Source organism: Carex rostrata, chromosome 22 (assembly GCF_964058835.1).
Source record: "Carex rostrata chromosome 22, lpCarRost1.2, whole genome shotgun sequence".
In the NCBI taxonomy this organism is placed as follows: Eukaryota; Viridiplantae; Streptophyta; class Magnoliopsida; order Poales; family Cyperaceae; genus Carex; species Carex rostrata.
Window position 1 is genome coordinate 4,059,570 of NC_135939.1, and position 72,089 is coordinate 4,131,658.

Here is a 72,089-nt window from a genome sequence, read left to right on the forward strand (position 1 = left end):
GATCGGTCAGAACCCAACGGACCCGCTAATTTTTTACTCCTCTGATAGCGGGTTGCCAGTCTTCGAGGACCAGCCAGGTGACTTTTACTCTGCACCCCGCTTATTTTATAGCCCCTCCTCCTAGCGACTCTTTTTAATATTCTCGTGTGGGACCAAACAAATGCAAATGCTGGAAACCGGACAGAGCGCACCTCTTGACATGAATTGTTGTGGGAACTAGGAAACTTGGCGACGGAAATTATGGAAGGCCTGTTTATAGTTGGGCCTAATTATAACTCATTTATTTGTTAGGCCTTTCTATAATGCTTAAAGAATAAATCAAAAGACCAATAAATAAATATAAGGTGGAAGCAAATATCAAGGTGAAAAGTCTAAAATTATGATAACTTGTGACAACTGTGAGTTGGCATTTGAAATTCAAAATATATTTAAAATTTAAAAGAACTGAATTAAAATTATATTTATTTACTTTATATTTGAATGTAGTTAAAATCATAATTATATTATCATATTTATATGACTCAATTATCCGAACATTATTCGTTTTATATTCGTATTCGAATTCGTATCCGTGGACTATCCGTTCCGTATCCATATCCGTTTAAGGCGGATTTGGTTTTGAATTTTGATATCCGTTTACTATCCGTATCCGTATTCGTATCTACTCATTATCCGACGGATGTGGATATGGTATCAGTATTATCCGCTCCGTATCCGCTCCGTTTTCACCCCTATTCAGTATAATTGAAACTTTTAAAACTTTTTAATTTTTTTTTTATAAAATATAAACTGATCATTTCAGTACAAGAGTTTGTTCAATAGATACCAGACTAAATTCAATTAGAACCATTTGATCAACATTAAGTTCATGCGTACTTAATCTACACAAATTACAAAATTATTTGTGCGAATCTTGATGTGGAGCAAACGGCTCCAACCAAACTTCATCTCGAATTTGATCTGCTGCTCGTCAGATTGTCCCCGATTACGTCTTGAGCAGGGAAATAAATATGTTGTTATTCCTTTCGAATAACAGGAACCTGTTATTCAGATCTCAACCGTTCAAATTTTTTCATGTGGAATTTCAAATTTCTTCATGTCCGAATCTCAACGAAAAAATAACATTTTTTTTTTTTGAGACAAAGCCCGTAGGCATTTAGTAGATTTCCTTGAGCAGGCGCCAGGCGGTTAGAGATCGAATAATGCCAAGACAGATAACTAAGTCCGCATCGTCTGCATTAACTCAAAATAGTATTTTTGAGTTAATACATATCAGCCATCCAATTGTAAATAGAGCTTATCTGGTCCCCACCTTAAAACATAAGGGGTCTTTAATATTAGTGCAGATTTAATTCACATGAATTTTAAAACTGATCGGACGGTTTAGATGCATTAACTCAAAAGATTCCTTTTTGAGTTAATGCAGATGATACGAATTCGCACGAAATTTTTTGATGTTTTTAAATAAAATGGGAGGAATGCACAGCTTTATTTTCAGTGTCGATTACAATAAACAAGATAGATTATCGGTATCATGTACATTAAATATAATTGACAACTTATATAATTAACCCACAAAATAGAAAACAAATAAATATATTACTTTAAAGTTTAAACACTTAATATACATAAAATATAAAAAGCTATAATTATTGGTATCATTAATTTAAGAAGAATATATATAATTAACTTAATCTATATAATTGTTGTGCAAATGATTCTTGCTATAATAATAAATATTATGTAATTAAATATAGACAAAAAATGCTATATATAATTTTGTATATATCAATTATCTCTGTCATTCATATTCTTATCAGATAAGTTACTGATTTTTATCTCATCAATACTTTTTATTTGGTAGTCTAAAAGAATATTATTTTACATATAATTAGATAACATAATTAGTGAGTAAAAATATGACGTGTCGGATATGCGTACGGAGGGTGGCAAAAAAGTTCATAGCTTGATCGTAACTCGCATCTGACTCGCTGGCTAACAGCTCACTCGTTACTGGATCGAACTATTAATGAGCCAGCTCGCCACTAGCTTGGTTTAGAATTAACGAGTACAAGCTGGGATCTAGCTAGCTTGGCTAGGCAACAATTTGTGAATTTGTATGAATGTGTGTGCAGTATATACTGTCCAGCTTGATTAAACTCGGTCAAAAAAATTTATGGAATTTTGTTTTTCTTTTTAAAACAAGATCCAGCTAGATCCTGTGAGCCAGTTCGTCAGCTTACAAACTAGCTCTGTTCAGTCCGTGACGATTTCAAAATAAAATTTCAGCTCGAATTCTCAAAGTTAGCTCGTTCATAACTCAGACGAGTCAAATTGTAACTTGTCCAAGCTAGATCCAGCTCTCATTGCCACCCCTAGATACGCGTGCAGACACGCGCGGCTGAGAATATGAAAAAAAAAAAATACACCATAACCTCGTCTCGTTATGAATTATGATGCTGTGTTAAAATTTCTGGAATTGACACGTTTAATTAGACACGGTTTTAGACGGGGAAATATATTTTGTCTGCATAGTATGATTTAACAACAGCGATCCAAATTAATGGCCCAAGCCCAAACTAACGGAACCAAGTAGATACAAACAAACACTAAGCTGCTGTATAATCACGAGGGTTTCACATGGGCAGATGGGCTAACGGCTACTGCAGCTGATTGGACTTGGAATTGGATATTTAATGCTGTAATTCTGTAAAGCGCTTTTTGAGTATGAGTTGGGTTTCAAATGAACTGATATTTTCCGATTTTTTTAAAAATACCCATTTAATAAATAAATTAAATTAAAATATCCAAGTTTCAACAAAATTTATAAAAATACCCCAACCGCGGATTTTATCCGCGCTCCGGAATTTTTATTCCGGGGCGCGGATAAAATTCGCGCCCCGAAAAAAAAAAAAAAAAAAAAAAAAAATTTTTTTTTGGTCCCGAGCGCGGATAATATCCGCGGGCAGAATTTTAAAATAATTTTTTTTTTTTTTTTTTTTTTTTTTTTTTATAGTCTGGAGAAAAAAAAATTATTTTTTTGGTCCAACTTTGTACCTCTGGTTAACATATCAAAACACCTTCAAAAATCATGAAAATTTACCGACATGCATTCTTGACTTCATAGAATAAGACTGTAAAGTTTCATACAAAATCTCAAAACAGATCGTGAGATATCGGCTCTCAAAAATTGCCCGAACTGCTGAAGGAGTGCTTCTGACCCCAACTTTGCACCTCTGATTAACATACCAAAACACCTTCAAAAATCATGAAAATTTACCGACATGCATTCTTGACTTCATAGAATAAGACTGTAAAGTTTCATACAAAATCTCAAAACAGATCGTGAGATATCGGCTCTCAAAAATTGCCCGAACTGCTGAAGGAGTGCTTCTGACCCCAACTTTGCACCTCTGATTAACATACCAAAACACCTTCAAAAATCATGAAAATTTACCGACATGCATTCTTGACTTCATAGAATAAAACTGTAAAGTTTCATACAAAATCTCAAAACAGATCGTGAGATATCGGCTCTCAAAAATTGCCCGAACTGCTGAAGGAGTGCTTCTGACCCCAACTTTGCACCTCTGATTAACATACCAAAACACCTTCAAAAAGCATGAAAATTTACCGACATGCATTCTTGACTTCATAGAATAATACTGTAAAGTTTCATACAAAATCTCAAAACAGATCGTGAGATATCGGCTCTCAAAAATTGCCCGAACTGCTGAAGGAGTGCTTCTGACCCCAACTTTGCACCTCTGATTAACATACCAAAACACCTTCAAAAATCATGAAAATTTACCGACATGCATTCTTGACTTCATAGAATAAGACTGTAAAGTTTCATACAAAATCTCAAAACAGATCGTGAGATATCGGCTCTCAAAAATTGCCCGAAGATGTAATGGTGCTTTGATGTAACGGTGCTTTGATATTTTGTATGTAACGGCTCTCAAAAACTTTGAGATTTTGTATGAAATTTCACAATCTTGTTCTATGAAATCAAGAATACATGTTGGTAAATTTTCATGATTTTTGAAGGTGCTTTGATATGTTAATCAGGGGTGCAAAGTTGGGGTCAGAAGCACTCCTTCAGCAGTTCGGGCAATTTTTGAGAGCCGATATCTCACGATCTGTTTTGAGATTTTGTATGAAACTTTACAGTATTATTCTATGAAGTCAAGAATGCATATCGGTAAATTTTCATGATTTTTAAAGGTGTTTTGGTATGTTAATCAGAGGTGCAAAGTTGGGGTCAGAAGCACTCCTTCAGATCTTCGGGCAATTTTTGAGAGCTGATATCTCACGATCTGTTTTGAGATTTTGTATGAAACTTTACAGTCTTATTCTATGAAGTCAAGAATGCATGTCGGTAAATTTTCATGATTTTTGAAGGTGTTTTGATATGTTAACCAGAGGTACAAAGTTGGACCAAAAAAATAAATTTTTTTCTCCAGACTAAAAAAAAAAAAAAAAAAAAAAAAAAAAAAAAAAAAAAAAAAAAAAAAAAAAAATTATTTTAAAATTCGGCCCGCGGATATTATCCGCGCTCGGGACCAAAAAATTTTTTTTTTTTTTTTTTTTTTTTTTTTTTTCGGGGCGCGAATTTTATCCGCGCCCCGGAATAAAAATTCCGGAGCGCGGATAAAATCCGCGGTCGGGGTATTTTTATAAATTTTGTTGAAACTTGGATATTTTAATTTAATTTATTTATTAAATGGGTATTTTTAAAAAAATCGGGATATTTTTGGTTCCGATATGTTCTACATTATTTATCTTAATTTTTAAAATTTAAACAGTCAATTTGAACCGTAATTTTGTATAATTATTTTGGGCTTCAATCTCTGTTTTCAGAATAATTTTGGAGACTAAGTTTTATATTTTTTAAAATCTTTTTACTATTTTTTTTTACATATTTACAATATTACTTTTTCAGATGGTTCAGAATCTCCTTAAAATAGTAATTTTGTACCTATCTAAAAATTGTAAAAGAAATTCTAAAAACTATAAAATTTGGTCTCCGGGCATATTTTATTATGAAGATAATGTTGAGCGGTTCGGATCGACTATTCAGACTTTAAAAATGAAAATAAAGGATGTAAAGCATATTAGAGCACAAAATCATGATGCATTTGAACCCTCCTCTTTGATTATATTCTTGGATTATAAACGGTGGTTCTCAAAACCAAGCATAGTGAAATTAAATTTATTTACGGTAAAAGCTTAACATTTTGCATGGTATAGAAGAAAATACAGTGAAAAAGATTTACCATACTAAAACTGAAACTTATATTTATTCTTTTTTTAGACATTGTTTCAGATTTTTTTTCAATTTATTTACTACTTCGTATATTTTATCGAATTATACCAAAACACAAAAATACTAAAAAGAAATTTCCTGTTATAAAATTATTGTTAAAATAAATTATACTTATAAAAAATAACTTGCATTTACTTAAATTCGATTAGTTAATTGTGTATCCGATAAGTTATTTTATTTAAATTCAATTAGTTATTTAAATCTGATAACTATCTATCCTGATTCCTGACCCAAATTATGGATCCGCACATTTGCAATTATGAAATTCGGAAGTCCCAAAAAAATCATGAAATTCGCACTGTGAAATTATGAATTCAGAGAGATGGGTAAAAAAGTGAAATTATGAATTCAGAGAGATGGGTAAAAAAGTGAAATTATGAATTCAGAGAGAGAGATGGGTAAAAAAGTGAAATTTTGGAATTGTGCGCGCCCCCATACGAAAAAAGACGAAGGAGGCTGTTGTTCGTGAAAAGGAGAGCTGAACAAAACAAATCGGTTGACGGTGCACGGTCGAGATTCTCGCAACTTTATTTTTATGTAAAAAATTGATAATATAAATATAAAAATGTGAAAAAGAAAAACTAAAAATTAAAATATCAAATTAAAGAGTGAGAGAGATAAATACGATTGAAATTATTTTAAATATTAACGTGTCATGTAAGATATGAATTTTTTATGCTTAGAACTTGAGAGATAAATATTCATATTATTTATGGATTAAAAATTTAAAATTAATAACTACCAATTAAGGCAGACAATGAATTCATTTGGCTTATTTAGAGATTTGGTCTTCGGAGTACAGACATCAAATTGAAGTACCTTTCTCAATGTTGCCATCAATCAGATCAAAGAGAGAGAGAGATCAACGAGAGGAGAAAAACAAGAGAACTCTACGAGGATGTTAGAATGCCATGTTATCTTAAAATATCAAATCTGGTGGCAATTTCACCCTCAAGAGTCAAGAGACAAGTTTATTTTATTTTTATTCATGTTAGGTACTTCTAGAGTGGGAAAAAAAAATATTATGTATTGTGTTGTGTTGTAACTAATATATCGTAGTTTTAGTCTCATGTCGTGCCGTGTCGTGCTGTGATCAAAATGTCAAGGGGCAGTCACGGCACGCGAATGATTACGCCACTCGAGTTACGCCGTGTCCCAACGTGACTATTTGATCATAATTTAATTATATTATTCAAAATTCATCATTTAGTCTAAGATCTAATGTTCTTAATTACACATGACTTGCGTGACCACGTGCCGTGCAGTGATTATATCTTTCTCTTGACGTATCGTGCCAAATTTTCTAAAAAATGATCACAGCACGGGACATGCGAGTCACATCACGTATCCAACACCACATATTGTGTCGTTCTGTGCCATAACCGTGTCGTTCTGTGACGAAGTCGGTTCTACCACGCCATTTTTCCCACTCTAGATACTCCACTGTGATCAAACTTTATTTATTGTTTATCTTGATCGGACTGATCATATTTTATATGCTTAAACAGATTTTTTTTTTTTATGTTTCTCTGTGTGATTTTACGTGCGATTTATCATGTTATTTTTTATTTCGCATGATTTTATCTTTTTAAAACTATATTTATTTGTATTCAAATCCGTTGAATGTGAGTTTTTTATACATGTTATTTTATTTTGCAAAGTTTAATTTTTTTTTATATTTCTCTTTGTTTAGAGGAAGTTCAGAAGACAACTCTTAGCTAGATTAGTTGTGGATGGTGTTTCGTTTGCATTTGTAATTTATTCAACATAAAATTAACAAAAAATTGTATGCCTTTGTTATTTTTGTTTCCCCTTTAATCTGATGGATATAATAATATTTTCAAAATTTCAAAATCTTTACAATATTCAAACAATTCACCAAACCTTTAACAAGCTCGCATTATTCAATTTGAACTATCCCATCAAAATAATTAGCCTAATTATACTATAAAATTTAGATAGTTTTTTTTTTTTAATTTGGTTTAATCATTTTATCTTCTATTAAAAAAAAGACAACCTTAATTGATACATAATTATTTCTTTCCTAGTAATTTGCGCAGCTACAAACTTTTTATTTCCTATAAATCAATATTTTATCGAGAAAAAAAGGAAAATAGTTAGATGGGTGAAAAAATTATTTATGTTCCGATGTATCGAGAATGCATTAATTATGATGCATGCCTTACAAATTACAATTAATCATTGTTTTTTTTTTTTTCGTTTGGGGGAGTTTCATTTATATCTTTCAAGAATTTTAAATTACGTATTGTCTCCTCTAGAATTCATTATATCATATTTATCTTTCAAAATTTTAAGAACTCACAAATTTATTGGGTTTATTGATTTTTTTTGTTATTAAAACTCATTTTAGATTTATAAAGAATTCATTTTATCTTCTATTAAAAAATAAAAGGTATAGTCTATTTAAGAGAAATAAGCAATCTTTTAATTAATCAGTTGTGAGAATAAATAATTAGTTTCTTATTCGTGACACATACATAAACTTATATCTAAATACCACTATGTATGTGTTACAAGTATATAATCAATTATCCTCAGAAACCGACCACAGAAGACAAAAAAGAATTACCGCCCTCAATACATATCTTTTTAATAACTTACCAAATTAGTACATTATAAATTTAAAATGAGTTTTAATAAAAAAAAATCAATAAATTGAGTAAATTTTTGAGTTTTTAAAATTGGAAAAGATATATTTAATATTAAGAATTTTCGATGAATTTTTTTTTAAATGGTAAGAAAAAAATCGGTAATTTTCATTATTTTATTTTTTTCGATCTTTTCAAATTGAAAAGGAGAACGCTGGAAAGAAATAAAGTGATAGAAAATGAAACGGCCATCCGCTAATTTTTAAATTTTACTTTTAACCCCTTTGAATTTATTATTTTATATATAAGGACTAATACATATAAAAAAAATCAGTTAATTTGTCATATTATCTAATAAAATATTTTTAACATTTTAAAGGTGACTTTGCAATTCCAGCATGAATAAATATCTCCACTTGTATAAGAACAAAACGCAACTTTGGACACATCATCTTTATTTGACAATTGTACAAATTTAATTTCCCACTTCATATGCATGTAAATCAACAACATGCATCATCATCTCAATTATACAAATTAAATTTTACACTTCCTATGCATGTAATTAAATTAAGAAGCCTGATAATTGTACCTCAAATAAAATCTCCGAGCGTGTTCCCCAAATAGTTTAACAGAAAAAACTTTCAATGTCATATAACTTCTATTTTTAGCACTAATATCCAAACATTTAAAGCTCTGTTTATAAAATTTTACAATGCTACATGCAAACATTTAAACCTCTGTCTGCAAGCATTAAAATTCTAAATCTGTATAGTTTTAACTCCTAACTACTTTTGTTTTCAAGCCAAAAATGAAAAGATTCATTTCACCTATTTTTTTTTATTTTTTCTCTGATCATTCTCATTCATTTTGTCGACGATCCGTGATGAATTTTGCGAATATAAAAATATGAATGTTTTTATCTGATTTTTCTTTCAAATGAGATCCATAAAGAATAACTTTCGAGTTATATTTGTGTCGTAATTTTTTTTATCACTTTAAATCTTTGTGACTTTAATTTTTTTTTTAAATTTTACTTCAAAATAATTTAAACCTCTGTTTACAAGCATATAAACATCATTAATAACACTTTAAATCTCTGGAATAAAACATATAAATCTCATGTACAAAGAATTAAAACCTCAACAATAATATTTCAAAGCATATAAACCTCAACAATAACACTGCATTTACAAAGCTCATTTACAAAGCATATAAACCTCATGTACAAAGAATTAAAACCTCAATAATATTGCATTTACAAAGCATATAAACCTCATGTACAAAGCCTTGAAAATTTTAATGCTTGTAGACAGATTTAAAAACTTGAAAATTTAAAGTACTCATGAGTTTTACTTTAAAAAAAACAAATGACTTTAAAATTACTAAAAAATATTTCTTCATGGTTCTTATTTGAAAGATAAAATCGAATAGAAAACGTTAGTATTTTTAGATTCGTAAAATTCATGACGGATCATCGGGAAAATAAATTATAATGATCAGAGAAAAAATAAAAATAGTGGGTGAAATGAATCTTTCTGTTTTTGGATTGAAGACAAAAGTAGTTAGGAGTTAAAACTATGCAGATTTAGAATTTTAATGTTTTCAGACAGAGGTTTACATACTTGCGAGTAGCATTGTAAAATGTTATAAACACAACTTTAAATGTTTTAATATTAGCGCTGGAAATGGAAGTTAGACATCATTTGAAGTTTTTTCTGTTAAACTGCTTGGGGGTACTAGAACATTTCTCTTAAATTAAAATATGCATCATTAATGCAAAATCAATAAGATCACTAGAGTATCTTCATCCCTTAAACTATTAGAGTTTCTAATATAATGTGGCACTTTTTAATTCAGTTTCAGAGTTGTGAGAGGGTTTCTTATTTAAAAGCTATACAGTAAAGTTTCTTATTAAGAAACTGCTCAAATTATTTCTCTTTTTTATTTTGTTGCAGACATGGCTTAATAGAAACTCTAAAATTAATTTCAGGGATATGAGAGTTAGAAACTTTAGAGACATTAATTTTAAAAAAATAGTTAACAGTTATTTAGATACTTAGTTGAATTTCAGGAATTTAGATGCTCTTAATTCTTAAGATTTTAACGGTTTGGGTGCCGAACAATGCTGCATTTAGCTAGCAAACAAGCAGTGATGTCATCGTTGTTTAGATATTGTTCTGGATTTGTTAGTTGTTTGAATAATAAGTAATTTTGAAATTTTTGAGATTACATAAAATTCTTACTTTTTTCTAACGATATGATAGAAAATTGAGACGATTTTGTTTTATATAATAACTGTCCCCTTCAGTCTTCGGACAAAAGCGATGTAGAGGTTTTGCTGTAACGACAAGAAAAGGTGGTCCAAGTGCAGAGAAAGTGATTGTTGAAGATGACTAGGTTTAATGTGCATTTAAAAATTTGGTTAGAAAATGGAGACTTGTAGTTATAGTAATTAGTAAGCAAGTAATTCTGTAGAATCCTTCAAATTCAACGCCAATTCTATTTTTATGTTGTCTTTAGATTGACTGGTAGCAGGGGCAGACTCACATAGTTCTAGGGAGTCCCTCTGGATTTTGAATTTTAGTAGAGATCGGAATGTTTCGATCGATTTTGTCTCTCTTTGAAAATTTATTTGTCTTCTCTGAATATTTAATTTATAATTCAGTTTAAATTTAGGGTTAAAATTAAATGCCAATTCTATTTTTATGTTGTCTTTAGATTGATTGGTAGTAGGGGCGGACTCACATAGTTCTAGGGTGGCCTCTCTGGATTTTGAATTTTAGTAGAGATCGGAACGTTCCGATCGACTTTGTTCCTCCCTGAAAATTTAATTGTTTGTCCCATTTGGATGTTTGATTTGTAATTCGAATTAAATTTAGAGTTAGAAATTAAAAAAATAAATTTCTTGAATTATGATTGGTAATTAAAATTATAGGTTAAAAAATAAGAAATTACAAGTCAGAGTATTAGAAAATATAAATTACAACATATTTTTTATCGAGTATCTAATTAGTTAACGAGTTTAAACCCAATCAGCTATTTAAACCCGATTTGATATTTCTTTGTCCTCTGACGAAAATTCTAGATCTGCCCCAGTAAGACTTTTGGTGTCTTTGAGTTTTCGTTGGGTAATGATAAATCTAGGTTTGGTTTAATTATCTGAAGAAAAATGATATGTTAACAAAAAATTTTCATACAACCGTGATAAACGATGTTATCAGTTATTAGAACGAAAAAAGTAAAGTTATAGATACATTAGTATATATTTTGAAAAATAGATGCATTATTCATCACACAGAGAGTTCATGCATTTAATTTTTGTGCAATTTTAAAATTCTTTATTTGTAACTTAAAATGTTTCTATGTTTTTAGCAGAAAATCAACTTTTTTTGACAGAAGTTACTTACCGACCCGCTTTCATCATTAAATTCGAAACTGAATCATTTCAGGGGGAGAAGTTACCAAAAGAAACACGGAGATCGAGCGAGTCCAACAACCAATTTGTGATGGAAACAGAGTATACATCTTTGTAATCCGGTCACTGTTCTTCGGGACCCATTCCAGTTTTACTGCCGTGTTTGGTCCTTAGGCTCCTTGCCAGTGTTATGAAACACTGTGCTGATATCCGTTTAGTTATAGACAATCTGACCCATTAGAGATCCCACATTCGTTCGAGTGCGTATCCTCTGAGATATCTCAACTTTTGCGTGACCGACGTGTCCGGTGCCTATTCGGGGGTGATGTAGGGGGCCGTATTATGTGTGCTTTGAGATTCGTGTATAACGCAACTAAACGGTTTGAATTTTCCATAAAGTCACGCAAAGTTTGAGATATCTCAGAGGATACGAATTCCATTTGTTCCAGGTCAACGGTCGCAAGCGAAAGAAATTGTGGTTGCAGCTTTTTCTTGAAAGCTACCATTCAAGACCTTCTACTACAAGAAAAGGTAACGCTTTGATTGCAAGCGGTTAACTGTAGTCTACAGTGTAGATCTATCTTTCTTCACAAACTAACGCGCTGACTTACTGTGATAATGAGTAATTGAGGAATTGATACTAACTGTAGATCTATCTTTCTTCAGCTATATATGATAATGGGGAATTGATACTGACATGCGCGGAAAAGTCTGAATTTGGAGATTAACAAGGGCGATTCAGAATTTCGATCTGGGTTAAGTAAGAAATACTGATAAGAGTATACTTTTTTTTCTCCTCATAAATTAAATTAGAGCGGAGTAGCGAATAGAGATCTAAAAAGGTCACGGACTCACGGTGTGATGAGATACGTTGTGGCACGTGTGCCGATTACATGTTGTGACTATTCACGCGATGTGACCATCTTTTGAAAATTTGATATGACACGATACGTTAGACAAAAGATTTTATCATGACATGGCACGTGATCACGTGAATCATGTGTAATTAGAACCGTCAGATCTTTATTGAATAGTAAATCTTAAATGAACCAACCTAAATTATATAAAAAAAAAAGTTAAACATTACCGGTTACATTTGAACATATCGCGTGTGGTCACGGCGTGACTAACATGTTGTAATCATTCACGTACCATGATTATCCTTTTTAATTTAATTACAGCACAGTGTATATTTAGATCTCTAATAGCATAATTCTTTTTACATGTATTTCAACGATTTTTAATTCACATGACTAGTACCGTGACTTCCAAAAAAGTATGCATTTCAACGATTTAAAAAAAGTTACGACGTGACTAATGTGTTGTGACCATTTACATACCATGACCATTCTTTCAAATTTAATCACGGCACAGTATATATTTAGATCTCTAGTAGCAGAATTCGTAAAAATACATGTGAATTTTCTTTTTATACAAGTTATACTGTTATTTAATACCCTCTTCTTTAAACTAAATTATGCTTATAAATTGCAGTAAAGTAAAAAAAAAAATATTTTACATGGAATGGATAGCTTGGTTTACTTTTATAGAAATCTTAGATTAAGAATTTAATTTTTGCCACTTTCACCATGGGATCAAGCAATATATTATTATCCATAAATAATTTATTATGACATATAAGTCTATATTCTAATTTAAATAATTCATAAAGTCATCATTTAACTCAAGTATTATAAGGTTTTCAGATATTAAATTATTTTTAACGTGAACTTGTTGGATTATATGATCATGCAGCAAAAATTTAAATATAAAATTATCACACAGCACATAAAAGATAACAAAATAAGCGAATACTTTTATAAAGAGTTTGGCTAATATAACATCAGTGTCATTTTAGCCTATATAACACCAACTCTAAAACCTATTAAATCGACTTCAAACAGTGAATCCAAACCGTTCAAACCGATCTACTTCATTAGTTGTGCGTTTACATGCAAAATTTATAACTTTTCGAATTTATTTAGTATTAAGTCAAGCGGTCAAATGTGTGAGTTTTTAAGTTAATTTTAATACATTCATTTTGTAATATTTTTACTGCTTGATTTGATACTAAAATAACTCGAAAATATAAAAAAAAATTGTATGTAAACGCATCACTCATAATGTAAATCGGTTTGAACAGTTTGGATTAGTCGTTTGAAGTCGATTTGATAGGTTTTAGAGTTGGTGTTATATAGGCTAAAATAACACTGATGTTATATTAGCCAAACTCTTTTATAAAATATGATTACAAGAATAATTTGGTTAAGTTTTTCGTTAAAATTTTAAACTTAGGCATTTAGATATAAATATTGCGAAATCTACAAATACCGAAGAAATTTACATGTGAGACAAATTAATTGAAAATTGAAAAGTGTATTTTTTTTAAATAATAAAACATATTTAAATATAAATCTTTTTAAATAAAACGATTTATAGAAATAATAATGTGAGGGTACTTGAGCTTTTGAGGTTTTATTAAAATTTAATATGTTACTTAGCAAAAAATGAAATAATGTCATGACCTCCAAAAATTGTCTCATAAACAAGACATATATTAGATATCAAGGAAACTTATATGTGACACCATTTAATTGAAAATTCAAAGTGTAAATGAAAAATTCTGAAAAGAATAAAACCTATTAAATTAGAAATTCAGTTTCAATAAAATGTTTTATAGAAATAATAAAGTGAATGTACTTGAGCCATTGAAATTTTATTAAATTTTACTATGTAAATTATAAATAATATATTGTGACCTCCAAAAGTTGTTTCATAAACAAGACAGATGTTAGATTTCAAGGTTAGACACCTTTTATTCTTCAATTATTTTTAAAAAGTGAATAAACAATTTGATAAATGAAAACTTTTGTTAGAATGATATAACTTTTTTTCTTCCTAAGTTTGATGCATCTAATTTTTTATTTATGTTTTTCTTTCTAGTTTTGACGTGAACAACTTACCATTTAAAATGTATTAATTAGTATAAATTTTTATATCAATATAAATTCTCTAGGACAAATGAAACTAATATTTTTAGATTCTTTTTGTAAAGATAAGGAATGAATTCAAAATGGAAAGAGCTATCTCATTTAATGGAAACAATTTAGATATTACCATTCTTAAATTTTCGTAATCAACAAACCATTAATTTTCCACTTATCTTAACAAATATATAAAGTCTCTTAATTAGGGACAAAATTGATATAAATAAAAATAATCTCTCTCACTGTCTAATATTATAAACTATGCCCTCAAAATAACGCTCCCTCAAAAAAAATGTAATTATATGTATAATTTTATATTTATGATTTATAAAATAACCAATAAAAATAATTTTTATACTTATTTGATTTGCTAATAGAACTTATATTTTAACCGTAAATTTTTTTTATTTGTATATTTTTATCAGATACGAGTATTACAAACCTAAACGGGTAAAAATATTCATTCATACTCTGAACTTAGATGATCATAAAAGAAGTCAGGAGCAGAGTCAGACTTTCGAACTATGAATGTCAAATACATATAGGAGTCACCCATATAATTTTTTTTTCCAGAGAATAAAGGTCAAATATAAATTTTCCTTCAACAAATAGAAATCAATTACACAATACTATAATCTCCATTTCTCCATTCTATTATTAATCACGTTGAGTGTTCGATCCGCCAACGACTACAATTGAAAGATAAAATTTCGGATTTAATCTCAGTCCTCCAATCACATAATTTGTCTTCTTTTGATTAAATGCATCTCTTTTATACATAGAAGTTTAAATTTAGTTATAATAAGACTTGCCACACGTCCAACCACACTATATATTACAATTAAATTTGAGCCAACTCAGTTTTTTAGCAAAATTTCTCAGCATGAAATATGTTTCCTTATATCTCATTTTTCAATTGAGCAAACTATGCATATATGTTTCTTTATTTTCCTTTTTTCAATTGAGCAGAATGGAAATTACTATTTTTTTCCTTATATCTTCTTATTTGTTTCTATACAAATCTCCAAGTGCTTGTCCTCAATTGAAGAAGCAATAAGGAAACATATATGCTAAGATCAAATACAGATTCCCAATTTTGTTTATATACAAATCATTTCTGGCTTCATTTAAGATCAAGAGATTTAATTAGCGGAGAAAGGAGATGACTGAGTGCGCATATCCAGAAACTGAGCCACTTCAACCGAGCCTTTCTTTCTCTTTGTTCCTACGGCATGTTGTTCCCCAGGGCAAGGAATAAAGTAAGGTTTTTATGTTGTTTCAATTACTTTGAATATATATTTAAATAATATGTTTTTTTTTAAGGTTATGGTTCAAAATTCAGATGGGAGAAATCATTTATTGTAATAACAAGAGTATTAAATAGTTGGATGGCTTGACCTCCAACTTTACTCAAAAAAAATATATATGTTTTTTTTATTGGGCATTCCAATTCTTTTACACCAAGAAAAGTCAATTGAACATTTCATCGAAACATATATGCTATTATGTATGATTTTTTTTTTCTTCTTCTTATAATACATCTCCGTTGCAATGCACGGGTACAATATTAGTATTTCACTATAAATTATATATAAATTATATATAAATATACAAATAAAAAGAAATATATATCAATTGACCCCATATCTTTTATGTAAATTCGCCTCTGAAACAAGTAATGCATTGATTAATGTTTTAAGCATTTACATGCGCGTCATGTATTTTTTATTTTTTATTTTTTTTGAAACGTAAGCACGTCCTAAGTCCGCTCACAACGGTAACCCCTTGTTTCTCTCTCCGCCTTCTCTCTCATAACCTAACGACCGCTTCTAGTATAGCACAGAAGACGAAACGCTTTAACTCTCCTAGAAAGCACCACCTCTAATCTCTCCTGCTTTCTATCCTTGACCTGACCCAATCCTACGACTGATAACCAACCCTCAAATCATTACTCGCGTGGAAACGAAAACGAACCTTGTTTCCTTTATCGGGCACCGCACTAACCCGATCCGCATTAATAGCCGAGCAAAGGCGAGGCGTTGTCGTCGGTTTCTCGGGGCGCGAAGGGCTCAGATGTGAGTACCTCTTTCTTGATTCTATTTGAATTTGAAACGTTAATGGTTTCTTCTTCTTTAATTGTTTTTGGTAGTTCAGGACGGGATTTTCGTTTAATCTTGAAGTTTCTCTGCTTTGTCTAATGGATTAATTTTTGGTTTGAGAACATTTTTGAACTCTGTTAGGCTAAACCTTCAAGTAATTGGGTAATTTTAGTCGAAAGTAAAAGTTTCATCGTTTGAAATTGCTTTCAAGTAAATATTTGTACTGAGCTAAAAGACAATATATGCCCTTTTATCTCGTGACCAGGAAATGAATTGAATTGAAACTGGAAACCTTTCTTTTGTCGTTTTGTTATATTTCTTTTTCTTTTTTGTTGAAATCAAGAAAGCTCTGTATCTTTTTCTAGTTCTCGTACAAAGTGCTGATCCACCCTCCATGCTGGCAAGTGACAACTTTGGCTCTATTCCATTTTTGCTTTCTTATTTTGCTTCAAACGATGCCAAATTATCAATTTAAATTAATCTCAAATGCATGGAATTTTTTATCTGATGTCTAACTCTGTATAAAATGGTGGGGGGAGGTGAGCAGTTGTATACTCTTAATATAGAGATTGATTAAATTAAGTTTGGTCAACTTGTACTAGGAGTACAACTCACGGTGGAACTACCTTGCATTTTTTTAGGTGTGTTTGGTGAGAACTGAGATAACAACACATAGCATAACATGATCTCTTCTCTGCTTGAAATTAACAACTCGATCGGTGATATTTGGGGACGGAGATATATATATCAATGGCAAATAACTTTGTAGAGGTGATAAGTAGCAAGGGCTGCTCAAGACTGTTCATTGGCACACAACCGGCATTTTGTAGCATCGGATCGACTGAGATGATGTCAACAACTTCATCTGTTGCTCTTCTGGGTCCCACTGACAGACAAAGGGACGGGCCCTTTTCTGGCCTGGTAATTTGTGTTACCGGCCTATCTAAAGGTGATTAATTTACCATATCGTGCTTTGTTCTTCTCCTCTATAGAGTTCAACTGACCTCTAATTTGTGCAATTGAACCTTCGTCATAAGTCATAACCCTATTAATTATCAATTAGACTGTGTGTCCTCAATCATATCGATACTTTTGAATTTACTATCAGTTTTGCAATTTGGCACCAAGCAACACAAGAAAAGTGAGAATGCAAGAACAAAGGTGAGTATTTGATCAAACCAGTACCAATATCATACTTTCTCGCGTGTTGGTCCACATATGTACCAGTCCTGCATAAATCAGTGCCCCAATCAGAGGTTGAACTACACCGTATATCTTTTTGTTTGAAAATATATGGCTATGAACACAAGGGATACCCTTTTTTTCATGACAGAAGCGAGAAATCAAGTAATGGAGGCCACAGAGAGGTTAGGTGGTCAGTACAGTGGGACCTTGCACCCAAAATGCACTCATCTTGTGGTCCAGATATCCTTTTCACTATTCATAATAAATTCATATTATTTGCAATTTTGCCTATCTTTTGTGTTTCAGTAACTGTGTTATTATCTCTTTCTTTTGGCATGCTTGCCATTTTTCTGTCTCCATTTTTTTTTTCACTGCTTATCTTGCTATATTCCCTAATTTTGAACCGAAAGTATTGATTTAAGGTATTTACTTAACAAGCACACAGCTTTGGTGGAAGGAAGTATGACCATGCAATAAAGCATGGTGCCAGAAACAGCCTCTTTGTAGTTACACTAGGATGGTTTGTGGATAGTGTAAGGAAAAATGGCAAGTATTTACTTTTGGTTTATTTATTTTTGTCAAATTGGTGTTAAAAAAGTAAAAAAACTTGTTGAAGGACTTGTCTATCTTTTCTATCAGCAGTTTAGCACAATTTGAGTAATCTTGTAAATTGTTGCCTTTAGCATGAATCCATATATGAGGACTATATTAAATTATGTAAAATCAAATTTTCTATTTTTTTTTTTGATATGTACACTTGTTTTCAAATTATTTTACTTTCTTGTAGCTGATATGTGTTTCAGTTATAAGGTTTTTAGTATATGAATGTCAAAGCTAGTCATAAAAGGACATAAAAGTATATACATTGATCTTGGAATAATATATTAATGTGGTTACCTATTTTATCCCAATTTTGTGATTCTCTTTGTTACAGTGAGATTGAATGAATCGTTATACAGCGTAAGAAGTCTTGGAGAAAATGGGTTGCCTTTACAGGAATTGAATCGGCTTGCAGTACTACCTGGCAGTGACAAATCCTGTTTACCCCTGGCAGTTATTGAGGCGGCCAAATCATCAAAAAGAGAATTCGAGGGCAGGCGGCCTATTTTTTCTGAAGATGTTTTCTACATCGATTCTGACATATCAGTGGAAACTAAAAATAAGGTTTAACCTCATGTGCCCTTGATGCAAAATAAACTTAGCATAAATATTCCCTTGAAGGAAAAAGAAGGAAATAAATCATACCTACAGTTTTCTCCATGCAATTTGTTTTAATATTTTGTTAAAACTTTCATTGTGAGAAAGCTCCCCTCTTAGATGCAATACCAGTCGCAGTTTCCTATTGACCTTTGGTGTGGTTCTTTTCTTTTTTGTCACTTGATTTATTTGCACTTAACTTCTATCGCATAAGCTAGACATGTAAAAAGTGACAATTAATAAGAGTTAATTAATACATAAATATCCAATAAGCTAAGTGTATCATGACATGTCTTCATAATTTTTCCAACTCTTTAATTTTTGTTATGGTCATTATTCTATTTATTAAGATTTTTTTTTTAAGAAAAGCTATGTGGTTGCAGATTGCTGACACAGTAAATAGAGAAGGTGCGAAATTGTTGGACCACTGGTTTATTGGTTCTAAAGCTAGTTATGTGATTTGTGAAGGATCCTCAATACCAAAGTATATTGCTCACTCCAATAATATTGTCACTGTAAGTAACATTTCTCTCAATTTCAGAATTTGAATGGTCACAAAAAAATTTGGCTCATGCATAATGAAAACTAGTTCCTTCAACTGCAACAATTCCTAGCGATAGTAAAATAAGCAGAATCTAATTATTTGATTTTATTTCTCATTTCAATCCTGTAACATGCAGCCGCTTTGGGTACTCAAAACAGTAAAAGAGAAGAGCTTTCAGCGCCTTGTGCATCTCTCTTCAGATCTAGCAAAGCATGTGGCCCTCGCTCTTGAAAACACCAGGCTATCTAAAGAGGTACCTCAGTACCTGTAGTCAAATATGAGACATGAGCAGTATTCATTTACCAGTGAAGTCATCATTGCTTTTGCTGGCCAGTTTGTGTGCGGATCAATACAGAATAAGGCTGGCATTGTACTATTTTGAAGTTAGTGAAAATTTTCTAAATATTATACGGTGATTGAAATTTTCTCTGATAAATATACAGGATACAGGAAACAAAACCACCTCACAACTTAGCTTCACCAAATTTTCCCCATCAAATAGAAAAGCAAAAGAAACAATTGAGGACAGAAAGAAAATTGTTGAGCTGGCAAAGAAGGGAGTACGGGACCGTCGTAGCCGCCGCATGCAAGTAAGAGATCCTAACTAATTTGCATTCTTTCACTTTTAATGTTTTGTTTTCTGTTAACTTGTGTGTACACCATATCCGATATTTTGAAAGGAAGTTACTTTACTCCCGGATTATTGCAGATATTTTGAAAGGAAGTTACTTTATTCCCTGATTATTGCAGGAAGTAATAAAGAACAATAAACAATTTGTACAACTTGAAATATATCACACATACTGATAAAATGAGCAGCATCTGATGTGGCCTCTAAAACTTGTAAATGTCATCTATACTTTGACCTCATCTTCTAATTACTCTAAAGCTCCACAAAATATGTGATATAATTGTGCTTTTCAAATTGTTTGCATACTTCATACATGATATTTTAGGTTTAGCACGGATATACTGAATATTTATGTTTTTAGGTTTTCCAATGATCACACAGAGATTTGCCTTTTATTGTGCAATAATGTGATCATAATCTAAAAATATTTAACAATTTACTTCTGTTCTGTGCAAGCCAGTTGTGTCAAGTCCCCATCCATCCGATCACACCAACCAGCCTCTTGGAATCGATCTGTTGGTCCATTTCGGAGCCCACCACATCGGCATGTACTTACACCGACTCTTCATGGTCTGAAGAGGCCAGCGAGCAACAGACACCTCCAGTTCATGACACAGATGGAGAGCCTAATGATTTGGATGTCTTGGCCGACATCTTGTCTAGACCACTTAAAGAAAGGTTTGTTATGTACAATGCACTTGACCCAGTTAATCACTTACAAGAAAAACAAGTTCTCGAACTTTATTCTAATATGACATGATTTTCTCTATTTTGTCACAGCGAGAAAAGTGAGGTTGTATTCAAGAACCATTTAATTACTATACTTTTTCCAATTGATCGCTTCGGGGAGCTGGGGCCAACATCTAGAACATTCTTCAGCAATGGTGGATTCAATTGTATACAGTTATTGGATTGCATCTACAACTTCTATCAGGTATGCAATACCACATGTTCAGTACATTTTTGGATTTATGAAGATTTCTCACTTTCAATATTCTTTTTCCCTGTTGAAATTGCACCAGCATAATTGTTCACTTTCAAATTAAATATGATTAAAACATTTCTATATCCTTGTCAGGAGAACATGACAGATCTTGAGATAGAAGTAGCAATTCACACCGACTCGAGGCATGCAGATAGGCTTCGTTCACTTTATGCAAGCAGTGATTCTGTAAAGCAGGGTTTTGTTTCTTTCAAGAGGATTGATTTTATGGGTAGCATGCGGAGCTTTGAGTCGCTGAAGCGACTCAGTGGAGAGAGCAACTGCAATATCTATCAGTTGCTGCTCCGGGCATGAGTAGAGTGAGTAGAGAGACAATAGGGACAAATGCTGCAAAATCCTCAATTGCAGCAACTTTTTTTTTGCTTGATATCCGCCTAACAGTATTTAGTGTTTGCATAAGTGTGCATGTAACAATCCAATAAAGTATGTAAATATAATTTGATAATTGTAGATGGCGCATGCTAATTATATTATTTTATTTATAATTTTTGTCTATTTTTGTCTGCTAACCGTTCCAGCATTGCCTGGGAGCGTTGAATGGAGATTAATTTCAACTTTTATTGTTATACTGTTTTTTTTTATGTTTATTAACAACAACTCGTCGTGTGTAGATGTTTTGAGTCTGAGATATTATCAAGCAGCCTGATGCAGCCACTACCAAGCTTAAAAAAAAATTATCAAGCAGGAAAAGTCATAGTAGGGCAAATAAAACCTTCAATTTATTAAACAGCATATTCAAGCAGAAAAGATATATTACATTAAATCATAATATATTATCTGTTTCTCTTGTTCCAGTTGGGTTGGGATTTTATTTTAAGTCTCAGTGCAGTGCAATCCAACATCCAGTATGAAAATTTATTTCTGATAAATACATGTTTGTTTCTTATTGTAAAGGCCCGGATTTGCAGTGACTGAAGTTGTTGTTGTAAAACTTCGTTTCTTGAATGGACAAATGAGGCCCAATTATCAACAAAGTTCATATTGTTTCCAATCAAATATTTCCCAATGATTAGAATCTCCTCAAGCAAAATACATGAACAACCCAATTCTACATGTTCCACCTTCAACCAAGCTACAAATGAATACCGGCTATGTTATGTGCACTTGCTGATCCTAATTTACAACCCTATTTTAATTTGGAGCTGTAACTTATCCGTAAACTGCAGGTTTCTCTCAAATGAAAAAAGAAAAAGAAAAAGAAAAACCAATGAGAGGTAAGTCCGGGTATAGAAAGAAATAGTATAGTTTTTTTTTTTTTTTTTTATTTATTTATAAAAGTGGATAAACCACCAATTTCTTATAAAATAAACCTACGATGTCATAGGAGTCGGTACCAAATCTCTGGTACCTGACCTTTTAAGAACAAACTACAAATGTAAAATATACATCTAAAACAATACAAACTGCAACATAGCATCTAACCAAAAGAAGCAAAGATCTCCAACTAAACGCAAAAAAAAAAAAAAAAAGAAGAAGAAGATATTGCAAAACAACCCCTTATAAGCAGAGACCAACAACTCAAAACCAAACTGAGCCCTACTCTTCTGTTACTTCACTTTGATGCATGTTTGGGTCGGATCCATTGATAGACAACAATACCCTGATTACCTCTTCCTGCCCCTCTTGCAATAATTTAGTCCCATAATATATAACAATTTGATCAATATAGTAGGAAGCAATAGAGATAACTTCAACAATGAACTAGAACGTTTATTTTTCACCCAAAAATACGCTAAAGCTATAATTTGAGCCCCTACTGATTTGAAATTAATTGTAACCCCTTGGAAACATAACTTATTCCTAGCTAGCCATTCTACCATTAACCTATCATTCAAGGGAATATCTTGGTCAATAAACCATAATTCATCAATAGTGGTATAATCAAAAGAAAAATTGTTTAACTCAGCTATCCAATTCCAAATACTTCGAATAAAAAGGCACTGCACAAACAAATGATCTACAGTCTCAGCTTCACCACCAAACACACAAGACACATCCCCTGCCATCCTCGTTTACTCAAATTCACCCTAGTAAGTATACTTTTTTTCTTAACTAACCATAGATATATTTTGATCTTAAAAGGAATATTGACCTTCCACACAGTATCGTACTCTTTATTCCTAATTCCTCCAAACTCCAACCACTTATATAAAGAGTGAACCGTAAATTTACCTTGACCATCCCATCTCCAAAAAAGTCTATCTTTTCTATCCCTAAATATATGCACCCTACCTAACTGATCATCACACAACTTCATCCATTCATCCCTAAAATCCCATACCAATTGTCTTCTAAATAACAAATTTACAGTACCCTCAGCACATGCGTCAGCCACTGTAATGGTATTATCTACAGTTATTGAATATAATTTTGGATATAAATCACATAAAGTACAATCACTTAACCATTTATCATAGCAAAACAATACATCAACTCCATTACCAAGTTCTTTGCTAAAACCTAAGTCACCATATGCTTATGTTTACACACCCCAGACCAAAAAGCAGACATAGTAGTAGTACAACCTAACAATCTATACTTAGATTTTAGAATACATTTTCAATTCTCATTTACCCCAGGATCATTAAATCTATATCACCACTTAGCCTGGAAAGCACAATTAATAGTCTTTCAATTCATCAATCCTAACCTCCCTTGATCCTTATCTGCACACACCTTTTGCCATGATACTAGTGAATTTTTTTCCTAACTGAATGTCCCCCATACCAAAAAAATCTTCTCCTCAACTGATCAATTCTATGTCTAATTGTGACAGGTATGTTATAAATAACTAACCAGTATAATGGAATAGCAGAAATGACAAAATTAAGTAAAGTAACTCTACCCCTATAGAAAGTAACATGTTCTTCCATCCTTGCAATTGTTTTTCTATTTTGTCTATCAACATATTGCAACACTCAATAGGTATAGTTTTCCAATGAATAAGAACCCCCAAATAATAGGCATGTAATTAGAAATAGAAGGTGTTACTTCTTTCATAGAGATTAGACATACATAAGTTAAATTTAGTTTAGGAATATCAAGGTCATGAAAATAAAAAGAAGCAAAAAGTTTGTACTAATCTAATTTGACAAAATTCCAACCAGCCTGATAAAACAAAAAGGAAAGGCCATCTGGCCCGGGTGCTTTAGAAGCATTGCAGTTAAATAAAGTAGCCTTAATCATTAGATGAAGTTTTTTGTAAGTCTTGACGCTCAAAATCATCTAACATCTCTGTATTATGGCGGAGAAAATCATTAGAGATCATCTAATTAACATCTCTGTATCACTTCTGTATATCACTCCATAAACATTACCAAGCAGTCTGTCAAGCACCAATTAGAGAACCTTTTTATTTTTATTTTTCCAGAATTATGGCGGAGAACATGACCAAGCAGTTTGTCAAGCACCAATTAGATTGGATGAAGTTTTTTGTACTTTTAATTTCTACAACCTACACGATCTCTTTAAAATAGAAAAATCAACAGAAAATGAGAAAACAAATTACAAAATTACAAAATAAAATAGGAGCAGCCATAAATTAACATGCACATTGACAAACACTTAACCTAATACCTCAAATTCATGATCTGCCCAGAGCTGCAAAGCAGCTCCGAGAGCGTCCCAGCTCGCAATTTGTTCTTTCATTCCTATCTCCAACTGCGACACGCGGTGAGTCAAGACTCCTACGTAGCAGGCGACAGACAGCTTGGATTAGCCGTTCTGACACCACCTCAGGAGGTGGAGCCACCCCAGCTTTGAACCTTTCTAGAAACCCAACATGCCGATCAATTGCCTCCTCTATGGATATGTGCCACCCAGATCGGTACATCTCATACCGTACTGCCTCAGCACACAACCCGCAGATCCAACGACCGAGATGCCTTTCCCGTATCTTATTCACGTATCCTGAGGTGCACTCTTCAGTCAAGCCACAGCACTCGCATCTCGCCGACTGAAGATCTTGTGTCGGTACCTGTACCGGCATGGACATTGTTTTTGAAGAACAAAATTTAAAGAAGAAAGTAAGCTGGTAATAGAGATTATAATATTTGCTATAGGTTTGAATAGGCATATGGTGGTTATAACCACAATAGATGAATAGATGCAGTTGCTTTTTGAAGGCGCTACGGTACTGATAAGCTTGGATTCTCTCTCGTATACAGACTACAGAGAGAAGTCTTTAAAGGGATAACTTGTCGTTGTTGTAACGTAGTGAAGAAGTGGGTCCCTCTGTCAATGATTACGTCTCTTGGAGTCCGTGTGCCCCCGGTACCTGAGGTGAAATTGAAACAAATGGACGGCCCAGATTAATTTTATTCATGCCAAACTCAATCCGGTGGCTGAGGCTGTAGGAGGTCTGCTTTAAGATTCGTGCCAAGTGAATGAATGGTCCTGATTCACCACTTGCACCTCAGGTACCTGGGGTGATACGGATTCCAACTTTTTTGGGGGACAACGTGTCGTGTCATGGGTGAATTGCACCAAATAATATTGAACCACAGAAATTGCTAAAGAATAAGACTCACCTACCTCAGAAAAAAAAATGATGAATTATAATGAATAGATAAATAAATATAGAACATGGAAATATGGAAATATGGAATAGGACTTGACCACCATTAGGAAAATAGAAATGTGACCAAAAGGAAATACCACAATTTGATGGATCTGTCAAAGGACGAATGAATTATCCTTAGCGAAACAAAAATAATTTGTAATTAATTCTAGGATATTTCTATGGTACATCCATTTGCTATCCATTTTCTTTCTCACTAGCACCGGAAAACAATTTTCCTAACTAAACCTGTTTATTAATATTTTTTTTTTAATAATAGTAGTATATAACACCGATTTCATATTGAAATCAAATTAAGTTGTACGTACCTGATCTGATACCTAAAATAGATATCAAAATCAAATACAAAAAGCAGCAACAAATTAAATTACTTACAAAACCCTATCACAAACAAACAAATACTAAACTCCACAATTCAACTAACAAATCCCAATTAACTAAATCTTCCTCATCTACTTAACTCTTCTCCAGACAGTAGATATGAGCATGTTTATTAATATTCATGATGAAATGTTTTATTCAGTTCATATTTATTGTGGATCCGTATCCCAGGTACCTGACACAAAGAAATTGAAACTGAAGACTGGATCAATCCCAGTCGAACCAAATTCAATTCGGTGCCTATGGAGACTGTAGGAGTTATGTTTTGAAATTCGTGTTAGATTGAAAGAACCGTCCGATCGTAATTGTCCTCAGTCAGGTAACCTGAGTGGATGTAAATTCATAAAGCATAATCTTTATTTCTCATGTCTGGTGTGTAACATCTAAAATGAAATGAATAGATTGGATCTGATGAAATAAAAGTTTTAAAGGAAAATTCCTTCATATATTTTTTATTTTTATTTCTAAGAATTAATCATATGAGACACCAGTAACTTGCTAGAAGATGATGATGATGATGATGATGATAATAATAATAATAATAAATGGATAAGATTACACTAACCCGTCAATTTTGGATCCAAGTGGAGATTTTTCTTGGGAGATATCGGAAAGAGATTGAAATGTAATAATATAGATTTATAGGTTCTTTATTGATTCTATCCCTATGGGATAAAAGAAGAAAAATAGAAATGAAATTAAGAATTCAAGAAAAAAGGAAATAAAACAAAATAAGTAGAAGATAGAAAAGATTTAAAATAAATAAATTGAAACTCATATTAGAGCGATTTTGTCTTTTTTTTTTTTTTCATTCTGAATTATTGTATTGATTCTGACATGGAAGGGAATAAAATTAACACAAACCAATCGCCTGGTATTATAATCAGAAGTGGGACCCACGTTTTTAGGGTTTCGGCCGGTTTAGTGAGGTTTTAGACTTTTAGGTATTAGTTGCGGCTCAACGTTGGTTGAGATGACGACAACTAGACGTTGCTAGTTCTTAATTTCCTTGTTCAGTACTTTGAAAAATTAGACTATATATCAAGTAGTTGATTATTATTTTCTACATGACAGTAACAATTTTTCATTAAAAAACTTTCTAAATATCTCTTATATATGAAACTCTCAATGCATCTTATAATGCGCATTTGTTTATTGTACCAAATACACATGCCTATTGTGTAGGGGTGCAAACGGATCGGATAATATCCGACCGTATCCGAATATTTGTGCGAATACGGATACGAATATAGTTTTGAATTTTAATTATCCGTATTAAAATAGTAGATATATACTATATAGTTTAATATATATTATGAAAATATTTATGTATAAATCTATGGATATCCGATCCGTATTCGTACGTATCTGTCTAATATTTGATCCGTATTCGTATTCGAAAAATAAAAACGGATATGGATATGGTTTTATTATTATCCGATCTGTACGTATCCGATCCGTTTGCACCCCTACTATTGTGCCGATGCATAATTGTCCATAGAGTAAAGTTAGGGTGTTCATAAGCTCATCAAATTTCTTTGTGAACTCAACTCTAAAATCTATTATATTGGCTTCAAATAATAAATTCAAACCATTAAAAACCTTCTACCTTATATCATTACATGCGAATTTATATACGTAGATTTGTGATCTATTGTAACTAAAACATAATTGTTAACAACTATATACAATTTCGGCCATTTTTATTAATAACCCAAAATAAAAAGTGAATTTTAAAAATAACTCCGCATCCTATTTTTTTTTCAAAAATGACCAAACCGCCCGGCACACGGGCGGTCTCCTTTTTTTTTTTTTTTTAGAGAGATCTGAGTATTTTGATTTAAATAATTTTGTGAAGAAAAAGTTTTATTGTTTAGAGTGTATATGCCAAAAAAAATTGTATATGTGTATGTGTATATGTGCATATGTATATGTGTATATGTGTATGTGTATATGTGTATATGTATATATGTATATGTGTATGTGTATGTGTATGTATATGTGTATATGTGTATATGTATGTGTATATGTGCATATGTATATGTGTGTATGTGCATGTGTATGTATATGTGTATATGTGTATGTGTATATGTATATGACGACCATTTTTATTAATATCCCAAAATAAAAAGTTAATTTTAAAAATAATGTGGATACATTTTAATATATGACGGCATTTCATTGTTGTTTTGGTTGTAATAATATTATATAATTAATATCCTTTTATTAATAATTATTATATTATTATATTATGTTGTTAATATATTAATATTGTGTAATTAGTATCTTATTAACGATATATAACTATATAATTAATATGTTATATTATTAATATATTAAATAATTATTATAATAATATTATAATATTTTATAGTTATTATTAATATATTAATATTATATAATTAGTATCTTATTATTAATAATTATTATTAATATATAATTATATAATTAATACCCTATATTGTTAATATATTAAATAATAATTATAATAATATTATAACATATTAATATTGTATAATTAATATTTTCTTATTCATAATTATTATTAATATGTTATATTGTTAATATATTAAATAATTATTATAATAATATTACAATATATTACAGTTGTTATTAATATATTAATATTATATAATTAGTATCTTATTATTAATAATTATATAATTAATAATTAATATTCTTAATATAGTAAATTATTATTATAATAATATTATAATATATTATAGTTGTTATTGATATATTGCTTCCGATGGAATTTACTTGCAAAAAAAAGTATGCATATTTTTTTTCTAAAATATTGATATACATTTTAATTTTGTTTTTATGTGAATCAATAAGTTAAAAAATCAACGTCTAGAAACTATCCACCGATTTTTTTATTTATTCCGGATTTAGGAACTAATTTCCGGAAAAAAAATTTTCGGAAATTGGTATTGAAACCGGAAAATATTTTTCCGGTTTGGGTAGTTTTGGAAATAATCAAGAGGCTTGGTTAGTTTTTTAAATTTATATATTTTTTTGGATATAAATAAAAAAATCAACGTCTAGAAATTATCCACATTAGTACATTTTTTATAAGCTCTTGATGACAACCAAAACAACATTGAAATGCCGTCATATACATAACATATACACATATACATACACATACACATACACATATATACATATACACATATACACATACACATATGCACATATACACATACACATACACATATACATATATACAATTTTTTTTGGCATATACACTCTAAACAAGAAAACTTTTTCTTCAAAAAATTATTTAAATCAAAATATTCAGATCTCTAAAAATAAAAAAATAAAAAAAAATAAAAAAAAGGAGACCGCCCGTGGGGGGGGGGGGGGGGGGGGGGGGGCGGTTTGGTCCCTAGGAGACCGGCCGTGTGCCGGGCGGTTTGGTCATTTTTGAAAAAAAATAGAATGCGGGATTATTTTTAAAATTCACTTTTTATTTTGGGTTATTAATAAAAATGGCCGATACAATTTTGACTGCTGTATTGATCTTCTCCAAATTCTATAAAAAAAATACAAATTTGAGTATGCACGCTTAAATATTACACTAATGTACACTACTTATATGTTACGACAATATATCTTTAATTATTTATTCATTTTTTGTTGACTAAAATAGTTGAAATTGTTTAAGAATGACAAATTATTATAATATATCTCTATTTTGTAAACGTTTATTACAAGAATGGAACAATATCTGCGAAGGTAAAAGTGTTTTTTGTCGACGGTATCGTCGCGGATACTCCTGTTAGTAATACAGATATGCTCAGAAATAGTATGTTTTTGTCAGTGTACTCTCAATAATAGTATTTTTTTTACCATCGCAGATATTGTTCCATAGTTGTAGTAATTATGAACTGATATCACATAATTTATTTACTATTATTTTTTAATTTTTTTTTCACGAAGGGAACAGGCAATTAAGACAGCTTGGATTGCTTCTTCACAACTCAACTAAGCACGCAAGGTTGCGTGTTTTCTGCTATCGTTTCCCTATTTAGCAGTGCACGCCGAAAAATACTGAAAAATTAGAAAGGAGATGTTGATATTTCACCAGTATCTTTTCTTGAATGGCCAACAAGGCAACAACTGATATGTAGCAAAGTCTAATAAAGAACTTTAATTACATGTCCTTGTGCTTGTTTTTATCAAATTTATTTTTAACTGTACGATGGAATCTATTGTGATGATTTTTTTTTTTTTGTATTTCCCAATTTTAAATGAATAGAATAAAATATTCTGATTTCTTTCATATGTCGATCTAATTGGTGCCCCACAACCAGTCAAATTACCAAATGCATGTACTTAGAAACAGATATAATTTTGTCAATTTTTTTTAAAAACAAAATAATCATGTAATCTTGTTATTCATTTAAAAATATGAAATAAAAATAGCTAAAATAGAATTGAGAAAATTACACAAACAGTTCTGATCGAAGTACCACAAGTTTATCATTTTGATCTTTAAATTTTCTCATTTTTAGTCCTTAAAGTATCATTCACTTACCATATTTGTTCTTAAAGTTTTAAAAATATTATTTTGGTCCTTGAAATTTTTAATTTGTATCAAATTGATCCTACATTTTAAATACATTGAAAAAAATGATATTTCATCTGTCGTAGTGTCACCTTTAGCATTAAAACTAGTATGAATGTAGTCATCAAACAATTGAATATATAAATAATGATAATTATCATGTTATCATATCAATTAATACTAGCAATAATATTTGTACCATCATAAATTAATTAAAATAATATTTACTTAATATTTTGCCATAAATATCAAACCACCAAACTATTTAATATCCACAAAGTATTGTTTCTGCCGAGTTTCGAACCTACGACCTTTCAGACGGAGAGCATTGTCTTTGTCGCTAGATCAAAAACTGGTTCTCAATGAGGGAACTAATTCGTCACAAATAAAAAAAAATTAAGGACCAAAATGATAAACTAGTGATATTTGTTTAACCCTAAGGACCAAATAGTAATCAAGCGATACTTTAAGGATTAAAATATTATTTTGCAAGTTTAAGAACCAAAGCGATAGGCCAGTCACCAGTGATGCTTTTAAGGACCATTTTTATAATTTAGTAATTAAAATTTTGTAAAAACATATATTTAAAAATAAAAATACAACGAGATATAATCTTAAGTTCATTAAATGATACAATAATCACCAATGTTATATTACCTAACAAGATTAAAAAAAAATAGAGTATATATCAATTTATGGATATATGGGTTCATGCAAACAATATATAGGATCAAGTCACACTTGACAAAAGCTAAAGTAGACAAAATATATAGTGCTTTGTCCAATTAAACTTAGAGTGAGGCTATGGTACTTTGCAATGCGCGGATCGTTCCGTATATTGGATTTACATCTCTGTTTTTAAACTTCAAATAGTCAATCCGAACCGTTCAACATTATTATCATATGAAAATATACATGTAGACAACATTTTAATTTTTTTGAAACTTTTTTTTATATATTTTGAGATAATTAAAAAATCACTTCATCTAAAAATTTGGACCATTCGAAAGTAGTGATCAACTACCTACCAAAAAAAATAGTAAAAAAATTCTAAAAAATATAAAATTCGGTCTCCAAGTACATTTTCATATGATAATAATGTTGAGCGGTTCATATCGACTATTTGGACTTTGAAGACGGAGATATAAATCCAATAGATCCGCGCATTGCAGAGTACCATAGCCTCACTCTTAAGGCTATGTTTGGATGACACAAGAATAGAGACTATTCTAAAATAGTAGCTATTCGGAATAACTATGTGTATCCCAACAACATTTTTGCTATTCGGAATAGCTAGAATAGCTGTTATTCTCTATTCCTTATAAATGTTGGAATAACTACTATTTAGAAGTGTGAAGAAAGAGAGAGAAAAATGCTTTATTTTTGAATTTCCGCCAACACAGTCCTGAAATAACAAGTTTGACACCACTTCCGCTATCTCCACGTCGTGACAATTTGTTTTAGATCCTACTTGTCTATCTTTTTTCTTAATTAGCACCTTGTGAACACAATTCTTTATTAGTTACAGCTATTCACTATTCTACATGTACAATTCCAAATAACATTTTTACTAATCCGAATAGCATCATTTTCACACTAATATAAAAATCACTATTTTTTCTCTGTTCTCATTTATTGTTATCAAATTTCACTATTCTAATTATTCTAGCTCCCATTCAATCGCACCCTAAACTTAGAGTGGGCAAAGAGATGGTACTGACGACATTAAAACCGGAAGAAAACAATGTACAGTTCAATTTATTTGATTAGACAGAAGAGATGCACTAGCTAAACGATTGTTAAGAACCTTCTAACTACTATTGTTGAATAAAAGCAAAAAGGGTGATCGTTCTTCACTGTTTACAAAGATGGTTTGCCTCATTCTGTGTATTGAATTTATATTTGTCTTTAAAATTTAAATAGTCGAACTGAATTGCTCAACATTACTATCATATGAAAATATACATGAAGATCAAATTTTAAATTTTTTGAAATTTTTTTTTATTATTTTTTTGAGATAATTAGAAAATCACTTGATCTAAAAATTCTGGACCATTTGAAAGTAGTGATTTTCTATTTACAAAAAAAATAGTAAAAAAAATTTCAAAAAATATAAAATTTGATCTCTAAGTATATTTTCATATGATAATAATATTGATCGGTTCATATCGACTATTTGAACTTTGAAAACGGAGATATGAATCTAATACACGGAATGATCTGCACATTCTGCGCATTGCAAAGTACCATAGCCTCACTCTAAAACTTATTGAGTGGGTAAAGAAATGTTAGTGACGACATTTAAACAGGAAGAAAACAATGTACAGTTCAATTTATTTGATTAGACAGAAGAGATGCACTAGCTAAACGATTGTTAAGAACCTTTTAACTACTGTTGAATAAAAACAAAAAAAGGGTGACCGTTCTTCACTGTTTACAAAGATGGTTTGCCTGGTGCCTGGTGAAAAAGCAATAGCAATAGCACATGCAACCTAAAGAGAGCACCAAGTCACCAACCATGCCTTTATTATTTTATCAACTGTACCTTTCAATAAGTTTCAACTATTTGCTTTGTCGGATGATGAGGTATTGAGGTCGCTCATACTGTTCAATATTTATTGATGGTCTTATTTATTAAGAGTTGCAAAAATGCAGAGGCAAAAATAACTCAGTAAAAATATGTAGATCGGCAAGAATTACAAGACCTCTAATATATCAAATCTATTATATTATCAACAAAAACTCGACCTGAATTTCGTGCTATCGATAGAGAGATTAAAATTTACAAGGTGATAACCAAATGAAAATTTTGTAAAAATAAAGATACATAAGCATGTCCGAATTCCGGAAACAAATGATTTAAATATCAGTTGGTTGATTGTTTAATTAATTGCAATTATCAATCGCCATTTTATTCCCTTGATTGTTTAATCAGTTGATCAATTGGTCACCGCAATCCTAAAACATGTGAAATTAGAATGATGACTTTTGTCATAAAATACAAAGGATGTCGCACTCGCAATTCTCAATCAAATTGTCGTTTTCGATTAATGCATGGCGAGTTGGCGACAGCCTTCCACAGTCCCATCACAGGATTCAAATGCATGTGCTCAATTGCAGAAGATCAACATCAAAATTTAATAAATAACTTTTGATATTTTGAAGGGACAATCCGAGCTACCTATTCAATGTACATGTTAAAATCTTGTAGGAAATCAGATTGTGTTTTTTAAAATTCTTTTTTACTATTTTTAAAAAATAAATTAATTAATTAATTTAAAAAACTCTAGTCCGTTCAATAAGAATGGTTTTTTTTTCTAATAAAATATTCTAAAAATTTAAAATTTTGTAGATTTTGATATGTGGAGCAAATCAAGTGGCTTGGATCCACCGAGTCCTGGATCTCTCGAGTTGAAGCTAAAGCACCAACCAACAGGTGATATGCATTAGTACCATTAACTTCAAAAAAATTAAAAAAGAGAAGGGGGGGGGGGGGGGGGGGGGGGGGGGGGGGCAGAGAGATCATTCTAGTTACAATTAATATATGCAAAGTCTTGATCACTGTACCTTTTAGGGCCATCAAATTGGAGAAAAATGATTTTATCTTAAAAGATAGATTCACAAGGAGATTTATATTACTAATGATATTCTATTCTTATTTATTATTGGAGAAGACATCCTAGCACCCTTCAGCCAAAATTTATCCCCTGTGCCAGCGGCAATTCACTTCCATAGTTGATTGTACTGAAAATTTTATTTATTATTGGAGAAGACATCCTAGCACCCTTCAGCCAAAATTTATCCCCTGTGCCAGCGGCAATTCACTTCCATAGTTGATTGTACTGAAAATTTTACAAGTCAGGATGGATCAGTAGCTTCAAAATAAGCATAAACATTTGACAAATATAATGTAAACTTAACAATAATTAACAGCCACATGTGTTCGTCTGTTTATTATTTTCTAGAAGCCGTTGGATGACAGGGATTTTATTTGAAAAAATTTCTTGGATCAGTAGCTTCAAAATAAGTATAAACATTTGACAAATATAATGTAAACTTAACAATAATTAACAGTCACATATCTTCTTCTGTTTATTATCTTCTAGAAGCTGTTGGAAGACAGGGATTTTATTTGAAAAGTTTTCTCTACCAGCATACCGTGTAAAAAACACAGAAAAATGATTTTTCTCACTCACCAAATTCCAGCACGAACCACTGGCATTGTTACCGATTCGGTATTTTCAAAAGTATAAACCATGTGTTTTAAAAAAAGTAAACCATGTCATGTATAAAAAAGAAAGATCTCCGAATACTTAGGTTCAATTGAAATTCTCAAATTATGTGTATATGCATTTCTTTGGTGTTTTTTTGGAACTATTCTTTGAACTCCCTGGTGGGTTCAGAAATGTTGAACCATTGGGTCAGATAGAGAAACCATCAAATTTCATTGATTTGGTTTACTGTTTACATATTAGGCTTTGGTGCTCTTGCTGTAGAGACAAAATATGAAATATATCAAAAAATTAATCATGTCCGTCCCACTCAGACTGTTCAAAGCAACTCGACTTTCCCAGGGGGTCAGATAATTCCAAAACAGACCCAACACCTTAACCAATGGAATCAAGAATGACAATTTTTTTTTTTTTCAGTATTGTTTATCTCAAGATAAATCACCAAAACGATGCTAAATGTGTTTGTAAGCTTCATTGCATGGGTGACAAAGCCCGTAACGTACTCCAAATACAATGAGGTACCATGTATCAGTGTTAATTGAGATCCATCATGTGCACAGTTTTTTATGCAGCTAATGATAGAGCCCAAGAGAAAAAGATAAAGAGAAGTTTTATAATTAAAACTAGTGAAGTTACCAAGTGGCACGTCGCATGTACTGCTTCCAAGAGTCGCTGCCTGCTTCACGGCCACCACCAGTTGCCTTTTCACCACCAAATGCTCCACCGATTTCAGCACCATTTGTGGGAATATTCACGTTTACAATGCCGCAATCACTTCCAATTGGCCTGTAAGATACATCATATTAAATGGAAATTTAACATGCCTAAAAGTGCATTTACTATTTCTGACTGCATGTTCGGCTCTGTAACAGGTACATTCCCCCATCTCCCCCTTACTTTTACCAACCCATGTAATAAGATGTCTGCAAAAATTTGCTATTTGTTTGTCAAAAGAGGATGTATGCAACTTTCCCATGTGGTAAAGCAACTGTTGCCTCGATCCAGTTTCAATGAGCTGGTGACAATATTGGCAACATTGCATCCTCTCAGATGTATTATGCTTTTTCACTATACTTAAAAAAGTAACTACTAACATCACAACATATAATTACTATGACAGGAATGGCTCCATCAGTCTGTTTATTCAATTGAGTTTTGGTTAATTAATGTAGCTATCCTTAGAACTAATTTACGAGAAATTCACAATGAACACCTTAGCAAGGCCCTAACTTATGATAACACAAAGCTACTAAATTCAACAAAGGGAAGGGATATATTGACTACCATATTTATTAGACAATTGCGCCAACTGACAAAACAGTTATCAACATCAAAAAGTAAAATTGTAGATAAGTTTAGATAGATTGTATAAAACTTGATGCAGTTTGGGAATTGTTGGGCATCCATCAAGTGCCGATAAAAACTAAATTGTTAAATTGTCATACTGCTAATAAAAGATCATTCTATCCTTCAAATTGCACCAAATTTGATGCCCAATCTGTCTAACTTGTAAGAGATCTGCAATTTTACTTCCTTCTTTTTTATTTACATACTTGTTCGACTGATTGTCACAGTTGTCAATAGGTTTGCTTTCAATAGAGCCTATCAATTCAATAACATTGCAGGAAAGCCCAATATTTTGAAGTGACCTCCAAAAATTATCTTTATTCGAAACATTTGTAACAATGTGCCTTAACAATTTGCTTAGCTCTGAGAAAATTGACAAAACATTCCTCTTATAAATAAATCAAGCCTTTGCTTAGGAATCACAGAAGCTATCACTTGAAGTCATCCATATATGATAGTTAAGTCTAATTTCCGCAACAATATTTTTCAAATTTGGACGATTATTTACTGTATTGCCCCATATTTTTCACAAAAACCCTTTCCGGGAACAAGTAAATACAGACTTACTTCCATTCCCAACAAAGAAGTGAGTTTTTACAGTTATCAAAAACTCTAGGACACTTTTGCTTAGAGACCACACCTTTAGTGTATAACACTTACCCAATCCACTTGAAGATAATTTCAGGTCGACGTGTGAAAATAGAGCTGCTCAAGCCTTGTGGCACTGAATTGTTAATCTCAATTGCTTCCTTCAGAGTCTGAATGAAGTATGGAAAAGATAATTCTCTTAATAATTTGGTATATTTTGTGGAAGAAGTCAGAGCACTGATGTTTCGTACCAAGCAGCTGAGTGGGAAAGCAGGTTAGACTCAGTCATGGTACGACCGATCAGAACTTAAAACTCCTCACTAAACCTTCTAGCAAGTGCTCTGACTGGAATTTGTTCAGTAAATACTACAGACAAAGACTCTTGCAACCAATTCTTCACCCCCCCCCCCCCCCCCCCCCCACATGCATATATATATGTAGAGTGGCGGAGGGAGGGTGACAAAGAAGGGTCGGTTGTACCTGGAATTTCATCACATAGAGAACAGGGCCAAACAGCTCCTCCTTGACAACAGGTGCACTAGGTGAGATCTCTACTATTGTTGGTTGCACAAAATTCCCTTCCGATTCAATTACTGACCCTCCAGTGACAATTTTTCCTCCCTGTATAGGCATAGACATATATAGGTAAACAACAAAATTAGGAGCAACAGGTTACATATGTAGAAACCATGTGAATGCCCAGATACATCCCTCAACTTGAGCATGTGAATGTATCATTTCAATAGATGTCAAAAAAAATAACATTCAACCTAACAAGACCTTTTTCCACTATAGGAAACCATACCAACACTTAACTGCTTCGATGTAAGGATTTGCTAAGGTTCACATTTTGGGCACGATATTGCAAGAAGCAATACATATATCACAAGCTACAGATAACGCCCTTACAACACTCATCTGTAGAACTCAGCCTGAGGAAACCTTCAATTATACAAATATATTTACCAAGCCTTAATGTATCATCAGTTGCAGCATCTTCAGATATGATGATACTTTAATAATTGGTCAAAAGTATAACTGAAAATAACCTGAGATTTTATAGCTTGAATTCCTTTCACAAAGTTCTCTTTTGAGGCAGGTGTGTGGAGTGGTCCCAATAAGGTACCTTTTTCCAAAGGATCCCCGATTCTAACTTGTCTGTACACTTCAGTTAGTTGCTCAAGAACAGTCTGGTATATGCTTTCATGGAGAAGCTGCAGTTTTTTAGAGCATATGTAGGTCAGAGAAAAAAAATGCAAGGTTTAATATGAGTTAAATTAGACCCAAGTACATTTCACCACATTAAGTAAATTTAAATAATCAAGTAAACTTCAACAATACTTCCACAAATTGAAGCAGTTTCACATCAAGTTCATTACATAGATTATTATAGATATACCTCCAACCATGAATAGTTACCTCAACTAGAATTTACTAGCTTATTTCCATACAAATTTGTATGTTTAGGATATATATATGTTAGAATGTGACATCGGCTTTAAACATGCCAAAAATATTTAGGGACTTGAAATTGACCTGCAGATTTGTGTGCATCATGCTTGGAATAAGATCAGTATGATCAATTGGATAGGGGTAGTAAAGTTAAGTGATATTATCACCATGGAGATGTGATATGATCATTTTTGGTTCAAATTTTAAGAGATTCAATCTTACTAGTCGGCGGCAAGTGGTGCAGCGTTGTCCAGCCGTGCCGACAGCGGCAAACAAGACTGACCGAACTGCCAGCTGGATATCAGCATCATCCATTACAATAATGGCATTGTTCCCGCTCAGCTCGAGTAAGCATTTGCCAAACCTCTCATTGACCTTTTGTTGAACTGAAAGACCAACCTGCATTTGTTACCACAAAAAGAAGTTCCCCCTGTCAAGTTTAGAGATATTTAGCAATAACAGATATCAATTGAAGATAATTCTAACCAAAGGGGGAAATGCAGATACCTTTTTGCAAAGAGAAAACAGCAAACATTAGTAATTCTGGATACAAAAAGGAGGCACCCAAAACTAGATTTATACTGAGTTACTGACCATATCATCCTAATTTCTAATCCAAACATAACTTATATACATTATGCCTTATACCGGAGGCAATAACCTCTAAATTGAATCCCTCTCGTTCTCGTTCTTTTTGTTTCTCTTATATATTTGTCCCATTCCCCTAAAAGTACCCTCAATCACTTATTCAATAGGAAGAGAAAGAATACACATTAATTTATGCTATTGAATAAGGATGGTTTAAGTTCTCCAAGAAGAAAAGAAAGTACTTCAAGAACCCCCCACCCCCCCCCCCCCCCCAAAAAAAAAAAAAAAACAAAAAAAAAACAGATCAGTTAGAGCATTCCATAATGATTTAAAAAGTGGGTTCTTCTGCAATATGCCAAAAGTTATCGGAGTTTTCTCAATAAGGATAGAAGTGGGACATTATGAAAAAAAAAGAAAAAGAGACTGAATTATGTATCTTAAGATACCTTTGTGCTGCCGGTGAATGAGACCAAAGGTACCCTTTCATCAGCAGCCATCACCTGGCCAACTTCAGCTCCGCCACAAAATGCGGTGAAAATGGCACTAGGTAAGTTGTTCTTCTCCAGTACACCAGCAACTATCTTAGTCATGGCTATTGTGATTAGTGGGGTCGTAGGTGCTCCTTTCCTATGAACCAAAACTTCAATATATCACCTCGTGCTAATGAACAATCAAATATTAAAACTGCCACAGTTCTATTTTCAAAAACCCCTTTCACTGTGCCAATTCAACTTGTCCACTTGTTGGACAGTTTTCAAGGACAACCACATGCAAATTACAGGGGGGTTTATAGACTAAAGTATTTACACTAACACCATTTAGCAGTTCGATTTACAGGGGGGTTTCCCCAATTTTTATTACAACATAATTGATAAAGGCAGCCTTCAGAACACTTGTAATAAGATTTTCCAGAGCATGCCCAACTTTACTTCCCAACTAGAAGCACAGATGTTTTATCAACAGGCACGGAAGGCAGTAGAGAGGAAGGGGGGCTTTGTATGATTAGCATTCTAATGAAATGTACGTTTTTCCAAATCTAAAGGTTGTGTGTCAATCACATTACTCACATGTTTCCAAGTCTGTAATTTTTGGTGTGATAAGAAATTGCTTGCTAACCACTATTTGAAAAGACAGCATTACTAGAAAAAATTCAAATCTTACCAAACTACACTGTTTCCACAGACTAGGGCAATGCATGCATTCCACCCTGCAAAAGCACGAAGTTTTATATTTACTAAAATCACAAATTCACAAATTCTGTCATAATTTACGGTACATGATACTACCACCACCAATTAGTCAGTTGGTCTGGTTCATGAAAGAAATAATCCCAAAGCAAAAAGAACTAACCGAGTACAGCGCATGGAAAATTAAAGGCTGTTATGACACCAACAATCCCAAGGGGATTCCAAACCTGAGTCATATAAAAATATGTTTACACAATCAAGAGCTAGTCTTCTCAAAAACCAAATTTGCAAGATTTTACCAATCCTAGAGTCTTGGCTTTTACTCACCTCCATCATAATGTGATTTGGTCCTGTGGCAATAAAAATGTTGAGTAGCAAGCATTAGACAACAGAACATCCAAAAAAAAAAAAAGATTGAAAGAGTGTGAGATCAATTAGCAAAGTACTAATACAAACAGTTCAAGTAACATATTAGAATTTCGCACATATTTTGATTTACATTTGTGCCAGCAGGTCTATGCTTATTCTAAATTTCCAACTACAGTATGACGAGGTTTCCTGTGCATGGCATCAACCACTAAGGTGTTTTATATTTATATATATGGCTAAAAACACTGAAATATATATGGCAATATTCACTTCTGCATCTAAATAATGAGATAATTAAACTTACGTTCAGATGGGATGATTGATCCATTCAGCTGCCGACTTAATCCAACAGCATAGTCGCACATGTCAATTATTTCCTGTAGAATTGATAAATGTCATTCGTTAATAGTCATCAAAGAAACTAACATGAAAATTTATCAAAAGGTGATTACCGAAAAGATGAGCCAATAAAAAGGATCAATCAAATGATATGGATGCCTCGTAAAAGTCCTAAAAATTACTTCTTAAAGTCATCCATAGAACCAAGCATCCAAGTGCGAGATTGACCTAATTTCTGTTCAATTTGGTTTTCACTATAGGGGAAAGAAGATCAAGGGAACAGTGATGCTGGTCAAAAGTTATAGCAGTTTCTGTTTAACTATTTTAGCAGGATTATTTGTTAGTAAAAATTCATATAATTCAGCTCATACTAATTTAGCAACTCAGAGTAATTATAATTTGGTTCTTGTAATTATAAAAAATATTGGGTGATATCTTTGTATATATGAAAAGAGATAGTGAGTTTGATATTACAACTAATTATGAAAGAAACACTACAGTTTGCAGGAAACAATGAAACATTCAGTATTCTTTCCAAGTAACCACAAAAATGTTAACCCTTATTTATATTATGAACAAAGTTACATTCAATTTGCATTACAGTACAGAAACAAGTAAAAACTAACCCTTTTTTTTATAACAGAAAAGGTACCTGAACTTCACCAATCCCTTCAGGAAGTATCTTGCCCATCTCAAGGGAAACAAGTCGGCCAAGTTCATGAAGCTTGCCCCTCAGAGCATCTCCAATTTGCCTTACAATTTCTCCTCTCTTTGGAGCAGGGATCTGTCAATCAAGATAAAAATGTTTCCACATTAGCATTCAACAAAAGAAAGTGTGACTTCAACCGAAAAATTAATATAATTTCCTTTAAATTCAGCTAAGCCACTAGCTGCCTTGCTTATACCCTGATCTAATCCAAATTGGGAGGGCCAATAGAATCCCATGATGCTTCAATTCAATAAAATGTGTAAACGATAACAGCTAATTAGAAATGCTAATACTATGCATGTCATCATAATCAAAGATAAATATAATACCATCCATCCATCCCTCTGCCCACTCTACCCAAACCATACTCCATCTATTGAGACGCTCATAATACTCACTTGCAAACTAAAATTTTCAGTAGCTATAATTAGAAAACTAAAATGTTCAGAAATTTACCAGAAAGGCTGAAAAAAAAATTATATTTAGTTACATTCTACAATCTTAACATAAGAAAAGAAAATATGAAGCAACAATCCCCTTCTATTGAGCTTAATTCCAAATTACCAACCTGCATCCAGATCTTGGTAGCCTCAGCACAAGCTTGCATTCCCTCTTCGTAGTCCTCAATAGATGCCTCCACCACCTCAGCAATCACCTGAAAATTGCATCAAGCCGAAGTCAGATAATACCAGATCAAATTAGACGAAAAAAAAGGATCAAGAGAAGAAACTAGCCTGGTTGTTAGTCGGATTGACGGAGGAAATAACTCGGCCACTGCCTTTCCAGATGCCATTCACAAATGATCCTGGATTGCGAGGTGTGAGGCTAAGCTCAGAGAGAAACTGGTGTTCTTTCTTGAATCCCCCCATAGTGAAGTGTTTTCTGATTATGTGACTGTTTGATAGTGAGTTGAAGAGAAAAAAAAAAAGGAAGAGAAAGAAAAGACGGGACACGGGAGAGAGAGAAAAAGGGGGAGGTTTTAAACGAAGAGGTGCCTATGCATTGAGTGCAACCTGGAAGGAGAGAATCGAGTACAATCCTCTGGGTTACCTCAAATTTTGAGATTATACCTGAACAGTCCGATTAAATCTGCACGATTTTTGAAGGATCTGTGCATTACAGGCATGTCCAGATCTAAAATCAAATGGTGCGTTAATGCAGAGTATGATGACTCGGAGAGAATCGGTGGAGCGGACGGGACGGTACGAAGGCGCATGATTTCGGATTCTGATCCTCTGTTTTTTTATCTCTATACAATTATAATTGCACGATTTTCCAGCTTTATCCAAACACAGCTGATTATTTTTTTTAATAATGCCATATCACGATTAATATCATCAATTTGATTTGCCTTTTTTTTAAATTATTTAATAAAGTGCATTTTTTATTTTTTTTATTATTGTTTGTTAATCTTTGTTCATATTCTAGGGGAAAAAAATAACTTATTTTGAATTGGAATTAGTAGAGAGATGAGATGAGAGAAAATAGGAGAATCAATAAACAATGAGACGTGTTCATTTTTTTTTTCTTTATATAGCCTTTCACGCAATAAAGAGTTAATTGCGCATATTCACTTTCTTAATTGTTAAAGAAAAAAACACACACAAAAAAAATTGGATCAATTCTGGGTAACACACGTTGATTAATTATATATATATATATATTTTTTTTTGCTAAATTAAAAATTTCTTTCTAAAACTAAAAGAATGTTGTTGCTGCCTATTGGCATAATAGTAGAATAACATTATTCTAAGACTACTAGGACTATTTTTCAAAATTTGCTCCGGAATAAAAATATGTATTGAAAAATAAAATCGAGATCAGTGTTATACAAAATAATGCATTCTAAATAAATATAAAACAATAAAATTTCAGTAGATTATCATATAATAACTTAATTAATTATCTATACTAAAATTAAATATACACTGTTGAACAATTATGGGTAAAAAAATGAATAATTTTCAGCTATATAATTAATGATTGGAGGAGGAATCCACTTACAACATTTTACAACAATTCGATTTTGTAATTTTCAAAGTCCAAACAGTCGATTCAAATTGTTCAACATGATATCTATATTAAAATGTGCTTGGGATTCAATTTTACATTTTTTTTTAAAAAAATTATTATTATTTATTTAGTATTTTACAAAACTGCTATTTTTCAGTGGTCTAGAATTATCTAAAAATAACAGTTTTGTAAAATACAGTTTTTTAAAAACAACAGTTTTGTAAAATAGTAAACAAATTAAAAAAAATGTAAAATTTGATATTTAAGCGTATTTTAATATAGAGATCATGTTTTTATTTGGTCTTTAAAAACCACAAAACTAAATTGTTGTAAGATGTTGTAACTTGAAAATGTTTTAAGTATCCCTCCTCTTAATGATTAATATAATAACTAAAAATGTTATTAAAACAGTGAATTTAGTACATTGACACGAATTACACAAGTTAAAAAAAAAAAAAGAATTAGATGTACCGAATTCTAAAAGAAAAAAAAAATTAAAAAGTTATTTAAGAGTTTGAAACTAAACAATCTTTATCAAAAAGTATAAATTTCAAACGGTTTGACTGTGTTTGCTATTAGGCTAATTTAAAATTTTGCACGCTATCTAATCCATCTCATCCTCGGTGTTTTTAATGTTACGTACCAATCCATTAAGAAAATATTCGCTACAAACAAAGAAAAAATTAAACCCGTCAACCAACACCAAAACTTTTATCAAGACAGCGAATCAAATCAAAATTAAAATTATATTGTTCAGTTGTATCTTACGAAATTGATCGTAAAAAATCAAAAAATCGCGAGTCATTTCGGTCTATATAACACCAACCTATCAAATTGACTTCAAACGGTGAATTCAAACTGTTCCAACCGATCTACTTCATTAGTTGTGCGTTTACATGTAAAATTTATAACCTTTTGAATTTATTTGATATCAAGTCAAGCAATCAAATGTGCAAGTTTTTAAATTAATTTTAATACATTCATTTTTCAACATTTTTACCGCTTGATTTAATACTAAAATAACTCAAAAATATTAAAAAAAAAAGAATGTAAACACATCACTCATAAAGTAAATTAGTTTGAACGGTTTGAATTAGTCGTTTGCAGTCTATTCAATAAATTTTGAAGTTAGTGTTATGTGACATCGATATTATACTAGCCTGACTCAAAAATGGTGGTTGTTCTAATCATTTTGAAATCATAGACCAATCATAGAGCACGGCGAAATTCGTGGATAACTAATGAGCATGCAGAATTCAAATTGTACATGACATGTTGGAATAACTTCGTATTAAAAAAAAAATATTCAAATAGCATTTGTGTACGGTTGGGGGTGGCATTTGGTCGTCACAATTGGCAGAGGATTTTCGCCTCATAACTTCCTCTCTGTAATCTTTTATTTGCACGTTACAATATTCTTTTCTACAACTCGGATTAGATGAGTAAAGATTTTAACAGAGCAGTTTTGGCTTCATACAGCGCACAGACGTTGAAACAGTGGCGCAAAGGGTTCGTGCGCTGTATGAAGCGAAAACTGCTCTGTTAAAATCTCTACCCGATTAGTTGCTAATGCGAAAAGGATAACGAGGAGTTAGTTGGTGATGGCAACATAGTACATGGCAAAATAGCAAATGGTGGTTGTAAAAAGATAAAGAGGATTTGGATAGATCTTTAGGTAGTAGTAATCGCTATCATTTTACAGGAAAAAGGAACTAAAACAGGTGGCAATACATTGGCAGAAGCCGTGCCGTGATGGAACTCTCTTTATTTTTGTACGAGTCGTAATGAAACTTTCATTCTCATTTCCCTTTTTTGATGGTTTGTTTTCCGAAAGGGACATGTTGCCCTGGAGCCCTGTAGGAACCGAAATCTCATTACTCGACTGTACTATTATTTTTTTATTATTTATTATTATCATAGTCATTATTGGTTTGATGAGCATCTCAGTTGTGTTGCTAGATCTAGTGTTGTAATAACGGTATGCGCTCGTCATACAGATAGAGTACTGTTAAACAATTAATTAAGAATAATCAGAAATGATTGAGAATAATTAAATGATTAGTCGGGAAAATTCGTGACAGTTTGATCACCACCACCACCACTGACTAATCAGCCGATTAATCGGTCTAAACAAACGTTTTTTGCAACACTAGACCTAGTTCTGCACTTTATGTTACGGAAATAAATCTGCTGCCATCCAATCATCCAAAGGAATTACAGGGTTTCTGTTATTTCAAATCCAACTTTTCATTTGTTTTTAAATTTGTGCATAGAAAACACCTTCTATTAAAATTCATGCATTTGGAAAAAAATGAAAGGTTGGATTTGGAATAACGCACCGTTTGAGCTTATTTATAGAACGTTCGATTAAAATCTGGGCCAATCCGCCAATGTTTGTAAAGCATGAGATTTCTTTAGGATTCGTGCTAGTATGAAATGAACTGGTCAGATCTAAACTCGAACGGTGCGCTAATGCAGAGGATTGATGCCGAAATTTGTAAATGTACTCCTGCAAAAAAAATATAAACCAAAAGACCACTGAATTTGAATAATTCTATATTTATCCGGGCCGCAACGACAAATAACATCCGTCAGGAATGGGGTCGTTATTTGTACAATATTCGTTGTAATGTTTAGTTGTTGTGAAGTGCAACGACAAATGGTAACCCTAAAAAATAGAGCTGTCATTTATCATTGCGTTTCAGGTAAATATGGAATTTTTCAGAAACAGTGCTCTTTTGTTTTTTTATTGAGGGTATATTTAAAAATTTCGGAGATCGATGTCAATGTTCATCACTTCATCACAGGGAAATTTTGATGAACATGTCAGCTGTCGGATTAACGAATAAACATGAGTTAACGGGTTTAATTATGACGGACCCGTTAATTCAACATTCTTTAGTATTCAGTTCCTAACCGACCGTCGGTCATTGGGTCTATGCGTTCTCTATGCCTGTCTGGAGAAGAAACCACACAAGAATTTCCCTTTCAGATTCTCTTGCCAAGTGATATTATTTCAACCAATTGGTACTTCGTCTAAATCCAGCCTCAATGGTGCAGTGCGACTCCATCGGCTCAAGAGGGAGTGAGTAGGGTAAGTTTTCTTACTCATGGGTGTTCATTGGGGGATTGAATCGTCTGCTCCGAGAGTCACTGTTGATGGACCCCCTAAACCCTAAATCCTAAATTCTAAACCTCTAAACCCTAAATCCGGCTCCACCCCGCAGTGACTGAGGGGGCAGGATTTTCCTGCACCCCGGGGGGCAGGTGATCTGCTTCCATTCATTGGTTCGGTTCATCTGCATTCATTGGTTCGGTTCAGATGAATCGAACTAGGTAAACCAAAATTATAATTCGGTTTCAAAAATAGAACCAAGCCGAACCAAAGTTTTATTTTGATTTGTTCGGTTCAAATCAAAATATATTATTTTTTTATTTAAAGCAATTGGTTTGCAATAAACTGAAGAATATTAAGAAATAAACTGGGTATTAAGAAATATACCGGGATATTAAGAAATAAACCGAAGTATTTAAAGTAATTGATTAAGAAATATCTCGGGTATTAAGAAATAAACCGAGGCAGCACGGACCAAATTCATAATATATAAAAATTCAGTCAGTTCAGTTATTTTGGTTTTGAAAATTTTGAAACCGAATCAAACCGAAGTTATTTATTCAGTTTATAAAGCAAACCGAACCGAATCATTAAACTGAAAAAACCGAACCTTTTGGTCCAAACTATTTCGGTTCGGTTCAAAACCGACAAAACCGGACCCAATGAACACATGGGGGTCGAATGGCAAATCAACAGTTGGATTTCTCAATTGCTTGTACCTAAATATGTGCCCAGATAAGAAAATGAATTTCCTTTATTTATAAGTTATAACTGAAGAAATTAATTATGAAATAGTTCATTATTCAAGACAGGTAAAAGGTAGCTCACTCATTGAAATCAGGTACTGGTATCAACTTTCCTTTAATGGAAATTAAAGATGGTCATGGCATGGAATGAAGTTTATCGAGTCTGATCTGTATATATTTATGAAGTTGATCGATAGAAAGATACGAGTATGAACTCAATCGATTCAAGTGAAAAAAATAAGGAAACCAAATCGAATTAACCAAAATATAATGTACCGTCTATATGTGAAGTAAATTGAAAACAGTAATTTCATGTTCACTATTGACAATTCCAATCTTCATCTGCACAAATGAAGTTATCGAAGAATGTTGTTCAGGTACATTACAAGATTTGCATTCTTCGAATACCAAGAATTGGTATTCAACCGATATATATCTGGTAAAAAATTTGTACTAATGCTTGTGGTAGATACTGGTAAAATTTTGAGATCTGGATAACACATGTATACATCAATGCAAGGGGTACTTTACTGAAATCAAGCTACTTAATATGCTATTTTTTTCTTTTTTCCTTTTTGCAGTATTGCTGTTCAATTGCACTGCTGGGTTGAAATGGGTGCTTTTGCTCATCTTTTGTTTGGGGCTCTGGTTGCTGTTGGTCGAATGAGGCTTACGTGAAATTTGTTGCACAAAACTGAATGCTCAGTTGGACTTGATTGAATAACAATTGAAGGCTATAAGAAATATCTTGAATCAGATCGTCAGTTAACATGCATCAACTGTTTGAATTTCAATCCCGCAAAGTACACCAGAACTGGTATTAGGTGCAAGATGACTAGCGTGTCAACAGATCAGGAAGAAGTATAGGGGGTTATTTAATTTGTTTTGACCTTGGTTATCTTTTGAATTTCACAACAATATTTGTAGGTAATTATACGAAAAACATGGTTTTTTTTATTTGTAAAGAAAAAAAATATTGGGTTATATTCTATAAGAAGCTGGTAATTTGTTTTACTTAAGTGTAAGGCGGGGTGAAATTGACTTTTCAGTTTCCCCGACTGAACTCTCGCCAAATAACTATGTTTCACCTGTGATTTTGTTGTGGGATTTTATGCCTCTCAATTTGGTTCTTCTTCAATGCCGTATTAACATAAATTTTGCATTTGCAGAAAACTGGACCGACCGACCAGCTGAAGAATTCAAGTCTGACCGAAGCAGACAGTTTTGTGATTTGTGCCAATCTGTAACGGTTTGGATTCAAATTCAAAAATTTGAGTTACCTTAAATGATATGAATTCATTCTGATCAAGTGTTCAGCGAGAATTCCGAAACTCTTTCTCGTTTTGGTTTTTTTTTTTTACTAGTTATTTTTCAAATTAAGAGCATAATTTGTAGGTACATCTGATTTGAAATATCTTGTTTCCAATTATAGCAACTGAAAATTCTGGAGACATTTTTCTCTCCATTTAATGATATTTGGTTTTACAGAAAGTCAGGCTTTGTTTTGCTTCTAGCAGTTCATCTAGTCAGGCTTTGTTTTGCTTCTAGCAGTTCATCTAAATTATTGTGTTGATATCTGTGCTGGTAAATTGAAAAGTTTGTCTCATGAATGCTCTGAGACAATTTTACCAGAAAACGTCTTTTATTAGTCTGGCTCAGCTCAAGGAGAGTAAATGTGAGCTCAGTCCTTGCTGGTTTAGTTCTGGTTTAAATGCACAACTTAGGTCAATTGAAGCGAATTGGATTATTTAATAAAAAGAAGAAATTGTGACGCGCTTTGAACATCAAGTTTATTGTAGATAACTTAGCTATAGGTCTATAGCAGTATTTTAATTTAAAGTTCCGGAATTCTGATTCAGGATTTGTTGTTTAGTAATTGTATCCTCCGATATCAAGTTGACATGCCATGTTAAAAAATATACTTTCACATGTGAATGATAGGGACTGAAATTTCAATCCCATAGTATAATACGGAAGAAAATATACAAATTATTTTGACCAAAGGAAGCATGGGAAGGCAACTGCGTCAAGCAAATAACATCTAGCAAGTAGCAAGATAATCTAAACAGTCCATGTGACGTTATAGTAGGTGCGCACTTTCTGAAAACATAGGTGCTTTTCAGTAAGTCTCCTTAAGCCCCAAGCTTAGATTAAAAGATAACTTTCTTGGTCATTTAATCCTTAATCTTAAGATTAAAAGATAACTTCTTTAGTCGCTTAATCCTACCGTACACTAATTTCTTGGTGCGGAATAAAACCACCTCTTTGAACTTTCTTTTGCCCGGATCTTACTTTTGCCCGGATCTTAATCCTCTACCGCCTCTTCCTTTAGCTTATCGACAGTCACTTCTTAACGCAGATTAATATTTAATCTTGCCGAACAGCCCCATAACAATTATCGCAGAAGCTTTTCTTTTTCCAGACTGCGTATAATTACACCCAAAAATTTCAAGTACACAGAAGAGTAACCTTTTTTTAATTCTCTATTAGTATTGATACTTGCAATTTGGGAACAACACAATTTGCTGCAAAAATAAGCTTTCCTTCCAATAAGATAACATCTGTATGTTTTCTATCCCATATAAAATTAGACTGAAATCAAACTTCAAAAACACAAATTAAAATTCATTCACTGATTCATACCTTTTTTTTTACTTCCCAATGACATCAAAGGCAGACAAAATAACCCACGGATCAATGGGTCAAGAAAACAGAAATTAATTTAAAATAGATCAACAGATGATCTGAAAATAAAAACTGTAAAACATGTTGAAAAGACGGAAATTTTCAAAACCCTACTGCCAATATAAAATATATACAACATCCTAGAAAACTAAAAGACTGCATATGTTATTAAGGTTTTCCTTTGAAAATAGAGGTGTTGGGTTTTAACCCAAGTAGCCTCAATTCAGGATAGTCTTCTTCTCTCAGCTGCATCATCATCACCACCACCACCACTGCGATCTCGCATCTCACGTTTCTCATATTTTCCATTATTACGCCTCCCCCCACCTCTTCCAAACTTGAAGCTGTCTCTGTCCTTGCCTCTGTGATTCACATCCCCACCTAAACTGCGGTTAAGCCTCCCCCTCGGGCTACTCCTCCTATGAGCCTCAAATGACTTCTGACTTGAATAACGAGGCCTGAAACCCTCTCCATTCACACTCCTCTCAAAAAGCCTCTCAGCACGGACCATTTCATATTGATCTTCTTCAAACCCCCTCCTATGGTCAAACACATTGCATCTTTGCCCGGAATGCACTGGATGGTGGTAGAACTCATCCCTCTGCCGATGTAGTGGCGGCGGCGAGTCCAATGGATGAAACCTCACGTCTCGTGGTGGGCTTCTCCTCATTAAGTTAACAGGTGAGGTGCATCTCCTGTCATTAACACACCTTGGACCATGGGATGGGAAGTGGTGGTGGTTCCTGTGCACCAGGTTCAGTGCTCCAGGCCGATCACCATAATCAGGTCCCATTCTGTGAAGTGGCGACCTCCCTCTCTCGTGCCTTGGCTCGTGATCTGCAAGACAGCGACCTCCTGCAGTTGGCGAGACCCATGCATTAGGGGATCTGGTTCTTGACCTAGAAGGAGATCCAATGTGAGGTGGAGATATGTGTCGTATGTGGCCCCTATGTGGGGAGAAACTCCTTTGCCTTCTTGGGCCTGGGCTGATTTCTATGACAGGTCTATGATATGGCTCCCTTACTGGCTCTGCGGCGCACCTGCCGGGTCGACCACCTCGAATGCCACCAAACCTGTCAGGGCTTATCACCCTCTCTCTAGATGAACGGAATCCCCGGTGATCTCTCTCTGTAGGGGTTCCATGATAGAAGGGTGAGTTATTCTGACATTTCCTGGAGCTACCTGACGCACCAGTCTTCACCAAAGTGCCATCCGGGGCCACCATGAAGCCATTGCTCTTGACCTTTGCAATAGAAGCAGCAGTTGCATTTCCTGAATTAGATGGAGCATACGATGGAGCACCAAACTCTGTTGTCCTATGATGGGTGCGACCTGTATTGATCCGGGTTTCAACCCAATGTTCATCTCTTCGGCTAGTATTAGACTGCCGGGAGGGCCCGCCCCTGCCACGCATCCTAGGAGCTCGAGGATTCCGGTCAGGTCGTGCATCCGAGTCGTCTTCTCTGGACCTAAAGAAAATATAATTGACCAGGGTCAACACAAGATCTTATAATTAAAAGTCAAACCAACTATAAAAATGTGAAATTCAGAAAATATACCTTCTTGATCTGACAAAAGAGTTATCATTCCTAAGCGGGTCATCAGTAGATCTGAGTGTGTCGATGCCTAACGATATCTCTCTCCTAGATGATGAGTCTGGCCTACTTTCCTGCTTCAAAGGAGATCCACTATTTTTGCTCGAACTTTCTGGTTGCTTATCCCATCCTGTTGACTTCTCTCTAGAATTATGCATGTACTCTGCAGTGCTATTCTCACCTAAATTGTTTGCCTGGTCATTTTCCAACCGCTCAGTCTGATCTTCAGATTCCAAATCCATTTTCGCAATCATGTTAGTGCCCATACAATCATCAATTTGCACAGATGTATCAGCCACCAACAGTTTCTCTTCTCCTTGAGGAGCATCAAGAGTGGCAGAGCCCATGACTGGAGCATCAGGCAATGGCTCCATGGGATAATTACCTCGTTCATCAGCTTCACAGTGCCCACGTTCAGTCTCTGTATCATTATAACCATCAATCCCCCAGTAGGGCATAGCTGGTTCTCTCAGTTCTCCATCCTCATATTGATAGTCATCTTCTTCAAGATCCTTCTTGGGTGGATACAAGTGTGAATGATCACCGTCATTGGGCAACTCAACAGAACTCCCGTGTCTATCCACTTCGACACCCATTTTATCACTAACAGACAAATCAACTTTCTCTACCTTCTCTGTGTCAACTGTGTTATGACCTCCATCATTACTGATTATCGGCATCAGGCCAGTTTCAATATGTGACGGATTTGCAAGGTTCTTCTCCTCAGCAAGTTGATTGCAGTCGCTTTGCCGGGCACTGTTCTCCAATTTGTCATCTCCAGTCATGGAATCACGTTCCACTTTATTGCCCCCCATCATAGCATCATTTCCTGCCTGATCATTACCCATCACAGAATCCTTAGGCTCAGAATAAGGAGCACTGGTAACAGGTTCCTTGGTGCATTCTTCCGAGATCGGTTCAGGTCCAGTGCTCAGCTCCAATTGAGGATTGACTTCAAGTGGCTTGTCAGTAATAGATTGAGGCATTTTAATATCTTCTTTTATTTCAACTGGTTCCTTGGTGCATTCTTCCGAGATCAGTTCAGGCCCAGTAGTCATATCCAATTGAGGATTGACTTCAAGTGGCTTCTCAGTGATAGATCCAGACATGTTAACCTCTTCTTTTATTTCAACTGGTTCCTTGGTGCATTCTTCCGAGATCAGTTCAGGTCCAGTGGTCAGCTCCATGGACAACTGTTCATTTTCAGAAGCAGACAATTGGTTTGAGTACGGTCCATTGTTGCTCTTGACTTCCTCCTTGGCTGAACTAGGACCAAATGGAGGAATCATCGGGACTGGGCAGGGCGTGATAGATTCCACAATAGAATCCTTGGGACTGACTTCAATAACAATGTTGCCTTCTTTCCTCAATTCAGTCCCAAGCAACTCACAACTTTCCTTTGGTGCGACAATATCTAGCACATCTCCATTATTCCTAATAGTACTCTCATGATTTTCATTCCTGGTCATCTTCTCAGGTTCTTCCTTCTGGTTGTTGCACACTTCAGTATTACAAGCCACAGAAGCGGTCTTCTGCTCATCATCTTCACCATTGCCATCTTCTTGTTGGTCCCAATCATCCATCACAGTGTTAAGATCCCAATGAAACTTGATCTGCTTAGATGACTTGTCTGATCCATCATTTAATACTTCCTTCGCAGTCTCAATGTGAGAAGAAGAACCCTCCAAAGACATGGCTGTGCCACCAGGAGACTGCACTTCAGAAGCTTTTTGAGACATAACCACACCATTTTCTCCTTTAGGTGACTGAACTTCAGAAACTGGGAAGTTGGTGTCCTCGTCTGGCAAGTCACTTTTGCAGGCAGCTTCAGCAAGAATTGAAATTCCAGAGAAATCAACATGGTTGTCAAGTGAGCCTTCCACAAAGGAAGCCGAGCCAGCCTCCAGAGTCGATGCCTGGCTGGAGTCGAGAGGGAGCGGTGCAGGAGAGCCATTCAGCACTCGCATCCTTTTCTTGATTGGGACATTCTGGAACGTGTCACTAAAGCGCCTAGTCAGAATTTTCACACCTAACTGTAAATAGAAAATAGAAATGATCTAACAGTTAGATAAATTTGTTCAACATTAGATATAGACAAGGGCAACCTTATAAATGTGGCATCAAATACCAAGATGGTAAATAAACACCTTTTCGGATTCTGAAGCCAGAACTTGATCTGCTTCCTTAAATTCTTCATCTGAGGCATTCTCGCTGCCGTTTGAGCTTGTTGTGGCAGCCTTTTGTCTGTTGCTTTCTCCGGCAACAGAGCTCCGGGCCCGTCTGACAGCCCTCTTTTTGCCCTTAGTCGTCTTCCAGTTAACACAAGGGTCTATGTCTCTAGGCAGCTCCAAGCCAATGTTACTACTGCTCAACATATTTCCAAAGCACCTTTCTCGTCAGCTGTTGATTTTCCTTCCCTACAGGAAGACGATGACCGATCAATCTGCAACAGATGTAACATGTGAATTTAACGATTTGGTACCATGTCCTGAAATCTCTGTGATCTTGTACTTCTAACAGATCTACTTTTGCTTTTAGCAACTAGCTGTACAATTTTTTTCCTTTCCCCATTAAGAATCTCTACTTGAGATCTCTCTTGTTTTCCTCCAGAGGAAGAAATGAAAAATATTCCCGAAAATTCAGGAACAAGAATAATCCTGGCACCAGAAAGCGCTTAATGTTGGCACAAAATAAGAGCTCGATTCAGTATCAACTACTTCTATCGCACCTTTTTCTTCAAATTTCAAAAGGAGAGTAAACTTCTCGCAATCGAGAGCACAAGAGAAAAACAGAGAGGCGGAGGACGCAAAACTAAACACGCCTCTCCTTTTCAGTGTCCTGTCTCCTGGAAAATTCAATCCCAAGCCGCAAATCTGGAAAACCTGAAACCTCCCGAACCTTCTGACCGCTGCTCAATCAGATCTGCAATCCTTCTGGCCTCGAAACTACCACAAGACCACATCCACCAAGAGAGGAATCGAAACTCGTCCTTCTAGGCCGTGCAAAATCATCACCAATGGAGCAAGCTGTTCGTGATTGGATTATTTGGCTGAAATATTGCAATCAGAGAGGAGGAGAAGAAGAAGAGGGGTGTGAAAAGGAAGAGATATTGTGCTTCGACTAGGGGAAAGAGCTCCAAACCTTCGCTGTATGCGCCAGCGCTGACTCGATCGGAGAGAGAGAAAAGTCGATTGGGAAAGAGACGAAGACGATTGGGGTAGGAAGGTGCTCCGAGGTTATTAGGCAGGATATGAAGGAGGCGTATTTAGGGTTCAGCTTTTTTTAACTATCTATTCTATTTATTTATATATTTATATAATTTTTTTTATATAAGTGGCAAGCTGCCACCTGATTTATTTAACAGGATAAATGTTTGTGCTAAAAGTCCACGAAGGAAAACCCAAAACCTGGTAAGGTATCGATGAAAGATGGGAAAACAAAACACAGAATCATCTTTGACCCAACAACTTGTCCAAGCAAAATTCGACCCAAACCCCAATTCTGTGATCGGTCGGTCCATAGCATATCCAGACCAGGTACCATACCAATTACCAAACACAGATTTAATGATTTGCAAGTAATTAATAAATTATTACCAAACACAGATTTAATGATTTGCAAGTAATTAATAAATTTAAAGCACACTTTATGAACCAACTGCCCCATCAAAAAGTCTAGCCACTGTAATTATAGGAATAAATCTTTCTTCAAGGATAGGCAATGAATAGCAAGCGAAACATTAGCGGGTCCGGATCCCCTAAAGTAACCCAATTTGTGGGTTTTAGATCGGGACCATCTGATTTGAATCTGTCGCTCAGGATGTGTGTCTCTACTTCGAGATGGATTGTCATGAATTTGAATCGGACGGTCCCAATCTAAAACCCAAAAATTAAGTTGCTTCACTGGATCTGAATTCAAAATTAGTACGGAATGTGGGACGAGACAGAACACTGTCAGACATGTGGTAAAAATGGAATCCGTATCCTCTCCGGTATTGTAGAGAATCACCCTCACTTTACGGTTTGAGATTAAATTTCAACCGGTTTGGTATTCATGCCGCAGTAGAGGGCAGTATTTTTGGGCTTTGAGATTCGTGCCAAGTTAAAAAGAACGGTTCAGATGTAGTAATCGTAAAAGATTCCCTTATCAAATATTGGAGAGGATGTGAATATTATGATTAGCATTTCTTGCTGTAGAATAAACTAATTTGGAAATGAGAGAAGATGCTTGAATAATTTGAGATCTTTAACATGATTAAAGCTAAACTGCTTGAAGTACATCCAAAATGGTACTCTGAATTCGTAAAATTGAGTATAAAAGCATAGATACGTGTTGAAAATTTGCAACAAGCATTGTGTTCGCAAAAATGAAATTCGAGTTTACACATTGACCCACAGATACATTTTTATTAGACATTCAGCATTTGTGATGTAATGACACTTTCCTTTCTTATATTAACTTATTTTCCCAAATTTTACAGGAAAAAAAAACTAGACACATACATAGTATGTCAAAACACAATATGTTTGATTTTCATAATTTTTTACATGATACAAATCACATCTTTATTTATAGTACAAAAAAAATACATAATTAGCTGCATGTATATACATGACACGACATGTATAAAATTTACTAAACATGAGAAATGATGATTCTTCAACTTTCTTAAGTCTTTTTTTTTTAAGCTTGGATTCATTATTTCTTTGAGATCATATAATTATCTGTCATTGAGCTACTAAATTATTGACACTTCTCTTATGTCTTGATCTAATATTCTTAGCACGAATATTATCAAATAAAAAAATAATTTGTCTCGTGGCAAATCATTCATCAAATGACTCAATATGTATAAAAAAAAAGGCCTTTGTTTTATAACTCAAACTCCCCATAAAATTTTATATGTCATTGAGGTCCTTCTAAATTACATTAATTAGATTCCTGATATAATTTGAGAAAAATCATCACCCCTATCTCAAAATTGATAAATTTTATAAACATCCTTTTTTTTAACTAACACATCAAATATTTAATTTTGAGAGGAAATTCAGCATTTCAAAATTGAACAAACTAGTGAACAAGAAATGGATGAAGTATGTGAGAGGTGTGTGTGAAGGTTGACCATAACTGTATGATGTATATGACATTGGCATGAAAAGTCACATCAAATAAAGATATGTAGTTAAAAATAATAATAATCTCACTCAAAATTAAAAAAAAAAATATATATATATATATATAGAGAGAGAGATGGGCTACGGTGAGTTGCGAAGTAAAGTGACTATTTTACTTCACGCTCATATTTTGCGATTTTAAAGTTCAAAATGTCGATCCGAACTGTTCATCTTGTTCTCCATATTGAAATGTACTTGGAGACCAAATTTTACATTTTTTTGAATTTTTTTACTATTTATTAAGCAATTTTGAAAGTCGCTGATCTGATGGTCCAGAAAATTTTACTGTTTACAGCAAAACAGCAATTTTCAAAAATGCTTAATAAATAGTAAACAAATTCCAAAAAATATAAAATTTGGTCTCCAAGCACATTTCAATATGGATTAAATATCTAACGGTTCAGATCGGTCGTTTGAACTTTCAAAATAAAAATATAGCGTGAAGTAGAAACGCATTTTTACTTCGCAACTCACCGTAGCCCATCTCTCTCTCTCTCTCTCTATATATATATATAGGCTGTGGCTAAATTGCTGCTGGCAGCAGTTCTGCCCAGGTGCTGCCGGGGCTATTTTTAGCCGTGTGATGTCCAAACAACAAATCCAAACCGTTAGATGTTTAATCTATATTATAATCTACTTGGAGACCAAATTTTATATTTTTTGGAATTTTTTTACTATTTATTAAGCTGGTTTGAAAACCGCTGATTTCAGTAATTTTCTGCAGCATTGAAATCAGCAGTTTTCAAACCAGCTTAATAAATAGTAAAAAAATTTCAAAAAATATAAAATTTGGTCTCCAAGTAGATTATAATATAGATTAAACATCTAACGGTTTGGATTTGTTGTTTGGACATCACACGGCTAAAAATAGCCCCGGCAGCACCTGGGCAGAACTGCTGCCAGCAGCAATTTAGACAGACCCTATATATATATATATATAGAGTTAGGCTGGGGTGCTATGGATAGCATAGTGGCCTCTATGCTACGGCTCAATATTTGAGTTTTCAAAATCCAAACGGTTGATCCGAACCGTTCATCTTATTCTCCATATTAATATCTGCTTGGAGACCAAATTTTACATTTTTCTGAATTTTTTTACTATTTATTAAGTATTTTACAAAATTGTTGATCCAACGGTGGCTGCACAAAACAGTAAAACCGTTGGATTAGCGATTTTCAAAGTGGCTTAATAAATAGTAAAAAAATTCAGAAAATTATAAAATTTGGTCTCCAAGCAGATATTAATATGGAGAATAAGATGAACGGTTCGGATCGACCGTTTGGATTTTGAAAACTCAAATATTGAGCCGTAGCATAGAGACCACTATGCTATCCATAGCAACCCAGCCTAACTCTATATATATATATATATATTAGTGTTAGTGCATTACCAAAAAGTCATTACCTTGAACATTCTGGAAAGCATGCAATTTAAAATCCATTTGGCCCATAAATATTCCTTCTCTCATGTGAGCAACTGAGCATCTCCAGACAAAACCCAGCTATGAACTGGCCCAAAATGCCACTTTACAGACTTATAATTTTCTATTAATATTTTTTTTTTTATGGTTCTATTAACAAGTTTAGAACATCCATAATTTCTCTTTTTTTAATACAAGTACGACTCAGATTAGTGTGAAAATAGCGTAAAAACAGTATTAATTGAGCATCATAATTAGAATAATAACGGAGGATAAGAATAAAATATGATATTTTTTTCTTTTTTTCTTCTCAACTAACTCAATTTTTTTTTTTACAACTTATTTTATTGAGCACCCTAATTTTCGATTTCACATTTTATTATTGTTATATTTAGCACAATGTGATTTCCTATTTATTGTTATTCTATTATTTCATGCCTACGTTGTTTCTTTTTATTTAGCAAGAAAATATTCAGCCAATGAAAAATTGATCAGCCAATGACAATATTACTGATGTAAAATTTACATCTTCGGTGAAGAAACAACGAATCCATCCGGTACAAACAGCGGCGGACCCAGCACTTATTACCCCCTCCAATGTTTCATTTGTAATTCGGATTAAATTTAAGTATTAAAATCAAAATAAATTTTTTCAGTTATAATTGGTTAATGAGTTTAAATTTAAGTGTTAAATCAAAACATTGTTTTTTTATGAACACTCAATTAGTTAATGAGTTTAAATCTAATTCGATATTTTTTTTGTCCCATACGATGGAAATTTTGAATCAGCCTCCGAGTACGAAACATCAGCATCGGGAACTGGTACCGGTTTGACCAAAACAAATAAAAATAAAATTAAGTATAATGATTTCCTATTCCATGCCTTGTTGTCACGTAATCTACTTGCTACTTAGCTTGCCGAGCGGTGTACCGTGTACCGCTGAAGTAACATGCGAGTATGCGACAGTGTACCCAAGTGGCCAACTGGTAGTCTGGTACCAGTCCTTGTTATAATCGGGGTCTCTATCGACTCCACGTAATGAAGAGCGAAGAGTTCCTATTCAGTTTCTTATATTTTTCTCTCTCTTGAAGCAACGGTAAGGGCCTAAGGGGTAAGTATTAAGCATTTTTTGTTCAATATTTGGACAATTTTTTCTCTCTCTTACATTTTTTGTTCAATATTTGGCCTACGGGGTGAGTCTATGGTACTATGCATATCACGGGTTGGTCTGTAATACGGCTCAATATTCGATTTTTTAAAATTCTAACGGTCGATTCGAACCGTTCATCTTGTTCTCCATATTAATATGTATTTGGAGACCAAATTTTACATTTTTTGAAATTCTTTTACTATTTTTTTAGATATTTAGAAAATCACTTAATCTGAAAATTCTGGACCATCCAAAAACAGTGATTTTCAATAAATCTAAAAAAATAGTAATTTCTTTTTAAAAAATATAAAATTTGCCAAACACATATTAATATGGAGAACAAGATGAACAGTTCGGATCGACCGTTAGGATTTTGAAAAATCAAATATTAAGCCGTATCACGGGCCAAATTGTAATATGCATAGTACCATAGACTCACTCAATAAATAATATTATGTTTTTTTCAAAGAGCGCAGAGTAGGTTCAATGGACAGCGAAACACTTTAAAATTTGTACGCACAATTTACAGAATGAGATATACATGACTTTTAAAACGCATCGGACGACTCTAATGCTCATCGAACCTAAAAGTACACCTGACGCGCATTATTAGACCTACTCTTTTCTTGTTTTTAAAATATTAATTAAAGATGAGAGTTTCACCGCCTCTTTATATGTTTGACATGAAAATGCATTACTCGTGAAGTAAATTGATTTCAACAGTTTAAATGCATCGTTTGAAGTTAATTCGATAGATTTTTGAGTTAAGCTCACAAAGATACATGGTGAGCCGAAAAACACCCTAATTCTACTCGAATTAGTCATTAGCGGGATTGCGGTAACCAGAGTACCAGTCTGTTTCTCGCGATCAAAACTTAGAATTCTTATCACCTAAGGTAACATAATATTTATGTTTGGATCTAGACCGTCCAAACATAATTTGCACAAATATTGAAGGAACTCTCCAAATTGGTCTGAATTTTGATCGAGCGGTATAGTAAAGAAAGTGATTGATTACAGTTTCAGTTTGATTTGAAGACTACGTAGTGCTACCGAAAAGTGCTACTGAAAAGGTTCGCTGGTGGAAGAATTTTTTTTTAGAAAGCATAAATAAATAAATAAAAATTACTAAATCAATTTGATTGATTTTATTTTTACAAAAATCATAAGAACCAAGATGTTATTTCGGTCCAAAGTGTTTTTTTTTCTCATACCGAATTGTCATTTCGGTCCGAGGTGTTTTTAATAAGTTTTATACCAACAACTACATCAATTTTTTTTTAAATATGTGAAAACGGCTCGGTCCGAAATGACAATTCAGTATAAAAAAAAAACACTTCGGACCGAAATGTCATTTTAATTCTTGTGATTTTTATAAAAATTAAAGCAATCAAGTTAGATTTGATATATTCTTTTTTCTTATTTATGGTTTCTAAAAAAGATTCTGATGGAAGGGAACTTCCCCTAGAGCATGCCAGATATAGTAGCGTGTACAAATAGGATTAAGCATTCCATCCAAATCGAAGCATAAATAGTTAAATACTGTTAACCCAGAGGATATGTATTCCAAAACATTCCCCTTGTTAGATAAAAAAAATCTTCAATTGTGCCGTTTTATAGTTTTCATATATTCTGGACTTTCTCGGCCTTAAATAGATGAAAAGAACGAAAAACTAGGCCCCGTATTAGGCCCAAAAAGAGTATGAGCAGCCAAGAGGCCCAATATGGCCCAATAGGAATAACAAAGGGCACGACCGTGCCGAAAGGTTGGAGAGGCACCCAGTTTGCTCCGGTTGCTAAAATTTGCTGTACACATGCAGTACAACTTGTACAGTTGTACTAACAGTTTTAGTTGCATGACGTCTTTCCTTCGTGTTGATTGCTTTTAAAGTTTTGATGCTCTTGGTTTATGGATGATATTACTGAAATGCCCTTACTGTTGCTAACCTATAATCCATGTGTAATCTACTAATTACGGACGATGACAGTAGTATTTAAGATCTACGTTTAGAGAGATGATATACAAATTAAGCTTTCTAGATTTTGAAATAATAATAAGTAAAAGATTACACTCATCCTTTTTTATGAGATGATAGATATCAATACTAAGAACATTAATTAAGGAAACCAAATCCTAATGTTCTGTAGATTTTCACTCAAAATTTAAGATCAAGTGTCCCAGGGGCAGACCCACATGATCCTGGAGGGAGTTGGTAGCTATCTTCTCTGAATTTTGAATTTTAGTGAAGATCAGAATGTTCCAATCGATTTTGCCCTCCTTAATTTTTTTTTTTGTCTCCTCTTAATTTTAATTTGTAATTCGGGTTAAATTTAGGATTAAAATTCAAATAATTTTTTTGAATTATAATTGTAATTAGCATTATATGTTAGAGAATAAGAAATTACAAGTCAAAATATTGAAAAGTATAAGTTAAAGTATTATTTTTATCGAATATCTAATTAGTTAACAGATTTAAACTGATTAATTATTTAAACATGATTCAATATTTTTTATCTCTTTACGAAAATCCAAAGTCCGCCCTGCAACACTTCTAATTGATTGCCTCGGAATCAAAGAACTCATTTCAATCTATTGCATAGAAAAAGTATCAAGTGCATTTGATGAATAAAACCGAAGGATTCTAGGCAAATGAGGAAAAAAAAAATAGAACAAAATGTTAACTACTTCGCATTAATGTTAACTTGGTTCCCGTCTAGATTACGGACTATTTTGCATGTTACTGTTTTACCCCTACCGGTCAAAGCTCCTCGCTAGACCAGGTCCAGCGTTGAGCAATCAATGGAAAATGTGATATGTGGCGTAATTTCTCTGACTTTGAAAACCAGAATTCCAAATCAGAAGGATACTTCTCTTCTCTCTATATCCTACCTCGCACCCCTTCTTCCCTTCCTCACCTCGTCTACCCATCAAATCTCAACTCAACCTACTAATCTCCCACTTTCATCAATCAGCGAATTTCCGCTTTTACCCCTCGTTCAAGATGATGCACATGACCTTCTACTGGGGCAAAAATGTCACGATCCTCTTCGATTTCTGGAGAACCGATTCATGGCTTGGTTACTTGCTCTCCCTCCTCGCGCTCTTCATCGCCTCTGTCTTCTACCAGTACATGGAGGACCGTCGGTTCCAATTTAAGATCCTCGCCGAGTCAAAGCCCACTTCATCTGAGCCGTCCATGGAGACTCCCCTGCTCCAATCGAAAGTGATTTTCGGGTGGAGCCTCGCGAGGGCCGCTACAGCAGTGCTATTTACGGTCAATTCTGCAATCGGGTACATGCTGATGCTGGCAGTGATGTCATTTAATGGAGGAGTTTTTATTGCTACTGTGGTAGGACTTGGGGCTGGATATCTGATTTTTAGGAGCGGAGAAGAGGAGGTTCTGGTCAAGGGAGACAACCCTTGCGCTTGTGCCTGATTTATGGGTCCCAGTCCCTCTTCTCTTTGTTCGGTATTTCTTTAGCTTCTTTTGTTTTGTTGCTTTATTTTGGTCGTGTGCAGTGTGTTGGTATTTGGTGTGATTTACTTTTTTCTCTAGGGCTTATTCGTAAGTTTCAAAATTATCAACTCGCATTATGATATGTGAGTGTCCAAAAGTAAAAGAAATTTGATGTGCATTAGAATAAATTGAAAAGCGCCAGAGAAGTAATTTCAAAAATTGTAATGATTATGTAATATATTTTATTTTAAGCCTTAGCTTAAAAGAATACCTTGCGTTGCGTATGATAATAGAAGTGTATCTTAACGACAAGTTTAAAAAAGGAATACCTTGCGTGTGATCCAATCCAAGTGAGAAAGGACAAAATATTTAATTGGAAAGATAATTATCGTTTGAGTGAGTCTATGGTACAAAATATTTAATTGGAAAGATAATTTTCTTTAACTCCTTTTATTATATTTTTTATTATTTTCTAAAATTGGTAGAAAATCACTGTTTTGGATGGTCTAGAATATTCAGATCAAGTGATTTTTTATCTATTTTAAAAAATAATAAAAATATTCTAAAATATAAAATCCGGTTTGTAAGTATATATTTATTTAGAGATCATGTTGAATAATCTGGATCAACGGTTAGGATTTTGAAAATAAAAATATTAATCCGTATTATGAACCAACTCGTGATATGCATAATACCATAGACTCACTCTTTTCTTTTTGTCTAGTGTTTGATAGTTTTTGAATCTAAATGGAAAGATTGTGTGACTATGCTTGGGGGTTACGGTTTGCCTTGTGTCAGTTTATTTTGGAAAATCAACTTTTCTGTTGTGGAACACTCCTGAGCTACATATGCATCTAGCCTTCGAATAAAAAGAATTTACTGTGTATATAGTCAAAATTGTTGCTTAACTGGGTAACATGAAGAAGTGACTGAAATCAGTCTGGAATTTGAGTTTGAGTTTGAGTTTGAGTTTGAATAAAATCAAATCAAATCAAATCAAACTTATCTTAATTTGAATTTGAGTTTGAATAAGATTTGAAGCAAACTGGTTTGATTTGTTTCAGAACGAACTTCAATCAAACGAGTTAACCGTGATTTTTTTTTCGAATCAAAGTCGATCGAATCACGAACTACGAGCTTTTTTAGCAGCCCTACTGTCCTTAGTTATTTTTTGAAAATTGGATAGCTTAAATTAAGCATTGTATTGGATTTCATCTAATCATATCAGGTACCTATCTATACCTATTTGAAAGGAAACTTTGATTTTCCACTGAGTCACTGGTATCGCTCTAATTTGAACGGTACATGTTAATTTGAGATTTGAACTTAAATAGTTCGCGAACCAATTTCAAATGAACTATACCCAGTTTGAGTTTGAGTTTGAATAAGATTTGAACCGAACTAGTTTGATTTGTTTCAGAACGAACTTCAATCGAACGAGTTAATTGTAAAAAAAAATTCGAATAAAAAATATTAATCCGTATTATGAACTAACTGGTGATATGCATAATACCATAGACTCACTATTTTCTTTTTGTCTTGTGTTTGATAGTTTTTGGGTCTAAATGGAAAGATTGTGTGACTATGCTTGGGGGTTACGGTTTCTGTTGGGGAACACTCGTGAGCTACATATGCATCTAGCCTTCGAATAAAAAGAGTTTACTGTGTATGTAGTCAAAATTGTTGTTTGATTGGGTAACATGAAGAAGAGACTGAAATGAGTCTGGAATTACCATCTTGGCTGGTCTCTGTACCTGCACAGTTTAGAATATACCAGTATTTTATTGGTGTGAGCAAGATTTCAACTTCCAGGTTTTAATGGATGTTATGGGTAATTTCTCCAAACAGCAAAGCGTAATTTAAATTAAATCTATGAAAAGCCCCCTTCAAATCAGACATAGACATACATGCTCCTGATTTTGTAGTGCCATAGACTAAGGTTGTGCTTCAAAAAATGTGGGGTAGAGGGAACAAACGGGAAAGAAAGAAAGAAATCGGAGGTCTATTTACTCTGTCTACATTCTGATTTGAAGGTGACGAACTTGAAAGAGTTCATGCAACGAATTCCCTTTATCTCCCCTCCATTCTCCTTCATTATTTTTTGATTTTCCTCTACTGGAGCACAAGAACAACCTTGGTCAGATTCAATCTGCTGGCCTTTCCCCTCCTCTCTCGTTCCATTCCTTTATTGAGCGATATTTCTCTTTTTCTAGAGCACAGCCTAATAGATCATGAATGTAGAGTAAGAGATGAAGTAAATTTCTTATTTTTCACTTAAAATATCAAATAAAATGTAAAATAGGAGAACTAAAATGGTGTTACCATGAAAGTAAGTTAAACTATCTCACTAGACGAATTTACCTCCATTAGAACTCACTGTCATAGACAAAAATTCATTTTCATTTTTTTTCTCCAGATAGAATAATTTAAGTTATAACTTAAGCTGTCAATTGATTGGATGGTTCGAATGTTGTCCATCTGAGTTTATATCTCCATTCTTATATTAAGCACGTAGATGTCCTGATCCACCAATGACTTTGACTGAAAGATGAAATTTCAGATTAAATATCAGGTCTCTGATCAAATATTTATTCTATGCATCTTAATTATGTTTGTTTATGTAGAGAAGTTAAAATTTATTTAGACATGTACTCGTCACATGCAGATTATATTATCTTTCTTCTTGGTCATAATTTATTTATATTTTTTAAATATTAAGAAATTTTTGAATTGATTGGTTATGTCCTTATTTCTTTCTATTATTTTTGTATCATTTAAGGAATATTATTTGTTATTTAATATATTATTTTATTTGAAATATTTTTTTAAGGATAAACAAATATATATCATTTAATATGTCATTTTAGAATTATTATTTGTCATTTGGTGTAAAATTTTTATAAAAATAATATAATATTTTGCATTCTCTTATAATATATCTATGTAGCAACGTGCAGATACGATACTAGTTTATACTTAAGCAGATTGTTTTAGATTTAGGTTCCGTCTTGTCAGGTGATCATATTGAACTTCCTTTCGATGAATTGGATATTGATCTTTGATTATTGTATGTTAATAGAAAATTAGAAGCTTTGGTTTAATAAACCACACTTGTATTGTCTTCTCCTCGTTGTTCGTGATAACAAAAAAAAAATCATTATAATTCATTAGTCTGCCAATTATTAGTTTAACGGCTGTCTAGAACCTTATAAGTCAGAACCTCAAATTAAATTAATTGAGTTCAAACAAATTATTATTTTACGATAATAATGAGTTTATTAATATGTTTGGCAAGATCGAGGATTAATAATTTAGTATCCTGTGAGTAACTAAAAGTACGGATTAAGATATGGACCGTTCGAAGAACTAGTCTTTGGTTAGTGGCAAAGACACATGATCTCTATATAAGAAGTTATGAGTTCGAAATTCAGATGGAGAAATCATTTACTGTATTACAAAAGTATTAAATAGTTAGATGACTTGATCTCCAACTTTTACTTAAAAAAAAAAAGATATGGACCGTTCAATTTAGATCCACACCAATATTGAAGAATCTCGCGTGTTATAAGCGTGAGCCGGATTGGCTTGAATTTGATCATATAGTTCGGAAGAAATTAACTGGTACGTTCAAACAGAGTATGCGGATTCATTGAAGCATATTAAAAAAAGAGGATTAACCAGAAATATATCATTTGTAAAGAGCTGAAATTGCTTCGAGTCTCGTAGATGTTGTGAAGTGACGTACTGATTTATTTTTAATAATATTATACTGATTTATGTAGGGGCGAAACAAAATTTTCAAATAATAGAAATAGAAGTCAAATTAAATAGAGATCAATTTTACATTACTTGCTATTACTCTAGACTACATACAAAATAAAAGTGAATTTGAATTCACAGTCCTAGTCCTGTGATTCGTTGAAATCACAGTAGATTTGTTTTTTTTTCTTTTCTGGAGTGTAGCTACGCTTCTGGATCTATAAGCTGAAATAATGATTTCTGATGACTGATCTGATTTCTAATAATGTTAGGGGTGCAAACGGGTTAGATATTATCTGACTGTATCCGACTCCGTATTCTAAAATTTAATACGGATATTCGATATCCGAATATCCGTGCGGATACAGATACAGATATGGTTTTGAATTTTAATTATCCGTATCCAAATAGTAGATATATATTATATAATTTAATATGAATTATGAAAAAAATTATGTTATTCACTATTATAAAAAACGGATATCTGTATCCGTATCCAGTTAATATCTGATCCGTATCCGTATCCGGAAAATAAAAACGGATACGAATATGGTTTTATCACTATCTGATCTATATCCGAAAAATAAAAACGGATACAGATATGGTTTTACCACTGTCCGATCCGTATCCGATCCATTTGCACCCCTAAATAATGTACTGATTTATAGCTGAAATCTTTTCATAATCTTAGGCCATATATCTCAAATTTTGTTTGAAACGGCCCATTAGATATGCGCCTGGATGAATCTTTCCGGGCGGGCTGCTACCCTCATTAGTTCCTTTTATTTGCAAGCTTTTTTACGAAAATTTAATCTGAGTCTCCTCGTAAATAGGAGAGCCTTTATTATCATTTATGCTGGGCCTATAATAAGCTAAATAGTTCACCCATAATTCAGAATCAAACAAGCTCGGTTCTGAAACGAAATCAAATCTAGTTCCGTTCGAAATTGGTTCGAAGCGAACTCGAACTGAGTATGACTTGGTTCGAAACTCTTCTTTTGAGTTCTATACCCTGATTCAATTTCGAACCAGTTCAGTTTGAAACTGGTTCGAATCGCACCGAATCAAACTCGAACTCTTCTTTTTAGTTTGAAACCCTACTTCAATTTCAAACTATTTCGGTTCGAAATTGGTTCGAACTCGAACTCAAACTGGATTCAGTTCGATTCGTTTGCAACCGCACTATGGGCAAACATGTTAACTTTGGACTCCATTACTTATTGGTGGGTACCGGTGCTGTCAATTGGGTAGTTTGGTCGAATCCGCATCCTTTGCATTAATGTACCGATTGAGTTAATTTTGCGATCAGAATTTGGATCAATTCGATCCACTTCTATAATACACAGAGTCTCTTAATATTAGTATGGATTTAGATTGACAGTCCAGATCTTAACTCAAAATTTGAGTTAACTCAGAGGATACAAATTCAATTTAGTCTCAGTCATTGCTTTCAAATTTGAATGTGATTAGAGAACTTCGTCTAGTGACAAATACAATATTGTCCGTGTGAGATGTCACGTATTTGAAATTCAAATGAGAGAATCATTGTGAATATTAAATAGTTGGATGGCTTAACATTCAACTTTTACTTAAAAAAAATAAATGAATGTGATTATTGTACACAAATTTGCTTTGCTTTTATGTCAACTGAACATCAAGCACTTCCTAGTGGCTTGTGCACTTTTTTTATTACGAATCATTTTTTTGTTCAAATGCTTAACATATTTACTAATTTCTGCCTAATGTACATCAGTACTATTGTGCTTTTTCTGAGCTTGCGAGAAAAATGCGCATTAAATCGAATGAGTATTGCATAGTATTTTTGTCAACAGTGTTTCAATTTTTCTTTCTAAATTAGGATGATGATTTGACTTGTTCTAATCTCGTTCGTCAATGAACACGCATCATTGCATATCTGCAAACGGCGGAGATCCGTCAGATTTAACGGCAGAGATCAAACGCCAATTGCAACTTTTGCGTGACCGACGTGTCCGTTGCCTGTTCGGGGGTGATGTATGGGGTCAGTATTATGTGTGCTTTTAGATTCGTGCAGAGCGTATTTAAACGGTTGGGATTTTCCATAAAGTCACGCAAAATTTGAGATATCTCAGAGGATACGAATTCGTCTACGACTACCCCTCCCTTTTCATTGCAAAAATTACAAATTGGCCACTGGCCCAAAATCTGACATCGCCAGCCGTTTTGCTGAAAGAGGCGCCACACCTACAGACCAGCAGCGCAGATACTCACGTGGACAGCTTTTATAATTGTACTTACTATGACTGTTTTCTTTACCATCGCTACCTTTGAAAAATTAAATTTTCAAATACTACGCATTTAAAAACGAACCAACTGGGAACCACTTTAACGGGAATTTTTCATCCATAAAGAAATAAAAAAAGTGTCCCATTTCTATTAAATATAATAAGATCGAATTTATTGAATCCAGTTCATTAATTTTTTTTTAACTATGCAGGAAAAAAAAAAGAATTTATGTATCATGAATCGTGATTTCAATCAATAAAGAAGTTGATTTTTTGCGGCACAAAATCTTATATAGCCATTGATTTTTTACAAATACAGAGGGTTTTGTGCCGCAAAAAATCAATCCCTTTATGAACCGGAATCAATATTCATGATCTATAAATTCTTTAATTGATTTTCTGCGACACCAAATCCTGTACAGAGGATTTTGTGCCACAGAAAATCAATCTTTTTATGGATCAGACTCATAATTTTTTTTTTTCACAAATTCTTTGTGCAATTTTTTAAAATAAAAAAAATCAATAAATCGGACTCATTGAGCTCGATCTTCTATTTTTGTACGTCCGAAATTTATAATTTCTACGAATATATTTTTTTCCACTATACCCCTGTGGTTACTTGTTCGTCTCCTGGCTTACGCAGTCTAGTAATTTATGTCCCAAATCAAGCACTCTTCTCTTTTCATGTAACGAGGTTAATAAATTATGCACCTGTTATAAGCAGTGTTGTAAAAAACGTCCGTTTAGACTGATTAATTGATCGATTAGTTGTTGGCGGTGACCAAACCGTTATGAATTTTTCTGACTTATCAATCAATTATTTTTTATTATAACCAATTATTACCGATTAATTGTTTGACGATACTCTATCCGTCTGACAATCGCACAATGTTATTTACAACATTGATTATAAGTTAGCCACGAATTTCAATGGCACATAAGATTCTTACTAAAAAAATGTACACATGCTTTTAAAAAAAAAAAAGATATATGCATGCCTTGGCTCTGGCTGCTGGATGACTGTTACCTGGGAAACCTCGTCCTGCGAAAGAACTATTAAAGGCAAAAAAGAAATGGGTAACGACTCACAAATTTAGGAGCTTCTACAATAATAGAATGGAAACCGAGAAAGACGCTCCCTTACATGTCTCTGCGTCACGTGATTTAAATTACATTAATTTAAAACACACAAGTGATAAAATGATAATCACCTCCGAGTATGGCTAATATAATATCAGTATTATTTTAATCTATATAATATCAACTTCAAAATCTATCAAATCGAGTTCAAATGGTGAATCCAAACCGTTCAAACCGATCTACTTCATTAGTTGTGCGTTTACATGTAAAATTTATAAGTTTTTGAGTTTATTTGGTATCAAGTCAAGCGGTCAAATGTGTGAGTTTTTAAGTTAATTTTAATACATTCATTTTTTTTAATTTTTTTGTCGCTTGATTTGATACTAAAATAACTCGAAAATATAAAAAATTTGCATAAAAACGCATCACTTATAAAGTAAATTAGTTTGAACGGTTTGGATTCACCATTTGAACTCGATTTGATAGGTTTTGGAGTTGGTGTTATATAAACTGAAATGACACTGATATTATATTAGCCATACTCATCACCTCCAGCTAGTGTACCTCTTAAGGGCGTGCTTCACAATGATAGGTTGCGTATGCCGTTTACCTGCTTCATAAGAGAGGAAACGGAGAGAGAGCGGAGGGGAATAATTACTGTTTGGAGGGGAGGAGAGACGGATGTCGTGTTGATTTTTGGCAAAATATATCACTTCCAAATCGGAGTGTAGAATTTACTGTTCAGAGAGAAATTTTACTCGTTTCTCTTCCTCCATATTCCTTCTCCTTTCTCTATGACCCACAGTTCTGAAACACAGCCTAAAGATCCAAAATGAAGATTTCAACTAAATCAAAAAACAAAAAATTGATATCATCTAAGAGACTCCATTGTTTGAGTTTGAATCGGGTTTGTTCGTTATGAGAACCAATCAGCTGTTATTCTTTGGTTCCTCATTCAACCGTTTAATTTTTTTTCATACATGAATCTCAATGAAGATCAATGGTTATAAGAGAAAAACAAGGGGGAAAACAGATTCTTTACATAAGCACAAATTTAAAAAAAAACTTTGTGCATTACAGATTTGGATCATATTGATTTAGATTTTGTTCGGACGGTTCAGATTCAAACTCAAACGATGAGGAACAAGGATTTTCAACTAGCATTTAATTAAAAAAAAAAATCCTTTTGAAAATTCAGATTTTTTTGTTTGGAGGAACTGGCATAGTTGTTAATTTTTCTTCATAGTGTGATAGAAAATTAGGAACCATAATAATAATGCTAAAGTTTCTTAAAAAAATTCAAAAAAATTGTGCCAAACTAATAATGTTAGAAATTTGTTACTCAGGACATCTCTATCTCAGAAACTCATTAGAAATTAAAAACACTTATTTAGAAATAGACATATTCTTAATTTCTAACTCATGATGCCTATAGCATTGACATAGGAATTATATTGAAATTATAGCATTGATGTGGTTTTAAAAAAAAAATCAAGAGGAGCCATGGCTAGTCGTAATAATGGTTCCTAAAACTATTTTTGAGTTTAAAAAATATAAGTTGTTTAATTTACACGGTCATTGAATAGATTTTTCAAAAATAAAATAAATGAAGATGATATTTTTAATAGAGACCATATGTATAGTAAAAAGATGAAATTTACTTTTACTTTGAGTTATGTATATGTATAGTAAAAAGTAATTTACAAAGTCATTGTTTAATTTACTTTGAGTTACTTCCAAAGAAGAAAAAGATGAAATTTCAATAAGATTTTGCTTGAATATGAAATAGATTTGGAATGAAACAAAAAATTGTAGATCAATTATTCGTTTAGCATAACAAATCAAATGTTAAACATTCTAATGATATTAGATTTAAAATTCAACCCAAATTTATGATTATAACATTTTAAAAATAATCTTTAAAATATGTTGAAAATAAAATAAATCCGTCCAACTTTTTTTTTAAATGTCATCGGAAGTCATAACATATATTTTCTTTTCCCGTGGACTCACTTTTCAAGCCCTTCATTCTAATTTTAAATTTTCCAAATATTAAAATTTGAATCTTGAGATTTCCTAATGAGGAATTTGTATCCCCTGAAGTAATTATTCAAAGTTTGAGTTTGGATTCGAACAACCCGATTGCTAACCGCTTGCTTGAACTCGCTCATTTACAACTCGAGTCAATTTCAAATCGAATTAGCTGACTCGTTTAATAAATGAACTGAGTTTGAGCATACCCCAACTCGCTCATTAACAACTCGAGTTATACAAAATTTGTC

At 33.2% G+C, this 72,089-nt stretch overlaps 5 protein-coding genes across 9 annotated transcripts; 2 read left to right on the forward strand and 3 right to left on the reverse strand.

The window, feature by feature from the left end:
- The first annotated feature begins 16,146 nt into the window (after window positions 1-16,146).
- Window positions 16,147-21,484, forward strand: LOC144574168 (BRCT domain DNA repair protein). Of its 3 annotated transcripts, none has more exons than XM_078324050.1 (11): window positions 16,147-16,418; window positions 17,045-17,391; window positions 17,776-17,867; window positions 18,071-18,177; window positions 18,566-18,791; window positions 19,208-19,339; window positions 19,505-19,621; window positions 19,812-19,958; window positions 20,460-20,677; window positions 20,780-20,933; window positions 21,078-21,484. In XM_078324050.1, the coding sequence occupies exons 2-11, from the start codon at window positions 17,193-17,195 to the stop codon at window positions 21,294-21,296; spliced, it is 1,611 nt and encodes a 536-aa protein (XP_078180176.1). In that variant the 5' UTR covers window positions 16,147-16,418; window positions 17,045-17,192; the 3' UTR covers window positions 21,297-21,484. The 3 variants fall into 3 exon arrangements, with proteins under 3 accessions (XP_078180176.1, XP_078180175.1, XP_078180177.1); XM_078324049.1 differs by having other exon boundaries at window positions 17,084-17,391; XM_078324051.1 differs by having other exon boundaries at window positions 17,212-17,391.
- A 3,101-nt stretch (window positions 21,485-24,585) lies between these two features.
- LOC144573741 (uncharacterized) lies at window positions 24,586-24,996 on the reverse strand. The gene has a single exon (XM_078323491.1). The coding sequence runs from the start codon at window positions 24,994-24,996 to the stop codon at window positions 24,586-24,588; it is 411 nt and encodes a 136-aa protein (XP_078179617.1).
- Window positions 24,997-34,055: 9,059 nt separating this feature from the next.
- On the reverse strand, window positions 34,056-42,333 carry ALDH7B4 (aldehyde dehydrogenase 7B4). Of its 3 annotated transcripts, none has more exons than XM_078324098.1 (14): window positions 42,081-42,333; window positions 41,915-42,001; window positions 41,290-41,421; window positions 40,603-40,675; window positions 40,257-40,279; window positions 40,093-40,156; window positions 39,904-39,949; window positions 39,189-39,369; window positions 38,377-38,553; window positions 37,752-37,916; window positions 37,183-37,323; window positions 36,775-36,872; window positions 35,404-35,553; window positions 34,056-34,279 (listed from the first exon to the last, which is right to left on the reverse strand). In XM_078324098.1, the coding sequence occupies exons 1-14, from the start codon at window positions 42,213-42,215 to the stop codon at window positions 34,225-34,227; spliced, it is 1,527 nt and encodes a 508-aa protein (XP_078180224.1). In that variant the 5' UTR covers window positions 42,216-42,333; the 3' UTR covers window positions 34,056-34,224. The 3 variants fall into 3 exon arrangements, with proteins under 3 accessions (XP_078180224.1, XP_078180223.1, XP_078180225.1); XM_078324097.1 differs by lacking the exon at window positions 34,056-34,279 and adding an exon at window positions 34,289-34,377 and having other exon boundaries at window positions 42,081-42,312; XM_078324099.1 differs by lacking the exons at window positions 34,056-34,279; window positions 35,404-35,553 and adding an exon at window positions 36,187-36,477 and having other exon boundaries at window positions 42,081-42,312.
- Window positions 42,334-49,818: 7,485 nt separating this feature from the next.
- LOC144573789 (dentin sialophosphoprotein-like protein) lies at window positions 49,819-54,745 on the reverse strand. Its single transcript, XM_078323536.1, has 4 exons — window positions 54,229-54,745; window positions 53,648-53,943; window positions 51,465-53,533; window positions 49,819-51,374 (listed from the first exon to the last, which is right to left on the reverse strand). The coding sequence occupies exons 2-4, from the start codon at window positions 53,873-53,875 to the stop codon at window positions 50,129-50,131; spliced, it is 3,543 nt and encodes a 1,180-aa protein (XP_078179662.1). The 5' UTR covers window positions 53,876-53,943; window positions 54,229-54,745; the 3' UTR covers window positions 49,819-50,128.
- A 7,369-nt stretch (window positions 54,746-62,114) lies between these two features.
- Window positions 62,115-62,961, forward strand: COPT5 (copper transporter 5). The gene has a single exon (XM_078324247.1). It carries the CDS (start codon window positions 62,249-62,251, stop codon window positions 62,681-62,683), a length of 435 nt encoding a protein of 144 aa, XP_078180373.1. The 5' UTR covers window positions 62,115-62,248; the 3' UTR covers window positions 62,684-62,961.
- Window positions 62,962-72,089: the final 9,128 nt, after the last annotated feature.

What these genes read in the sequence shown, in the direction of transcription:
- LOC144573741 (XM_078323491.1), bottom strand. Translation starts at nt 24,996, where the DNA reads ATGTCCATGCCGGTACAGGTACCGACACAAGATCTTCAGTCGGCGAGA.
- ALDH7B4 (XM_078324098.1), bottom strand. Translation starts at nt 42,215, where the DNA reads ATGGGGGGATTCAAGAAAGAACACCAGTTTCTCTCTGAGCTTAGCCTC. An exon ending in ATCAATCATCCCATCTGAAC is followed by an intron (nt 40,280 to 40,602) that starts GTAAGTTTAATT and finishes TTATTGCCACAG; the next exon opens with GACCAAATCACATTATGATG. An exon ending in ATTATCTTCAAGTGGATTGG is followed by an intron (nt 35,554 to 36,774) that starts GTAAGTGTTATA and finishes TGTATCTTACAG; the next exon opens with GCCAATTGGAAGTGATTGCG.
- LOC144574168 (XM_078324050.1), top strand. Translation starts at nt 17,193, where the DNA reads ATGGCAAATAACTTTGTAGAGGTGATAAGTAGCAAGGGCTGCTCAAGA. An exon ending in TGTTACCGGCCTATCTAAAG is followed by an intron (nt 17,392 to 17,775) that starts GTGATTAATTTA and finishes TTTTCATGACAG; the next exon opens with AAGCGAGAAATCAAGTAATG. An exon ending in ACTCCAATAATATTGTCACT is followed by an intron (nt 19,340 to 19,504) that starts GTAAGTAACATT and finishes TGTAACATGCAG; the next exon opens with CCGCTTTGGGTACTCAAAAC.
- LOC144573789 (XM_078323536.1), bottom strand. Translation starts at nt 53,875, where the DNA reads ATGTTGAGCAGTAGTAACATTGGCTTGGAGCTGCCTAGAGACATAGAC. An exon ending in TGGCTTCAGAATCCGAAAAG is followed by an intron (nt 53,534 to 53,647) that starts GTGTTTATTTAC and finishes TTCTATTTACAG; the next exon opens with TTAGGTGTGAAAATTCTGAC. An exon ending in TCTTTTGTCAGATCAAGAAG is followed by an intron (nt 51,375 to 51,464) that starts GTATATTTTCTG and finishes TATTTTCTTTAG; the next exon opens with GTCCAGAGAAGACGACTCGG.
- COPT5 (XM_078324247.1), top strand. Translation starts at nt 62,249, where the DNA reads ATGATGCACATGACCTTCTACTGGGGCAAAAATGTCACGATCCTCTTC.